General features: G+C 30.6%; 5 protein-coding genes and 1 non-coding gene across 8 annotated transcripts in view; 4 read left to right on the forward strand and 2 right to left on the reverse strand.

Moving 5' to 3' along the window:
* LOC112726278 (probable glycerol-3-phosphate acyltransferase 8) overlaps positions 1 to 7,053 on the reverse strand; it is an 11,233-nt gene extending 4,180 nt beyond the window's left edge. Inside the window, exons 1-3 of the mRNA XM_025775607.3 lie at positions 6,222 to 7,053; positions 5,806 to 6,121; positions 2,550 to 3,024 (exon numbers count right to left, since the gene is read on the reverse strand). Of these exons, the coding sequence (XP_025631392.1) occupies positions 2,550 to 3,024; positions 5,806 to 6,121; positions 6,222 to 6,544 (1,114 nt within the window). The 5' untranslated portion in view covers positions 6,545 to 7,053. The remainder of the gene's footprint in view (positions 1 to 2,549; positions 3,025 to 5,805; positions 6,122 to 6,221) is intronic.
* Positions 7,054 to 16,188: 9,135 nt separating this feature from the next.
* On the forward strand, positions 16,189 to 19,562 carry LOC112726279 (uncharacterized). Of its 3 annotated transcripts, none has more exons than XM_025775610.3 (7): positions 16,189 to 16,355; positions 16,508 to 16,644; positions 17,187 to 17,247; positions 17,343 to 17,478; positions 17,894 to 18,221; positions 18,320 to 18,448; positions 18,564 to 19,562. In XM_025775610.3, exons 2-7 carry the CDS (start codon positions 16,557 to 16,559, stop codon positions 19,001 to 19,003), a joined length of 1,182 nt encoding a protein of 393 aa, XP_025631395.1. In that variant the 5' UTR covers positions 16,189 to 16,355; positions 16,508 to 16,556; the 3' UTR covers positions 19,004 to 19,562. The 3 variants fall into 3 exon arrangements, with proteins under 3 accessions (XP_025631395.1, XP_072066129.1, XP_025631396.1); XM_072210028.1 differs by having other exon boundaries at positions 16,285 to 16,355; positions 17,187 to 17,239; XM_025775611.3 differs by lacking the exon at positions 16,189 to 16,355 and having other exon boundaries at positions 16,386 to 16,644; positions 17,187 to 17,239.
* Positions 19,563 to 20,662: 1,100 nt separating this feature from the next.
* On the forward strand, positions 20,663 to 25,779 carry LOC112726280 (bifunctional L-3-cyanoalanine synthase/cysteine synthase 1, mitochondrial). The gene is made up of 10 exons (XM_025775613.3): positions 20,663 to 21,128; positions 21,217 to 21,326; positions 22,060 to 22,117; positions 22,246 to 22,509; positions 23,852 to 23,989; positions 24,093 to 24,144; positions 24,236 to 24,315; positions 24,402 to 24,461; positions 25,022 to 25,102; positions 25,531 to 25,779. The coding sequence occupies exons 1-10, from the start codon at positions 20,922 to 20,924 to the stop codon at positions 25,627 to 25,629; spliced, it is 1,149 nt and encodes a 382-aa protein (XP_025631398.1). The 5' UTR covers positions 20,663 to 20,921; the 3' UTR covers positions 25,630 to 25,779.
* Positions 25,780 to 29,125: 3,346 nt separating this feature from the next.
* Positions 29,126 to 29,218, forward strand: TRNAY-GUA (transfer RNA tyrosine (anticodon GUA)). Its single transcript has 2 exons — positions 29,126 to 29,162; positions 29,183 to 29,218. It is a non-coding gene; the product is annotated as a tRNA-Tyr (tRNA).
* Positions 29,219 to 32,589: 3,371 nt separating this feature from the next.
* LOC112726281 (ATP-dependent helicase BRM) lies at positions 32,590 to 43,372 on the forward strand. The gene is made up of 14 exons (XM_025775614.3): positions 32,590 to 33,308; positions 34,517 to 35,833; positions 35,963 to 37,303; positions 37,465 to 37,577; positions 37,822 to 37,909; positions 38,007 to 38,093; positions 38,277 to 38,369; positions 38,457 to 38,540; positions 38,625 to 38,828; positions 39,027 to 39,275; positions 39,351 to 40,895; positions 40,989 to 41,513; positions 42,041 to 42,292; positions 42,442 to 43,372. Exons 1-14 carry the CDS (start codon positions 33,129 to 33,131, stop codon positions 43,069 to 43,071), a joined length of 6,708 nt encoding a protein of 2,235 aa, XP_025631399.1. The 5' UTR covers positions 32,590 to 33,128; the 3' UTR covers positions 43,072 to 43,372.
* Positions 43,373 to 47,022: 3,650 nt separating this feature from the next.
* On the reverse strand, positions 47,023 to 50,123 carry LOC112726283 (ubiquitin-conjugating enzyme E2-23 kDa). The gene is made up of 6 exons (XM_025775615.3): positions 49,845 to 50,123; positions 49,614 to 49,693; positions 48,958 to 49,072; positions 48,808 to 48,860; positions 48,574 to 48,702; positions 47,023 to 47,416 (listed from the first exon to the last, which is right to left on the reverse strand). Exons 1-6 carry the CDS (start codon positions 49,886 to 49,888, stop codon positions 47,283 to 47,285), a joined length of 555 nt encoding a protein of 184 aa, XP_025631400.1. The 5' UTR covers positions 49,889 to 50,123; the 3' UTR covers positions 47,023 to 47,282.
* Between the last annotated feature and the right edge of the window lie 21,966 nt (positions 50,124 to 72,089).

A 72,089-nucleotide genomic window follows, 5' to 3' on the forward strand; every position in this document is an offset into this window, starting at 1 on the left:
CATATTCTTGACTCTGTCCGTGCGATGCTTATTTCCTCTTCCTGTCCTGAGCGTGCTTGGGGTGAAGCTGTCCTCACTGCTGTTCATGCTATCAATAGACTCCCTTCTTCTGTTCTTGGTAACACTACTCCCTTTGAGCGTCTTTATCGTACTTCTCCCGATTACAGTTCTCTCCGTGTTTTTGGTTGTGTCTGTTTTGTCCTTCTTCAGCCTCATGAACATAATAAGCTTGAACCTCGGGCTCGCATGTGTTGTTTTCTTGGGTATGCTTCTGAACATAAGGGTTATCGTTGTTGGGATCCTATCTCTCGCCGTATTCGTATATCTCGTCATGTTGTCTTCTGGGAACATCACATGTTCTCTAGTTTCTCCTCCTTTGAGTCCATTCCTTCTACTCCATCACCGTTTTTTACTAACCCAAATGTTGATCTCTTTCCTAGTGATGATACTACAGGGTCTACCCCAAGTCCACCACTCGAGGCTCCTGATCCTCCACCTTCTCCATCTCCCGATGATTCCAGTCCGGACGGCGATCCCACTCCTAGCGTCATGCCTCCTCCTCCCACTCGTTCTTCTAGAGTAAGGAATCCCCCTCCTCATCTTCTTGATTATCATTGCTTTTCTACTATTCTTCATCAACATGAACCTAAGTCATTCAGAGAAGCCTCCACAAATCCAAATTGGCAACAAGCAATGCAGGAAGAAATACAGGCACTTGAAAAAGCACACACTTGGGATTTGGTTGATCCTCCTTCTGATCAGGAAGTTGTGGGCAGTAGATGGGTATACAAGATCAAGACTCGCTCTGATGGCTCTATTGACCGTTATAAGGCACGATTGGTTGCTCAAGGTTGTACGCAAGAGTATGGTATTGATTATGAAGAGACTTTTGCTCCTGTTGCTCGCCTTACGTCTGTTAGAGCTCTCCTTGCCATTGCTGCGGTTAAAAGATGGTCTCTCAGTCAGATGGATGTGAAGAATGCATTTCTTAATGGGGATTTGAAACAGAGAGTCTATATGAAACCACCTCCAGGATATCCTTGTCCTTCCAGTAAGGTTTGTCTCCTTCGCAAGGCACTTTATGGACTTAAGCAAGCTCCTCGTGAATGGTTTGACAAGTTCAGCACTACCATATGCAGTCTTGGCTTTATTTCTAGTCCTCATGAGAATGCGCTTTTCATTCGTAAAAGCGACCGTGGAGTTGTTCTTCTACTTTTGTATGTTGATGACATGATTATTACTGGAGATGATGTTGATGGTATCTCTGATCTCAAGACCTCACTTCAGCGTACCTTTGAGATGAAGGATCTTGGTTCTCTCAGCTATTTTCTTGGTCTCGAGGTCATCTCCACAGATGATGGCATTTATCTCTCTCAGGCTAAGTATGCTTCAGATCTCCTTGCCCGCGCTGGGATTACAGATAGTCGCACCGAGTCTACTCCTCTTGAGCCTAATGTTCGATTTACCCCTATGGATGGCACTGTTTTGGATAATCCGACACTTTATCGTCAATTAGTTGGCGGTCTCGTCTACTTGACTGTCACCCGACCAGACATTGCCTATCCAGTTCATGTCCTCAGCCAGTTCTTGTCTGCTCCCCGTACTACTCACTATGCGGCAGTTCTTCGCATTCTTCGGTATGTCAAAGGCACTCTTTTTCATGGCCTTTATTTTTCTGCCCATTCCTCTTTGACCCTTCAGGCATACTCTGATGCTGATTGGGCTGGTGATCCCACTGATCGTCGTTCTACTACTGGTTATTGTTTGTTTCTTGGCGACGCTCTCATCTCTTGGCGTGCTAAGAAGCAAACGTTCACTGCTCGCTCAAGCACAGAAGCTGAGTACCGTGCCCTTGCTGACACCACTGCTGAGGTTATCTCGGTTCGTTGGCTTCTCGAAGATCTGGGTGCTCCTCAGTCGTCCCCTACTGATGTCTTTTGTGATAACCGCAGTGCTATTCAGATTGCCCATAATGATGTGTTTCATGAACGCACCAAACACATTGAGATTGATTGTCATTTTGTTCGGCAACGAATTCTTATTGATGCTGTTCGTCTCGTTGCTGTTGGGACACTGGATCAGACTGCTGATATCTTCACGAAAGCTCATCACCCGACTCGCTTTCGGATTTTGTTATCCAAACTCAAGCTGGTATCCTTAGCTCCCACTTGAGTTTGAGGGGGGATGTTAGAGAATCAATTAGAATCATTAGAATCAATTTAGATCAATTAGCATCGTCTATATTTATATAGCATATCTGTACATTAATTGTAGGATTCTATGTCTTTATTACTTTGATTTATTTAGCACCTATAAATACCCCTTGTATATTGTACCTGACACACAACTCAATAATACACTTTTCACATCATTCTCTCAGTCTCTTGTTTCTAACACAATTAATTAATGAATTAATTATGTTTTGAAGATGGCATGATTCCACACTAAATAATCTCTACTCATAATATTATGTAGCATATCACGCGAGTTTTCTTCCACTCAAACATAGAAAGATCTGAAGTTGGATCCAGGGTCGTGTATATTATTACCTTTTTGGAGGAGGTCCTTGATGCGAGCAGCGTCGGCGGCACGGTCGCGGGTGAGGGCAACGGCGGGGATGGGGGAGAGGAAGCGGGAGAGCTTGCTGACGGAGTAGGTGACGCAAGAGACCTTGCGGCCGAGGGCAATGGCAATGACAATGGGGTCAAGAGCTGTTCGGTGGTTGCAGACGTAGAGGTTTCCGGGGGTGCCAGGGGAGGGAGGAGGAGGACGGTGACCGCTGATGACGAGGTGGATGCCAAGGAGCTCGTAGGTGTAGCGGACAATGCGTTCAGGGAGAGGGAGGTTGAAGTAGACGCGGAAGATGGAAAGTGCAAAGCCAAAGGGGATCCAGAGGAAGGTGAAGAGGGCGTTGAGTGGGTCTGGGCGTTGTACGAAGCGGCCGTCGTGGAAGATCAGTCGGCTCTTCAGGCGGTCTCTTGGGACCGGTTTTGCTGATTTGCTTGGGGGAACCATGTATCCTTCCTGTATTGTTATTATATATCCATCAAAACTATGCTTTGTTAGATAATAATCATTTAACTTACGGAAATGTTTGGTAACCAAAGAAAATTAGCCAAAAGCAGCTATAACTTGCCTTATTTAACATTCATTAAATGTTACGACAATTAATAAATGCTAAATAAGGTAAATTTTGGTTATTTTTTTTGTCTCCCTAGCATTACCCTTAACTTAAAGTAGAATAATAAAATTTCCTCTAATTAATGTGAAACTTTTAGAGAAGGTTATATGTAACATAAGGTGGAATATATAAGAATTTTTCGAATATATGTAGGATATGTTTTGTATACAATTCATTTATACTAAGAGTGATCAAAGTTGGTTAGCTCATTGAAATGTCATATAACACCACCGTATATTCAATCACAACAAATGTTGCACAAATTTTGAATGTGTAAATTTTTTTAGCTAAAATTTTTTAGTATTGACGTAAACGAGGTCCGCTAATTAATTGATTAATCGAATGAACAAAAGCTATTATGATCATATTTGGTACAGTGGAAGTACGATTGGGGTTAAAGATTACTATTGTCGATAAGCCAGAAGAAGATTGGTTCGATAATTAAATGTTAATGTCATTTTCTCTTCCCACTGTCAATCTTTCTTCGACATAGAAATTGTTAATTTCAACACTTTAGTGGGTTTTCCACGGAAATGAGAAACTACGAATCATCATCCTACTAGGGACATGCATCAATATCATATGTACGCTAAGGAAGCTCTTGAGGAGGGGAGGCCTAACAACCCATGACTACATTAATTAAAATACTCTTAGCATATGCAACATTAATGGACCACCCCAGAATGCACAAGTTGGCAGTTGGTTGGGGATTGTAAATAGAGTGGGTCCCTTTGGGTTCATATTGGTTAAAGAGATAAATAAGAGGCAAATTCTATAATACCTCTTATTTATTATCTAATTTTTATTTAACTTATTTTTTATAATAAATTTTAAATATTTAAAATGTATTAATTTTTATATTTTTAAATTAAATATTAATTATTTAATACTTTAGTAATTAGACAACAATTTTTAAGTACCCTAACAAATACCTAATTAAAAGCTAAGAGTTCACACACATCTATGGACTTTATGGAAGTTAATGCAGCTACATTGAGTTGCTCCCACCCCATCCCAGCCATACATTAACTATCACATGCATACGCTTTTATAGCTTCACAGATCAATCCAGGAAAAAAGTTTCATGCATCATCATATGGATGCTGATCAAAATTATTCAAGTCAGTTGCATAACATATTATGGGAATTTTTCGCACATAGTATAAATTTGGTTATAGTAATAATATCATATAATTTTGTTTATTATTTTCCCCTTTAATTATGATATAAACCTCTTACATTATTAATGACTAATGAGTAATTTAAAAGAGGATTTTGGTGCCTATATGCACATAATAAGATAGACCAAAAGACTTGATGAAGGACTTAGTTCTTTGGACAGGTCCCGCATATATATGCTTCTCAAGTTATCTAAAATATAAATTAATTATTTGCTTGTAATATGTCATCACGCTTATCAAAGTAAATTAGGTAGATCAACCATATCTCAATATGTAACGCAAAAATATATTATTTATATACTAAAATTAATTATTATATATTATTTAACTTATTTTTAATATATATTTTTGTATTTTAATATGCAATAGTTAACATGGTTGATAAGGCAGGACCATATATAGAAGATAGCTTGTCCAACTATATCATTCATTACACATACACCACAGGCACGCAATCAATGCATGCAAACGCGTATATATTAAACTATTAATTAATTATTTACTAATTATATAACTAAAAAACCAAAGTAATGCTTTCTAAGTAATGGTCCTACGCAAGTAGAATCAATCACTCCACTATAATTTTTCGATCAATCCGCAGACAATGTTTCTTTCAATTTTTTCTCTGATTTTTAATTATTCCAATCGACACATACATATGGTTCACTCAAGTGGCACACAATATATAATACTGTGCTTATCAACATTTCCATACAGTAGCAATGCTAAAATTTCTTGCTCAAAAGTTTTATATAGGTTAAAAAATCATACATATAAGACGGTGGAAGTTAGTCTCATATATATAGTTCAGATATGCTCCTATAATATTTTTAAGGAAATACGTACATGATGATATTTTTATATGAAAATGATATTGTGAATCCTTAAATTAATCAAAATATCAACTCATTTAATAGTTTATACTCTACAATACTATTTTTATGTGAAAATATTACGATAAGAGTATTCACCATATTTATATAGCTATATATGTAGAGCTACACAAATGTCTTATAAATGAGATACAAATTTTTTAATTATTTTTTGAGGAGTGTTAGGGACCAGTAACTTTTGTTATTTGTACTTATCAAATAGCCATCAATGATAATTTTAATGGTGTGAAATTTTATTCAATAATTCACTTTTTTTGGTTGGTTATGGCCAGAATTTGAAAAAGTTATTGGCCTAGACTCTTCCTTATTTTTTTTGTTCATTTTGGTTACTCGAACTAAAACAAAATATCTTACTAAAAGATTAGAGTATCTATTACTTTATCAATATCACATTGATTGAAATAGCATGCACATTTTTTGACCTATTTAATTGTGATTTAAATAAGGAACATTATTACGAATTAAACCATATAACCGGCGATTTAATCCTCTTTATAAAAACGTTGATAATTAATCGCATAAACATAGCATGGTGACTGATAAAGCAAACCTTGCAAGCAGACATGAAATCGTGGTCCGATTCACGGTCACCGAGTCCAATATCCGGCGAAGTAGTCTCACCGAACTCTTTGAGAATCGCCAACCGCTTCAGCTTCCCGACGAGCACGCCAGGCTTCTTCACGAACCCCGTAGCCTTTTTCGTCTTTGGATTCACCTCGATCTCCGTTCCAAGTACCTTATCACCTCCAAGAAAGTCCTTCACGAACGGCTCCACCATCACCGTCGGATTCGCCGTCACCACAACCTTCCTCTTGCAACTATCAAACACTTCAAAACTCTCCTTCCTCACATCCGCAGAATAAAACCTAACAACAAAATCGAAAACGAAAAATCAGAACAACAAAACGCGAAGAGAAGTGAATATACTAAATCGGAATCTATAGCGAGAGTGTCAGTGTTGTGTGCCTAGGGAGAACAGCGCGTGAGGCGAGCTCGATGTCACGGATCTTGAGTCCGGCGAAGGAGATGAAGATGAGGATCTGGATTCCGATGGCTTCGGAGATGAAGAGGTATGCGATGATGACGAACGGGACGGAGAGGAGGAGGATGAAGCCGCGGAGCAGGCTGCCGGCCTCGACGGCGACTAGCATGAAGTAAGGGAAGGAGCTACGGGAGATGAGCAAGGTTCCGTCGAGATCGGCAGCTACGGATTCTCTCGGCGACGAGGGAGAGTTTCCGTTGCATTCTGTTACCGGCGGGAAGGTTCGTTTCGGTTTCGGCGCTGCCATTTTCTGTTACGCCGTTACAACTGCACCCTCTGCTTCTGGTTTTGGCTTTCTAATTTGAAGAGAGAGAGAGAGAGAAGGTTGGGAGGGACTGAGAGAGAGGAGGGAGCAAAGAGTAGAGAGGGAACGTTGGGTTTTAAATGTGACTTCTGCCTTTTCAAATGACGAAATTGTCCTTCATATTTCCCGCGATTTATATATTTATTATATTTAAAATTATATAATTATTTTAGTAATAATGATTAATTATAAATGTAAAATAAAATAATTTTAGACGATTTAAATTAATTTTTTATTATTTTTAAAATATTATTAAAATGAATAAAAAAATAATAAATCAAGTTTCTAAATTTATTGTGGAGGATTTGATGTTGATGAGGGTAAAGTTGGACAAATTTATGGGGCAGACAGAAACAGTTAATGTTGTTTGCCAAATGTAGTTGAGCTAGCTGGGCTTCACCGTAAGGATTGACTTATCGCTTATATTGTTAGGGAATGCACAAAGCTAGGGGGCCAAAACTAATGTACTAAAACCAATCCTTAATATATTTGAATATAAATTATTCTGAAAATTATCTGAAACGTTAATTTATTTGTTAATATTTATTAGTTATGAGTTTATATTTATGTGTGATGTAATAAATTCTTTTCTAATGTGATTACATGGTATACACTAATACTACTCTCGTGTAAAATAGGTTTAATTAAGGTAAGTTTGATGAGCGGCCATTCTTAATTAATTGCTCAGCATAAAATTTTTGGTTAGTTAGTAATTGGTTTCAGCATAAAACCTATGGGTCCCTGCCATCTGTTTTTTTTTTTTTTTTAAACTTTATTTAAGTCAAAAGTGACTATATACACAAGCAATGCTATGAATGGATGAATAATAATGAGATGTCACCATAAGTTCTCTGTGTGGAATATGAGAGGAACCCATGTGGTAATTGTGATCATACATTTATTTGTACAGCTATATCTATCTTTTTTTATTTTTAGTATTAGTAAGTGGTTATTATATATATATATATATGTTAGCTAGTGTTACGTGGGTAACCTGAAATTAGTGGATTGGGTTTGTTAGATTGGCCCGAACGTTAAGAGGAGGTGGTCTCCAACTTAGTATGTGGGGCCGTCGTCCGACTTGTATGTATGAAAGAATGGGGGGTGGTACCTGCAAAGATACTCCGATGCCTAAGTCAGTAAGGAGGTAAGCATGTAGGTTTAGAGATTATTGAAACTTAGTGATACCTGAAATGTGTCAGTGTATTAACCACCGTTTGAGTAGTTCCACCTTTTAAGGTGAATATATGTCCATTTATCTTAGGGTAGTTGGGATATGGCTCCTAAAAGTGGGTTGAGAGATTTTATGAGCAGTTACTTATTTGAATAAGCGTTATTTGCCAACTATCGCTCAAGCCCAACTTTTTTGAGGTGGAGTCTATGTTAAATCCGACCTCTTTTGAGAAAGTCGGTAGGTGGTGAAAGCCAATTTTTAAATTGGATCTTTTAGCGTGTTTGAACTTGGGTTATAGTATTTAGGTCAGGTATGCACAGTTAAGAATGATAAATTTTTTTAAATATTTATAAGTAAGGGTTTTTTTTTTTACATTAAATTTGTCAATTTAATTCTTAAATAGCATCAAAATCCATTTGGACGTAAAAAATATAAATAGTTAATTAGTTATTTCTATGAAAATATATAAAAATAATTTTATAGATTATTAGATGATTTAGTTATTTCAATTAAATATATTAAATCATGTAGTGGTTTATAATCATATTATTTTTATATAAACATGTCTTAATATATATAACCACAAAAAATATATCTCAATTTTATATCTCTCAAGGAGAGCTCAAATTTAAGATGTTGTTGTCATATAATTAATTAGTCAAATAATTGTAAGCCATGCAAACTATTTCATTGGCCAAAAGCTAAGGTATCCCCAAAACTAAATATCTGTTTTTTTTTTTTTTTTCTGGCTTTCTAAATTAGGTTGTTGCCCCTACCTACTTTGGTTGCTAAATCTTATTCTTGCACAACATGCTTTAATTAATTATTCAAAGTTTGACATGCATCCATATGTTTCAAAGTTTGATACACAACATATATACATTGCTTTTTCTTGTTTCCTTATTCTAATTAAGGGGTAAGAAAGTTTTTTATTTTCATTTTTTTAACATGAATAGGTATTTTAACCCGGCACAAATAAAAAAAAATTAAAATGCCTACATTTTAGTTACATAATATCATACAAGAACTTATAGACTTTTTTTTTTTTAATTTTATCCTTAATAAATTTCAATTTAATTTTATTTCTTTAGTTTTGTTGTCAAAGCTAAGGGTATGCATGCATTCTATTTAATGAAATCCCTGTATCCAGATTAAAGTTAGATGAGAGTAATTAAGAATGTCACATTATTTGTATTTGGCCCACAGACTCATAGACCATAGTCTATGTCTATCTTGTTGGTAGATGCAGCGCCCAACAGCACCAATATTCAATTACTTGTAACCATGGAACAAATTTTAATTTATATATAGTAGTAACATATAATACGGTGAAAACTTTGTTTTCATATAAAGTTGATATTTAATTAGTTCAATTAAATTATTATTTAATATATTTTAATTATTAATTTCATATGAAGACATATATTTGTGAATTTTTATTATATAATATATAGTTATGTATATATAGCAATAGCTAAGTTGTGTTTGTTTTTGAGAATAAGATAAGACAAGACATTAAGAATAGGACAAGACACTGATAGATAGAGACATTAAATTTTGTATTTTTATATTCTATTTGGTGATAAACTAGAACAAATTATGAAAATTTAATTTATTTTTTTTTCAAAAAATTTGAGATGAAAAATATAATAATAAAAAATATAATTATGAAAAATTAACAAGAATAATGAAAGAAAAAATGAAAAATAAATTGTGTCCCTTGTTAGTGTTTCTGTGTCCTTCTTGTCAGGATAGACACAAAATACACTAATTTTGTGTCTGTTTCAGTATCCTGTCTTTATAAACAAACGCAACCCTATTGACCTATGTAGGATTAATAATTATTAATAATTTATTTATACTGTATTTCTAGTCAATTTTTTAAGATATGAAAATGAAATTAATTAAATTTATTATAGTCCGACATACTTATAAAATTGTCAACTTCATTTGATGTTGAAACCAAATAATATAATAAATGACCGATTAAATGGATATGATAATTGCCTGGTGGGATGGCCTATAATGAATTAAACATAGCAATATCTATATATAATGTTTCCAAACTTAGATGGAGAGTAATGGAAATTTCTCAAAAGGGCTCAGTGTATATATATGAGACAATTCTTTATTAATTAAGATGTTCATTTTCTTTAATTAGAAGTCTTGGTTCAAATTCTGAGTATAAAAAATCAATATTAAAATAGTCATATTTCTTACAAAATCTCGAGTATAAAAAAAATTGTATTTGTTGGTTTCTCGCTGACTAATGGGTTGCTGTATGCATAAAACGGGATTCAAACTCCCGATAATAAACGAGTGAACTGACCACTCGACCAACCTAAATTAGTTAAAAATCTGTGTTTGTTGACTGCAAGTAATTCAACTAAAAATCCTATAAAGAGTTAAGACTTAAGAGTCTCACAATGAGATTTTTCTTTAAAAAAAAACGTGTGTATTCAATTTCAGTCATTAATGACTAATTATTCACTTATACTCTGTTCTTTCCTTTTTATTTTTTCCTCCTAAATTGGGCGAGTCACTTATATTAAAAGGGCTAAAACAAACAATGAAGCTATACAATTAAGATATTTTGGTAACTAAATTTAATTAAATTGGTCAAATAATTTATTGTGTAATAAATATCAATTAAAAAAAGATGAATAAAAAAGAATTAGTCAAATTTGATTATAAAATAATTTTGTCATGTAATATTTTTTTAAAGACGAGTACAGCTCACTAAATTTGGTTCCATCCCAAAGTGGATGCATGCATGGAATTTGGAATGAAAATGGATTGAAGAGAGTATCGATTATTTAATAATTAAATTCGGCCACTCTTGGGGCCTATCTAGGAAGCTACAAGTAATCACAATGGGCCATGAGATTTCTTGTTAAGCCCAATGCCTCAGTGGAAGCCCAAAAAGCTTTAAAAAATAACAGACGGTTGATGAAAAATATTTAGATTTAGAATCACTCAATGTCCTATAAACTCTGCTGCTAGATACTTAGAAATGAATATTAATAGAGGTGTTCTGAAATGTCTTGGTCGAACAGAAGTAGAAACCACCATAAACGAGTTACATGATGGAATCTGCGGACACCACACTGGAAGTAGGAGCCTAGCCACAAGAATACTCCAAGCAGGATATTTTTGGCCGATATTGAGAAAAGATTGCAGAAATAAGGTACAAAACTACGATGCATGTTAAAGATGCGCACCGCTCATCCACAGCCCAGCCGAGTTATTACATACCACCTCAGATGTCAGCTGGTCGTCCACAAGTGGGGGATGGACATACTCGGACCATTCCCAATCTCAACAGGACAGGTAAAATTTCTTCTGGTAGCTGTCGATTATTTCACAAAATGGATAAAAGCACAGCCTTTTGCGAAAATTACAGCCGAAAAGGGACAAAAGTTCATTTGGAAATCAATTATATGTAGATTCGGTTTACCTAGGAAAATCGTATCTGATAATGGCAGACAGTTTATGGATAAAAAGATCGCGTCATATCTAACCGACCTACATATCAAGCACCGTTTTTTCTCCGTCGAACACCCACAAACCAACGGGCTCGCGGAGGCAGCTAACAAAGTTATCTTGCAGGCCCTAAAAAAGAAACTAACAGATGCTAAGGGACGATGGGCCGAGCTTATACCAGAAGTGTTGTGGAGTTATAACACAATACCCCACACAACAACAAATGAAAGCCCATTCCGACTAGTATATGGTGCAGACTGCATGACACCCATAGAGATCAGCCAAGGGTCCACTCGGACCGAATACTTTGATGAGCAAGACAACTCGGAAGCCAGATCAACTGATCTCGATCTGATAAACGAAGAACGAAGCCTCACCGAACTAAGGCAGCAAGCCATGCAAGCGACAATACGAAAGCAATACAACAAAAAGGTGAAACCAAGAACATTACAAGAGGGAGACTTGGTCATACGACAAATGGAGGAAGTCTGAAAACCACCAGGACACGGGAAGCTAGCTGCCAACTGGGAAGGCCCTTTCCGCGTCTCCAAAGTCATCGGAAAAGGAGCATACTCCCTCAAAACACTAGAAGGAATACCCCTTCTTAACACTTGGAACATTTCATCTTTAAAAATTTATTACAGTTGAATTTTTATGTAAATATGAAATGGCCATGTACTCTTTTTCCTGATCACGAGGTTTTATCCCTAAGGAGGGTTTTACTCGGACAGGTTTTAACGAGGCCGACCACTTCATACCTTCCTTAAATGATTGATTCGTATATTAATGAATTTCACATTCCGCTAAACTATCTATACTTCAAACAATACTAAATGCATATCAATCAAATTGACAAATCAGCGTTGGAAATCGCGACCATCTAATAAATCGAACCGACCACATAAGTCGGGAACACCAATTCAGAATATCATCAAAGATAAAAACCTATCCAAAACTATTACTAAAATCAACATCTATTATCTAACTAGCAAACAAAAGCTAGAATTCACATTCATCCACATAAGAGTTTTCATAAGTAGTTAAAACCGACACCAAAATGGTCGGGCAACACAAATCCAAAATATTCCGATCGAACCAGAAACCAGCTACAAACACAATTAAAAGTACAAACGTTTTTTAAGAAGGAGGAGGAATGCTCTCAGCTTGCTCCTCGCAAGCCTCATCATTAGCAAGTTCACCATTAACAACAATCTTCGCCACATTGAGTTTCCTTACATCACAGTTCGGAGAAAACAATGTGACTTGGCTGACGGCACGATCAAACCCAGCTACGAACATATCCATTTTCTCCTCCTCAAGCTCGTTAATACGAGCAGCCATTTCACCTTTGGTCTGATCATTCTCCTTAACTTCAGCTTGCAGCAATCTAATTTGTTCTTGGAGACTGCCGACTTCATCTTCCCTCTCCTTCATCTTCGCGGTCACGTCAACGACAACCTCTTCCCTATCTTTCAGCCAGCGCTCAAGAGACGATGCCTTCTCCATCATTACCTGTTGCTCCGAACCTAACAACTCAGTAGCACGACCAACACACAACAGTCGAGAAGCAATAATCTACAGAGACAACAACAAAACTAATTAAAAAAAACCTTACAGGGACGAAAGAAAAGGGAATAAAGAGAAAATCCAACCTGAATAAACTTGCCCATCCCCTCGACTCCAGTCTGACGTGTAAGACCCATAACTCCAGAATATTGGGATACACGATCCGTATGCTCGGAAATCGGAAATTGGTCTCTCCACAGAGAATGCGAGTTCGCCCCAGGAATAAAACCATGCAATCTTCGTTACCTTTCAAAAACAAACTTCACAGCAGCAGTTTGGTCACCTTCAGAGATCACTTCCAAGGACTTTTCCGACTCAATCTTTCTCCTTTTTGGAGAAGGAGGAGGCTGAGCAGCAGAAAAAACAGCATTTCCATCTGTCTCTTTAACAGCCCCGGAAGTACTACCACCTTTCTCACCTTTCTTTTTCAAGTACGCTTGAAACTTGGCAGCATTCAAGTTCAAAACCCTACTACCTACCACAACAAAAAAAGCAAAAAGATGAATAAATAGGCAATCAGACAAAATCAAAGCATATAAAAACAAAATTACATATATACAATTCCAACCGTTCGTTGTCGTTTTCCTCTTCATATCTTAATAAATCAGGAATAGACAAATATTCTCCAGCAGCAAAGTTGTCAATTAAAAAATCTAACAAACAGTCCTCTTCCTCACTTCTCTCACTAGTTTCGAGGATTTGCAACGGTTCCGAACACCAGTATAAAGGAAATTTTCTATCAGCTCATTATCCAAATAAAAAGGATATTCAGACTCCAAAGAGAGAACTTTTACAAACATCGATTTAAAATTTTTAAAGGAAGATTTATACAATAAGAAGAGAGAGCAGCCAGGGAAGCTACTCAGAAACACCCAAAGCCCTCTGTAAACCCCGGTTAAATTAGTAGATAATTAGTTAATAAATTAGTTTTTAATAAAAAAATTAGAAATGCAAAAATAATATCAAATTAGGATATAGCACATCGAAACGAGAATTTTGACACCAATTTCGAAGAAATCGGTCCAAGATTGGACCAAACCGGTTGAACCAGGTCCGAATCGGGCCGTCGGTCCAACTGGACCAGCCTATTAAATGAACCCAGCCTTCTCATTCTCCCCATTTTAGCAATACACAGTGCTGAAGCAAACAGGGGAAGGAGAAGAGAAGTTCGCCAAAAACCTTATGGTAACTTCAACTCACCGTAACTTTCCGATCCGAGCTCCGATTGCCGCACTGTATACGGCCATACGTCCACCGCGTCAAGCTCTACGTTTCTACCAGAACAATTTCTTTGGTAAGCCATTAATCACTTCCAGCCATTCTTTTCCCCAATTTTCGAAATATTGGAGGGGATGTTGAATTTCTTTGATTTCTGATGTTTTAGGATCCAATTAGCTTGAGAAAAACATTCACTCTTGCTTATGTGAAGCTTGGGTAAGGAGAGGATACGATAATTCTATTTTAATTTCATTGAATTTGAGCTTTGAGTATTAAATTGGGTATATATGTGTTATAAATGTGTATTAGGTTGTGAATAAATAATTGGAGTTTGGAATTGTGAAAATTGGAACTTGGAGGAAGCTGAGCCTAGTGTTTAATGAATTCTGGAAGGGCTGTGTTTACATTAATTAAAATTGTCTTGAACGTTACGTGGGAATCGGCCAAGGTATGGTTTAGGTTTCTTGTATTTAATATATAATGTTCTGTGAAAACTTAGGCTAGATGACCATAAGATAAGTTGGAATGCAGGTGTATATTTAATGTTTAGCAATTTGTTGATGAATATATTTGGTTGGTGTTTGTTGAACAATGAGTGATTGATTATGGATGGAGATGGTTATTATGATAATTTGGAATGAATCATGGTTGAATTATTGCTTATTTGAGTATAGGTATATTGAAGAAAAGCTTGATGGGTTTGTTGAGATATGAAATTGTGTAATCCTTTAGGTTTTCATGTTGCCCTTGTTTGATTGTGCTGAGGTAGTCCGAATCCCTCACATAGATTTTGGATGCTGCGAAATGATTGATAAACAGCTTTTGTCAAAGCTGGTTATGGATCCTGCAGGCAAATTAGAAACCATAATAAAGCAGCTCCATCTAAAAAAGTTGGAAAAGAACGGCACCGGATGGGATCGGAGTCACTATTGAGGAATATCATGGACTCGAATTTCGTGACATGAACTTTAGGATCTCCGATCCCTTTATATGGCGTAAGGGTCATAGGAAGTGTAAAGTTCTTAGGCATTTTGAAACTCATTATCTCTTCGGAAAATGGGTTGGTTCGCCGTCTTCCGATTTTGGGGGGTGTTTCCCCTGTTTTGAGTTGGATTTCGACTGGTGCTATTGATCAGCGTTTGTTTTTTTACTGTCGACTTTTCGTTCTCCATTATTCTGCACTGTTGCTAACAGCTCGGCCATCCACTAATTTTCTGCTAGGAGGGCGGCGTTAGCGGCCATGAGGTCGGCATTAGTTTGAGGGTGTTGCTGAGTCTCGGAGAGATCGGTCATGCTTCCTTTTCTGCAAAGAGAAAGGGGTACAAGGCAGATATGGATAGGTTATAAAGATTAAAGTATCGGGATGGGGTGAAGTTAAACTCTTCGAGCCCCACGGTGGGCGCCAAATGTTCTTGCAAGGATATTCTTTCCGAGCTATACGTCGGCTCCTTGCTGATCTTGGTGTGCCTGATAGCTCTGGCCGAATCGGGAATACCCTCGTGAACTTGGACCCGAGCATGGTACCTGCAAAAAGGACTCCGACGCCCACGTCAGTAAAGGAATAATTTAAACAAAGAGCGTGTATGCGATTGTGGATATTATTCCGTAGTATGTTATCATGAGACGAATTATTTGTGTGTTTTATCATTGACACCGTGCTCGTTTTATAGCTTGGTGTGGAGTTTAACAGTTTGCTTCGTTCAAGATTCTAGTGACTGATTTCCTTCCGAAATTGTGGGGAGCATTCTGTTGAGATAGAGCCATTGTGTCGAGGTATGACTCGGTTTTATCCGAGATCTTAGGGGTACAGTACAAGAGAAAATCACTAAAAGTATGTTTGAAAATTATTTAACATAAAAAAGAATTTTTTTTCATGAAAAAATTTATTTTTATTTAAAATTTAATTTTATAATTTGAAATGACTATAATATATTAATAGAATATAAATCAAATTTAAAGAATGTATAAGTAGATTTAGAAATCAAATTTTTTTAGTCTGACTTATAAATGAAAGAAAATAAAAATTAAAATTTTCAAAAAAATTTAAATAATTTATTTTTAATTATTCTAAAATAAAAAAAAATTAAACTCTTAAATAAATTTTAATTCTTAATATTTTAAACAACCTCTAATAATTGTGCAGGCCGGGTCAGTTCTCTAGCCTTAAGCCAGGTAAAAAAAAAATTACTCAATGTCCAAAAAAAAAAGATTTAGAATCACTTAAATCCAACTAATTTTAATTAGTAAAGTGATCCTCATCCTATCATAAAAAAAAAAAAAAAGTGATCCTCATCCGCTCCTTGCTCCGTTTATGTAAGTATTGGATTCAAATCTCGCTTTTTTAATGTTTGATTATAAATTTATTTTAACTTTTGGTATTGTTAGAAATGTTGATTAATTTGAAGCTGATTAACTTGATTTATCTGATATTGTTGTTATTATGACCGATTAATTGATTTCTCTAGATTATATGAGCGTGATAGCTTCGAAATCGAAGCTTCGGAGCTCAAAAAAATGGAATCGCCGATTGCCTCTCTGGAGAACCGACCCGCCATCTTCGTCATCGGATCCTCCAACGTCGGAAAACGCACCATCCTTTCCCGTATCTTTTTCTTTCCCTTTCTTTTCTTTTATTTTTTTCAAAAAGCGTTTTTGGTTTTCCAATTTTATCTGTGATTGGACTATTAACTTGGTTGTTCTAATTTTAGTGCTTCATATTCATAGATATTGTTTTGAAGTAACACTCTCATCATAATTTGTTCTTAGATACTATAGTTCGTTTTTTACTTCAAGTAGTATTAGTTATGACTTCTGAAGTTCAATTGGTGTGCAAATGCAATAAGGTTTAGTTAATTTAAAGTGTATTATGTAGTCATTACTCATTAGATTCTATTGTATCAAATGTGTGTGTGATTGTCAGGATATGGATTGCAACAGTAAAATCCTCATTATGTGTTGATATTTGATTTGGCAATGCTTAATTTAGTTGGATAGCAACTGCATCAAAATCTCTTTTTTTTAATCAGTTGGAAAACATATCAATGGTGTGCTATGTCTGCTTTGCAATTGTTTCTTAATTTAGTTCTTCTGATATATTTTTACATCTAGTAATGTGGATTTAGTTTCATTTGATGTCAATTTTAGGGTTGCTCTCTGTTGACAATGAAGATGCTTTTGATTCTGCTTTTGAAGTGAATGTACGTGGGTATGTTGACTGTGAGTCACTTTTATTTTATCGAACTGATTCTGCAGCATAATTTTAAATCTTATTTGGTGTGTATTTTACTTTGGATTGAACAGATGGACTATCAACACTAAGTACTATACTGCTGATGTTTCTGTATGGATGGCTCATCTTCATGATGATTTTTCTGTTCAGAACCTGCCTGTGTTTCAACAGGCGGCAGCGTTGGTGATGGTTTTTGACATGAATAATGTTAGTTCCTTAACTTGACTCTTCCTCAATTTGTTTTTTGGACAGTGATTATTTAATCCATGACAAAATCTTCGGTTACTTTCACAGTTTTAGTGTGTTTGTTGTTTTGGCCATGAAGATCTCAAACAATGGTTTGAAGCAAGCAGACCAAGTTTCAACTTATTTTGACATGTTCAGCAACATTATGTTTGAGCTATATTCTAACATGGCTTTTACCCATGAATTATAGATTGGACAGAAGTTTAAAAAGTTTTCTTTCTTGTTAGACCGAACCTTGGTTTGCAAATTATAAACAAAACAAGTCAATATTCATGTGACTATTCTTCGGCTACTTTTTTTTATTCTGCCTGCCTTAAGTATGCATTTGTAGGGACATATGCATATAATGTTAATTTGATTTTCTTGTTATATGCAGCCATCTTCTCTAACTGCACTTCAAGATTGGGTATCTTGCACTGTCATTCAAAACTTTGAGATATTATTATGCATTGGAAACAAAGTGGACCTCCTTCCAGGTCATCCGGTTCATGCTGAATACAGAAGACGGTTATTGAAACTTGAAGACTCTACTATTGATCCTTATTCAGAGCTCCCTGAGTATGGAATATCTGAATCTGAAGGAACTAGTTTACTGGGAGATGAAGAACCATCATGGGATATCAGAAGGTCCTGCTTGGAGTGGTGCACCGAGCACAATATCGAATTCATTGAGGCTTGTGCTTCTAATGCTGATTTCGACAAATGTAAATTTTTCCTTCCTGTTTTAAAGCCAGCGCAAACAATTGAACAATAGTCTGATTTTTGCTCTGGCAAATGCTGATAAAAGAACCACCGATTGCAGGTTTGTCTATAGATGGTGATTTACAAGGAGTTGAACGGCTTTATGGTGCTCTTTCTGCTCATATGTGGCCTGGAATGATATTGAAATCTGGTGATAGGATTAGTCAACCATCATTTCCTACAAAGGAGGGTACTTTTCTTCTCCTACATTTCTTAAAGTGTGCTGTGTGGCACTTTTATTGATGTCAAATATATGCCAGGCAGTGCAATACAAGCACTAATTTTGGTTATCTGTTTTTCTTTAGAGTTATCTTCAGAAGAATCTGATTATGAACAAGAATATGAAGTTTTGTCAGCTGGTTCAGCTGATCCCTGGGATGGAACTGAACAAGAATGGGTATCTGCAACTTCTTTGGATGCTGGGGGATTGGTTCCTCAAAACAATACAAATACAAATTGTGAATACAAGATCGAAATTAAATCTGATAAAGATATCCCACCCACAACCTCAAGCACTGGGCCTGAAGATGAAGGTGACCAGAAAGTCTCACACAATATCATGCATTCTGAAGATGAGAATAAATGTCTTGAATTAGATGATTTGGAGCAGTTGATGTCTGAGATTGGAAACATGCGTGCAGGTATACGGTTGATGCCTGATTTCCAAAGAAGAGACATGGCTGCCAAGCTTGCTATGAAAATGGCTTCCTTATTTGGGGGTGAGAGTGATGAAGAGGAAACTTAGTTCATATTAGATGTTAACCCGACGTAATTCGGTTATAGGTTTGATGGAAACATCAATGCATGTCTTTCATGGTACTTCTATTTGGGCATTACTTGGAACTTGGAAGACATGCAACCTCTAGAACCCCGTCAACAAGGATTGGTTCCTTCTTCATGCTACCCTTGGTAACTGCTGAACATGGTTAAAATATTATGATGTGTGGCCATGTTCATGGTACTTTAACATGAATATGGTGTTGTTTGGGAAACTATGGTGCGCCCTGGGTCACATTCTGCAGTTCTGTAAGCTGAAGAGTTGATTGAAAAGTACTCACAAATCAAAATGCTTTCATTCACTTAGCTATAACAACCAAAAAATGGCATAGTCAAACTAGGTGATTAGTTGTTTTTCAAAGGATAAATTAGTTTCTTTACTTTCCTTATGACTCTTGCTATTTTTTAACATATGAACGATGCTGCATAGACTACCTAATATCTTTCAGAAACAATTGTCACATAGGTGGCAGCATATTTAGCGGATGGAAGAAGTTATGGTGGTTAAAAAGATAAAATTGCTCCTATCATAACTGCTCACATAATCCTAGCAAGTAGCAAGCATATTCTAGTAAGAGTCGAAGGTTGAGAAGCAGGCAGAAATGGCAGAGGAAGAAGAGTCGAAGGTGAATGCCTGCTGAAGAAGCGGAGCGATCACATAAAATTTTATTAGGCGGCTATATATTAAATTATTAATATATCCGGACAAAAGGTGCCATGTACAAAATTATATTTGTTAAAATATATATTTAAATATAAAATACATATTAAAATAAAATAAATTATATATATTTGTATATAAATATATAATAGTTAATTTTAGTAATTAATTTTTTATTATTATTTTTAATTATTAATTTAATTTTTTTAGTCTAATAATTTAATAATATATTTTAGTTTATACTTTTAAATATTGATGTAAAAAATAATAAATTTTAATAATTTTTTAATATTTTTTCTTTTTGATATACAATATACGAAAAAACGTTCCTGTGAAGGTATATGGATAATTTATTTTATTAAAGTAGGAAAATCGTATTTGAATATATATATATATATTTTAAGGAAAATCTTATTTTCCTAATCGGTCTTCATCTAACGGTTTCAAATTCAATTCATGGATAGTCACCAAAAAAAAAATTCAATTCATGGATTAAAAGTGATGATAAAATAAATAAATAAAATAAAAAATTATTATCCTAGGAGACAGGCGATTCCTCAAGGCAGGTCAGGTTAATTGTATGACTGCTAACAGATTGCAAATATTTGTAACAAAGAAAGAAAAATGTATATACTTCTCTGGAATATATAAATAGTGAATGCTGTGATGTTTAAAAAGTAATATTTAATTTAAAAGATATACAAATAAATAATTTTTAAAAAATTAAAATTTATTATAAAAAAAATAAGTTAGACAAAATTTAGGTTTCGATTCATAGACACCATAGAATTGGTCATATAATAAATAATTAAGTATCCCCCAATCATATCAACTTTTATATTTTTATAATACCAATAACCAATGAGGGGGAAAATCAGTGCAATGAGAGAGACAATTCTTTAAGTGAAATTAATTAAACTTTTAATATTTGATTTTAAATCATGTGCTAAGAGCCTAAGATTCCTTACAAATCTAGCTAGTTAGTCAAAAAATAATTAACCCACCATGTGCTATGATTCCTTACAAAAGCGTCGTCATCCATGGTTGAAATTTGAACACTGTATCTCATAAAATAAACAAAATTAATGGTCCTATATAAAAGGTGATATCTATATTATACAGAAGAACACATAGCAGCCTCTGCAAGTTGCCTTACCAGTTGCCATCATTTCTTGTCTCCTCTAATAAAAGCAAAATTGAACTCTTCTAGCTCCACTATATTTATATGTATAGTTCATGCATGTATCAGGTTCTATATACTCATTCCAAATCAAGTCTAACAATGGCTGCTATTAGGAGCTTAATCAACAAAAGGGTTTCTTCATCAGATGCTATGATGAGTAGATTATTCTACACTACCTTATCAGCTGAACCCATTAGAGATCTAGCAAATGATCTTCCCAAAACCAACATCAAGAATCATGTCTCCCATGTAATTAATATAATAACCTTGCTTATTTCATTTCATATTTATCAATACTATGAAACACAATAACTCATCACTCTTGTTTTCTTTTCAGCTCATTGGGAGAACTCCACTTGTTTATCTTAACAAAGTAACTCAAGGTTGTGGAGCTTTTATTGCTGCCAAGCAAGAAATGATGCAACCCACTGCCAGTGTCAAAGACAGGTCTTAATTCTATTTTAACTATGCTAGTATGGTTTAATTACTTTTTTTTTAAATTAAGTTCTTATACTGCTTTTAATTTTGTAATTAGGTTATTTTTGGTGTAAAAAAGATAGAGTTAACTGAAGGTTTAATTACTCTGTCACTGATTTTTTTTTATTAGGTTCTTATACTTTTTTTTTTCTTTTCGATTGAGTCAATATACCGTGACAAAAATGGTTGAATTATCATAATTTTTCGTTAAATAAAACGAATATGTCTAACACTTGATTGAATATTCGGTATAGTTTAACAGAATAATCTGTTAATTTCAACGTTTTTGTCACGGTAGAGACTTACTTACAAAAGCTAATATTGTATAGAGACCTAATTGAAAAAGAAAAAAGTATAGAGACCTAATTGAAAATTTGGTAAAACTATAGGGACTGATACAATAATTAAATCTTAACTGAATATTTCTCTACAAATTGAAGTATCCATAATTAAGAACCTAATTAGATCTTTAACTACATATTTTTTGAGAAAAATATTCCGTTAATTTTAATGTTTTTGACATGAAAATGATCCAATTACAAAATTAAAAGCACTATAAAGACTCATTTGAAAAGAAAAAAGTATAGGGACCTAATTGCAAATTCGGTAAAACTATGAGACCAACCGAATAATTAAACCCATTATATATACATCTGTCTTCGCCTATCAGTTTTAAATTATAAATAATTTTCTTAATGGACAGAGCTGCATATGCTATGATCACAGATGCAGAGAAAGAGAATTTGATATCACCAGGAAAGGTTGGCCAAACTGGTTTATTTTGTGGCAACATCATCAATTTTTTACTTTACTAAGCTATTAACATATTGTTGAAGATTCTCATATTTGATTTAATTAATTATTTATTATGGTTTAATATGGTGTGTAGACAACTCTTATTGAGCCTACTTCTGGAAACATGGGAATAAGCTTGGCATTTATGGGTGCTTTGAGAGGATACAAGATTATTTTGACCATGCCATCTTACACAAGTTTGGAGAGAAGAGTTACCATGAAAGCTTTTGGAGCTGAGTTAGTACTCACTGATCCAACCAAGGGAATGGGTGGAACTGTTAAGAAGGCTTATCAACTTCTAGAAACCACACCAAATGCTCACATGCTACAACAATTTTCAAACCCAGCCAATAGTCAAGTAAGTACTTCAATATTATACACCACACATCACTAAGATTTAAGTTATATGTATATAATGTACATTTTTTAGGATATGTATACCAGATCAAAGGGTGTTAATGTTGGTGAATTTGGATCCTCTAAATTTTAAATTTTAACTTTAGAGGATATAGTGTGATCTGTTACCGTTTATTTCATAAGTAGGATCAAGAGAAAATATAAGAGAAAAACTATTCAAAGGTGAGAGATCACACTTTATCCTCTAAAGTAAAATTCAAAATTTAGAGAATACAAATCCAACATTGTATATTATATAAATTAGGTAGTGTTTGCTTTCATAGACTAAAACTGAGACTATGGGACTGGGATTCAATATTGTGTTTGGTGGCCACAGACTAAAACCAAAATTTCAATATTTTCAGTACCTCTAGAAAGTGGGAACACAGATACTTAAATTTTAATAATATTTCTTCTCAAAAATATCTCCATTTAACTTTTAACATTCAAAATCTACTCAATCTTCATATTTATCTTAAATTAAATATAATATTAAGACATAACTCAATCCAATATATTTTACACTAAACACAATATAAAGACTTAATTAGTCTCTGTCTCCCAGTCACAGTCTCTTAGGTAGCGTTTGGTGGAGAGACAGAGACAGAAAGACTGAGACCGAGAGACAGAGACTAAGAAACAGGAATTGAAATAAATCTCAGTATTTTGTTTGGTGCAAAATGAGAGACAGGAATTGAAACAAGAATGAAACTCTAATTTAATTTGCACAAAGGATAAAATTAGAATTAATTAATTGAAATGAAAATATTTTAGGTATAAAATGTTATTAAAGTTTCAATCTCCATCTCTAAAAATTTCAGTCCCCTATGTCCCTACTTTTTGGAGGTACTGAAATACTGAAATTTTAGAGATAGAGACAGAAATTTTAGTACCAGTCTCTGAACTAACAAACACGATACTGAGTCTCAGTCTCTCAGTCTCCTTTCCAAACGTAGTCTTATTTAACTTTAGAAAAAAAATATGTTATTTGTCCTTAACTATTTATCGCTATAAGAAATTTGTTGAATAGCAACCGATTCAGTAACCGATAGACAAACATAAGCGACCAATTCAGTAACAAGCTATTTTAGTTGCTAAATAGGTCACTAATTTATAATTGAATTACCGGTTCAAACCAGATGTTAATTAGTTAATTACTAAATTGAATGTTTTTAGTGGATTTCTTGTAGTGATATATGTTTAGAAAAATGAAATATTTTGATGATTCAAAATTGGAATGTCATGAAATGCTTTGAAATTGGAAAAAGAATTGATTGTTAAAAGAAAAATGGTTGGGGAATCAGGTGCACTTTGAGACAACAGGTCCAGAGATATGGGAGGAAACAAATGGACAAGTTGACATATTTGTCATGGGAATAGGCAGTGGAGGCACAGTCACTGGTGTAGGAAGATACCTTAAATCCAAGAATCCTAATGTTAAGGTCAGTTTAATTATTTCTTTTCTTAACATCCTATAGTGAAGTATTCAATTTTCACTCATCAAATTAAATTCCTTGAATAATTATTATTTTGTTGTGTCATTAGATATATGGTGTGGAGCCAGCTGAAAGTAATGTTCTAAATGGTGGTAAACCTGGTAAATATCATGCTTACCCTTTTCATTTATTTATTTATTTTTGTGAAACTTTGGCTTTTCATAGTTATTTATGATTATTCATATGATATAGGTCCTCATGAAATTGCTGGAAATGGAGTTGGATTCAAACCAGATATACTGGACATGGATATAATGGACAAAGTTATTGAAGTAAGCATATATATATTAGGTTAAAGTTTTCTAATTTTTTGTACCCATAATTATTATTGGTCACTTATCAATTACTTGCATGTTAGGTCCGAAGTGAAGATGCAATTAACATGGCTAGGCAATTGGCCTTAAAGGAAGGACTCATGGTAAGTATTCAAATGACTCTGTTTTTCTTCTTTTTCTTTTTTTTTTTTAGAAAAAATGACAAATAAGTCTTTAACTAGTTGAAAATACAAAAACGCCTCTCATCTTTTAAAATACAAGAAGTTTGTCCGTCCAAAATATATAAAGACAAGTAAATCCCTCGCAAAAACTTAGATATCTCACATTTTAAAATGTAAAGAACGCTTTTGATTTTCTATTAGTCAATCACTTATTTGTTTTCCAATTAAAAGTCAGTGACATATTTATTCTTTTTTTTTTTTTTTTGAAAAAGTTGTATTGATTTGAGTTGACTTGGACTATTATAAGGACAAAATTTAATTTCCATCCTAATTTAATTTTATCTATTAAAAATTAAAGGATTAAGACTGGCTGAGATCTTTTGTTTAAAGAAATGAAATGTTAAACCACTTGAACCAGCAAAATGTTCATATTCAAATGATGATTATATTAATGGAGTAATATATCAAAGTTATATCTATGATTACAATGTAACTTTACTTTTATTTTAACTTTTTTTCTTCTTTCCCTAATTGTTTTGCAGGTAGGGATATCATCTGGAGCTAACACAGTTGCAGCACTCAAACTAGCCAGCATGCCTGAGAACAAAGGCAAACTCATTGTGGTAAGAATAGTAATGGAACCATTTATATATCTAATAAATTATTTACTCTACTCTAACTTGGTTTCAAAATACTTATTCTTTTCAACAAAGTAGTTTAATACATTCAAAAGTTAATATATATTTAAACACAATTTGTATCTAAATATATTAGCTTTTTAAGTTAAAAAAAAAATATAAGTCTCTTTAGGTCACTAACAATCATTGAAAATACAAAATATATAAATTCTTCTGTTGACTAAAAAATTAATTTGTCATTATTTTTACCTTTTTAAATGTGTCATTTTACCCAAAATATGCTCTTATTTTATTAAAAAAATGAGAAAAGTACCCAATATATATTTAAGGGAACAAGTTTCTTACTATTACTTAGTTGCTAAGTAACACTTATTAGTAAAATGATGTTGATGTTGATTGTTATGTTATCTCAGACTGTTCATCCAAGCTTTGGAGAGAGATACTTGTCTTCTATTCTGTTCCAAGAGCTTAGGAGAGAAGCTGAAAACATGCAGCCAGTATCTGTTGATTAATTAAATTAAATTGCCTATTATTACAAGGAACCATTTTGTTTTTTTTTTTTTTTTTTAATTTTGGTGTAACCCCTTTTTTTATTTGATAATACTAATATTTATCATATCTTGTAATCAAGCATTGCCAAATTTATATATTTAATTTTGCCACCTCTGTTTTTGAGAGCATAACACACCATTTATTTTAAAGATATCAATAACTGAGTCTACTAATTGAACTTAAAAATTTTACATAAAGAATTGGTGATAGTGATAACAACTGTTACTGTTCTGAAACAAAAGCATGAAGTTTATTCTTTCTAAAGTCCTCTAAGGAGAACATATCCTTTAACTTCAATCAAAGTCTATATGTTATGTTGAAATCTCATAATGTAAAAGACACTATATGAATTTTAGAGATGTAATTGAGTTTTATACACTTTATAAATGGTATTTTGAGATTGGTAGAAAAAAAGCAAGCAAAATAAATAAATAAAAGGATAAATTTCAAAACAACAAGAAATGAATAAGAATTTGTATTAGATTTTTTCAATAAAGAATTGCATTTTCAATACAAAACAGAGTCAAAGTGCTATGTTAATAGTTCAAGAACAGCATTGTGATTGGTCCAAAATGAAAAAACACATGACAAATTCAGCAATTTAGGGTTTGGACTAATGATTTTCTATCCTTTCAATAGGTAACAAAATCTGGTTGCTCCCTAACTAAGCATCGATTTTGACATATCATGATACAGTGATTTCTAATTGGCTTGAATGAGTTGTTTGAAGATTTCATTGTAAACGTTGAAAACAAAGCGATCTTTGGCTGCAGTTCTATGCAATTTATTGTACTTGCAAAAATACCTCAAATCTTCTAAATTGCAGAACCCTATGAACTGACCTAACCAAAGAAACAACCAATTGATGGAGTGTTCCTTCCGGTTTCCAATAACAGGCTTCACGCTTTTTTCTTGGCCGCAGAATTTGCATGCAATCGGATTAGGGTTCCTCCACTCTTTTGGACCTCTACTATGCAAGGAAGCTCTATGATCCTTCAAGAACTTTCCATGCTCTGCAGCCTTTTTATTTAAATCAAACTCCATTTCGAATCTTTCGCCACAGCTTCCGCATTGAACGTCTCCGTTGATTGTTAAGATCTTGTTTTGGTTGAGATATTGGAGTGTGTGGATTTTCGCTGGACGATCAGTGGCCCATGGAAACGGAGGAGTGATGACTATGTTGAGGTCGTCGGTAACGGCCCGTGCCGGTGGTGGCGATGAAAACTCTGGATCTTGTGAATGATTGGAAGAAGGTGAAGGTTCGGTAGGGAAGAGAGAGAGTGTCTGCAATTCTCTGATTTCTTGATCTTGAGGCTCTGGATTGGGAGGAGTAACCGCCGCAAGCTTTGGTTTCACGTTGCGGTGGCGGTGGTGGTGGTGGTGGTTGGTGGAGGCTGATGAAGGTTGATCTTTTCTCTTGTTATTCTTGTTCTCCATTGTTTTGGAGTTCTTTGATTGTTCTTGAATTTTCTATAATCTTTCTTCGATGGTTTTGAGTTTTTGGAGAATGAATGTGTCTAAATCCGTTTGTAATAACTTTTTGAATCTCAATTTGAATTTAATTATATATATATATATATATTATTCATACAAATCAGGTAATAGTAATAAATAATACATTAATTAGATAAATTAGATTTATAAGTAATGTTTTAGCAATTAAGTTGACATAATTTTTATAGGAGGAGTGTTAAGTAACCAATAATATTTTTGAACAATATGAACAATTATCAATTAAATAAAAATATATTATATTTTTAAATTATTTATCTAAATTTTAATATTAAAATAACCATCGTACACTTAGTGAAATGAACATCCAACTTTACATTGTTTAATATTTTTATTATCTACTTATACTTTTCCTTTTTGCAAACATAACTTTGCTAGAATTATTATCTAGGCCAATTATATCGTAACTGTAAATTGGTATCTAATTATTTAAAATTTAAGTCAAATTTAAAAAGATAGAAATAGTCAAATAAGTCAATTAATTTAAATTGATTTATTAGTTAGTTTACTTTAAATAAATATAAAAAATTTGAATTTAAATCTAATAATATTAGACAATTCTATAATGATAATAAATTTTGTGTCTAAATTATTTAAATATAAATATTAAGAGATAAGACTTACTTTTTTATAAAAAATAAAACGTGTATTTTACAAATATCATGAAACATATCATAACATTATGTCAATTGATTTTTGGCTTTAGCCAAGAATAATAAAGATAGAAATTAAGATATCGTGGAATAATTACTCAATATGGATTTGGATCCTCTAAAGTTTGAATTTCACTTTAGAGAGTAAAGTGTGATCTCTCACCATTGATTTCATAGGTGGGACCAAAAATAAATATGAAAGAGAAACTATTCAAGGGTAGAAGATCACACTTTACTCTCTAAAGTGAAATTCAAACTTTAGAGGATCCAAATCCACTCAATATAACAACTGCATGCATATTTGGTGCATATATACTATTTTTTATCATTGTTATAATGTCAAACATGGTTTACATTTTTTTTATCTACAAATAAAAGAATTTAAATTATAAATATTAATAGAATGAACTTTGTTTATTTGACCATTTAATAATAATAATAATAATAATAATAATAATAAATAATTTATATTTCGTCGTGTATCTAGCACTGGCAATATATATCATATTCGCAGGTATTCAATTCGCACCAACTCGTTCGAATAGAGTTGTCTACCCGATTTGCTACAGATAGGGTGTGGTGTAGTGCGAGTTTTCTATGAACATTCTTTGATGGTTTTGAATATTCGGAGAATGAATATGTCTAATTTAAAGTAACTGATTTGAAATTTGAACTCTAAATCCGTTTGTAACAACTTTTAAATTTTAATTTAAAAAGACAAAATGAATAAAACGATGGCTTATTTTTAGTTATATGTGTTATTATTCATACAAATCGGGCAATATAGTAATAAATAATACATTAATTAGATAAATTATATATCATGCCTTAATAATTAAGTTGACGTATGTTTTACAAACATAAATTTATCAGAGTTGTTATCTAGGCCAATTATATCGTAACTGTAAATTGGTACCTAATTATTTAAAGTTTATGTCAAGTATAAAAAGATAAAAATAGTCAAATAAATCAATCAATTTGAATTGATTTATTGGTTAGTTCACTTTAAATAGATACCAAGAATTTAAATTCAAATCTAATGATATTAGACAATTCTATAATGACAATAAATTTTGTGTCTAAATTATTTAAACTAGCGACTCAATAGGCATCAACCACTTTTTTATTATTTTGGAGAGAATAATTTTTATAATTTTATTTTTAAAATTATAAATTTAATAAAGTGCTATGTTAATAGTTCAAGAGCAGTATTGTTATTCGTCCAAAATCAAAAACACATGACAATTTAAGAAATTTATTATTGTTTGAATATGAACAATATAACACAAAACCGACCTTAGCTCAGTTGGTAGAGCGGAGGACTGTAGTGGGTTAATAACTCTCAGATATCCTTAGGTCGCTGGTTCGAATCCGGCAGGTCGGATTTCTTTTATTTTTTCAATATTTTTAAGATGCTATCAACAAATAGAATAGGAATTTTAATATTTTATAAGCATATAAGAAAAGAAAAAGCAAAAGAATAGCAACTTCTCGGAGTTAGCTTGTTAATATAGTTGGAAACTTGGAATGCACTTTATTAGTTTATTTCACTCCTCACTTCTTTACTTGGTAGAGTGGACTGGTATATGCTATTGAATTTTCTACAATAAGTCAATAACAAAGATTGTGACTTGTGACTTGTGTATCATGGCCATAAATAGTTCAGACTTCAGAGGCTTCTGGGCTATGGTGTATTTTTTTTTTTTTTTTTGTAAAGTTAGGAATGAGGTTTAAATTCGAAATTTTTAGGTGAAGATAGAAAATTTATACCATTTGAATTATAAGTCGTTATAATTAATTAATATTTAGATTGGTTTTAAGCTAATCTATTATATTTGAAATATACGACAAAAATATTATTTTTAGTGATATAGTTAGAAAAATGCTTCTTCTCATAATCGCAAGCTTAAAAATACTGCTTTCATTTATAAATTGTCAACTTCAATTATAATTTTTTATCCAAATTCCAAATATAATGTTTTTTTTTTTTTGAAAAATCCTTTTCAACTTGAATTTAAAAAAAAAAAAAACATTTTGCAATGATTCCAAACATGCCCTAATCAGAACAAATATTATACGTTCCTTAATTGAAGATGCCAGATACCATGGCAGATACCAATTCTGGTTGGTACGGTGGATGCATATTCTCTAATGTTGCACATGTCTGCATTGTTTCCCCATTGTTTGTGGTGTGTCCCAATTTGCTAATGCAACTATTTATTTTCTCTATGTTTAATTGGAAGCTTTTGATGCCCTACACATGTTGTTCACACTTCACTACTGCATTTATTTTTGGACAAAGTCTTATTTGTAATTTTTTTCGTATGAAGTTAATAATCGAGAATCGTCAGATCATTTAACATATTTTACTAAATTATTATCTAATATTTTTTTATTATCAACTTTACCTGAAGGTAAGGCTCAATTTTATGGTTATAGAAGCCTTGTATGTGATGTGTCTTAATATGGATTTATGAGGTACAAGACAAATCTGTGAGATAGCTTTTTATGAGTGTCAGAATGTAGAACTCAAATTCTACGAGTTATTTGATTTAAAAATTTTGTTGAACAAATCGAATGGTCTGATTTGGAACTGAAGAAATTTATTCTCTGTGTTCTTTACATGTCAAAATTTTTATATGAATGGGAAAATCAAATCGCACGGTTTAACAATTCGGACCGTCCGTTTATCATGAAGGAACTCGCATGGTCCGAATTCTCTGTTACTCTGATACCACACAAATATGAAGTACCTGTATTTTTTATAACCCAATCCAATTCCATTGTTACTTTCATATTCAAATTTAAAAAGGTGAAGGTAACGGTATGCGAGTTTCTACCTCCTTTTTTCGAACTTTGTTTTGATATATTTTTTTCTTATATCTTCTCTTGTTTGAATTTTAAAGGCAATAGTATTAGTTTGGGTTAGTTGAGTTCACAAATTAATATATAACAGTTTGTGTGTATGTTATATTTAAGTTTGTGATTTAACATTCCTGACCCTAATTTTACTACATCTCTTCAAACAAATAATGCTAACTTTGTTTTACTCGAATTCTATTATTAATTAAGGTTTGCATTGTTAATGAAGCAAGCATAATAGGCACAAAAAAAAAATGCTGAAATATAGGAATGAATGTCCCCTTCAAAAAGGGTATTCAATAGTACAAATTACAGAGCTTCTATAAAGTGAAAATATCAAAAGAATAATAATGAAGATGAATTCAAATTTTGCAAGCTTGTTAGTTCATGGATGAGGATGACATTGACCTCAATAGTAGCATATAGGATAATTTTAAAATCAGAGTTTCTCAAATGATTTTGACTATATGCCAAATTGGGTCAATACTTCAATCTAACTTGAAAATTATTCATACTTAGAACTCGAATTCAAAATCACTATTATACATTCATAAAGGGAAAATAACATTGTCATTTGAATCAACTACCAAGTGCTAGCTTCTTGAGGGCATATTCAATAGTTAACAAACTTATTAAGGGTTCAAACATACATACATAAATTTAAAATTTTTATGGTATTTCATAAATTGACTATCAAAAATTAATACATTATAGATTTAAATTTTATTTAAAAATTTGTATTGATTACTGTATAAATAGAATTCAAAATTTTGACACTTAATTAAAAAAATAAGTGAATTACCATTTCAGCCAACCTAAATTGATGAATTTGGAGTTAATTCTTAAAGTGATTATTGAAATTTGTCGCTTCCATTTAAAAGATTATTGAAATTTTAATTACACTAATAAAATCATCGCGACTGAAAAAATTGCACCATGACAATCTCCCATCCCTTTACGTCAAGTTACTCTTCACGTCGTTAGTGATCTCACACATACCCTTCCATGTTGAATTAGAGAAAATAATGTGACTTTAGTTATCGGGCTAAATACTTGATTAAACGATGTTGTTTATTCTTAATGAGTCATAAAACATCTTATTTTTCACAAAAAAATATATATGACCATTAAAATTAAATGAAATTTCATAAAAAATTTAACGTTAAAACTACAACAACAATGTTTTATCTAAGAAAGAGAATAAATGATTAACATGATACAATCTTTTCAATCTTAGAAACGTTTATATAATACAATTGAAATTTTAAAATTGTTTCTTTAAACAGCCAATCTCAAAAACTACTTTAATATTTAACTCGTTAATTTAATTTCTCAAATATGTAATATTTTATCTTTTGAAAATAGATATATCTTTTCAATAAATTTTACTAAACTCATAATTATTATTAGAGCACCTTGTTACCAATAAAATTGAAAGTTTTAAACTTGAAATATAAACAAATAATTATTTTTAAAAATTCATTCTAACCATTTAATTAACCTAATAAATATTTTTAGGGTACATTTAACATACTTTTAATTAGATATTAAAGCATATTACTCCTCAAAGTAAATTAAAAAAAAAATAAATAAAGGGTAACTCCACTTCCATATATAAATTAAAAAGAGTTTTAAGTATATTAAAAAAATTAATATTTTAATTATTTTAACAGTTGATTTTAATTATAAAAAAAAATATATATAATATATATTAATTAAAATTAACGATTAAAATAATTTTAATACTGATATTTTGGATACACTTAAATTTTTTTGTTTGTAGATTATAGAGTATAGATTAGAGAACAAGATGATGTAATTTTGGGAAAAAGGAGGGGCAATCTCAATGGATACCTTCCGTTAAAAAGGAACCAAAGCAAACCCGACCCAACTATCATTGTCATTTTTTTAAGACACAGAGAGAGATTTTAATCTTTCTCTCACTACCGAGTACCAACCTCAACCCAAAATTAAAAAAAAAAAAAAGAAATCAATTTTATTAAAAAAATTAAAAAGAAAGTTAGGGTTTGACCAGAAAAAAATTGCACACAATCGCGTGCGACCCACATAGTGGAATTCACCGATTCGGACAAGCCTCGTTCCTCTCAGTGAACCTTCGCCCCCCTCTCACCAAAGATCCACACCCACTTACCCCTCTTCTTCTTCCGAAATTCGCGGCTTTTTTTGGAGAGAGAAAATCGGAGCTTTTTAGAGAGAGAAAAAATGGCAGATGCTTCTATACCCTGAATCCAGAACAACGAAAAGATTGGGCCTTTCTTCAATTTTGTACTGATTTGAGGCTTTTTTAACCTTGTGGGCTCTCCAATTTTGATGATTTTTGAGTTTTTCTGTTTTCTTGAATGATGGGGTGTTTGTACTGTGAGTGATCTAAATTTGGGGGTTGGGGAATTTGGTGGGTGGATTTGTGCTCCATGCAGTCAGGTGGCGGTGGCCGGAACCCTGGGGTTGGCCGGACGGGCTCCACGGCGACGTCGTCAGCTGCGGCGTCGCCGTCGTCTTCGTCTTCGGCATCCCAATTGGGGCTTGATCAGCATCATCTTCAGCAGCAGCAGCAGCAACAGCAGCAGCAGCAGATAAGTTCTAGTAGACAGGTGTGGATTTTTTATGGAGGGTTTTGAAGCTGAATTTCTATGATTTTTTTTTTCCGTAAAAATGTGCTCTTGAACAATGTTATGGTTTTGGATAACATGGCTTATCGGTAGTGTGATTGTGTGAGTGAGGGGTGTGGTTTATGCCTTTATGGGGTGTGTGTGTGTGTGTGTTTTTTTTTTTTTTGGCCAGTATTATCATTAGCAACTAATTTGACTTGATTCTGAGTCAGCTATTTTGCAGTTGCTTTTGGATTTTTTGTTTCTTCGGTTTATAGGATATGGCTTCAGCAATTAATTTGACTTGAGAATGCAACTGCTGATAGTGAATTTATGGAGCTTAATTATTTTGTAACAGTTGGTTTGGGGAGGGGACTTGGGAATTGGGAGTGCCGTTGATTTTGGAAATTGGGATGCAGTGGAATTTGCATTTGTTTATTTTATTTAAATTTATGACAACCTCGTACCTATCTTGTTTTGTTGGTCCGGTTTTGGTTCGTTTTGGTTTTTCTCTCTTTCCTTCCTTTTAAAGACCAATTAAATTTTTGTGTACTATGAGTCAAACTAGGCATGTTTCAGTTCAGTGGAGTGCTGCTAGGTAATGTTGTCAGCTTTTGAGTCAGAAGTTTCCATTTGATCACACAAACAATATGAACTTTGCTGTGGTTTTTGAATTTCTTAGCTAATTTGTCTTCTTACATTTATTTTTATGTTCATATGGGATCTAAAATTATTGGCAACGGAAAACATTAACCCTTTTTGTGTAAACTACTTTTCTGAAATGTTGGTGCATTTGCTTTTTGGACTTAAATGACGATTAGATAATTATATGAATGATTTTCTGCATGTCATATTGTCAAGGTGGTTTGGAATCAGCTATATTGTTTCTGGTTTTATATTGTCACTTAAGTGGAGGGCACTGTCTGCTTTTTTTCTTCTTATGTACTGTAATTGTATAGGGCATATTATCCATGGAATTTTCATTTCTACTTACACCTTTAACCTTAAAATATCTAAAATCACCAGTACAATTGTGTAAAACTTTCCACTGAATGAACTTGTTATACTTAATATTTTTTTGGTGGTTATTTCAACCTTGATATTGATGAAATTCGCATTATCACCTTACATCTTTGTGTTCTTTTAAACTTCAGAAAGAAACGATTAATGGTTTCGGGGTCATGACCTTTTTCCCGGTTTTGTATATGCAGTCATTTCAACAACAGTTACTTAGAAAACCTGAAGGGAATGAAGCTTTCTTAGCATATCAAGCTGGGCTCCAGGGTGCCTTTGGGAATAACAATTTCTCATCTCCTGGTGCCATGCAATTGCCCCAGCAGTCTCGAAAGTTCATGGAATTAGCTCAACATGGTGCCAGCCAAGATGGCCAGTTCAGGGCTCAAGGTGTTGAGCAGCAAATGATGAATCCTATGCATCAAGCATACCTTCAATATGCACTTGCACAACAAAAATCTGCGATGGGAATTCAGTCGCAGCAGCAAGCTAAAATGGGAATGTTAAACCCATCTCTGAAGGATCAGGAAATGCGCGTGGCAAATCTGAAAATGCAGGAAATGATGGCTATGCAGGCTATGCATCAAGCTCAAGGATCATCATCTAGGAATTCTTCCGAACATGTGTCACGTGGGGAAAAACAGATCGAGCCAGGACCGCAGACAGCTCCTGATCAGAAGACTGAAGGAAAGCCTTTATCCCAAGGACCAGCTATTGGACATGTAATGCCTGGCAATGTGGTGAGACCAATGCATGTGCCAGAATCTCAGCAGGGAATTCAAAATTTTATGGCAATGTCTGCGCAATACCAGGCTATGCAGGCATGGGCACGCGAACGCAACATAGATTTGTCGCATCCTGCAAATGCTAACATAATGTCGCAGCTCATTCCAATGATGCAGGCAAGGATGGCCTCCCAACAAAAGGTCAACGAGAGCAACGTTGGTGTTCAGTCAACACCTGTTCCTGTTTCAAGGCAGCAGGTCACTTCTCCAGCTGTTGGAAGTGAGGGTTCTGCACATGCTAATTCGTCAAGTGAAGCATCTGGGCAGTCAGGTTCTTCAAAAGCCAGGCAGTCAGTTCCACCCGGCCATTTTGGCTCCACAACAAATTCTGGCATAGGCAGTGGCTCCAGTGACATGGTGATGCAGCAACTTGGTGCTCAAGGAAGAGAGTCTCCAGCTTCTTTGAGGCAACCAGTCTCAGTGGGAAATGGAATGCCCTCTGTGCATCCTCATCAGTCTTCTGCCAACAGGAACTCAGGTGCAGAACATCCCATGGGTGCAAAAACTTCATCATCTGGTTCAGAACCCCCGCAAATGCAAAACTTAAGGCAGTTAAACCAATCCTCATCTCAGGCCGGAGTTCCAACAAATGAAGGTGGCTCGGGAAGTCATGCTAAATCTCAAACGGCACCACCAGCTCAGATGCCTCAGCATCGGACAGGAAGCGTGTTTACCAAGCAGCAGCTTCATGTTCTTAAAGCCCAAATACTTGCATTTAGGCGGCTGAAGGTTAGATCTCTGCTTCATTTCATTCTATCTGTCTGAGTGTGTTTGCATTATTTGTGCATGAGCTATTTATATATTCCTATTAAAATATGCTGCCTATAATCTAATTTTGCCTTTTCTATTTGTTGATAGAAAGGGGAAGGTACTCTGCCTCAAGAACTTCTACGTGCTATTGCTCCGCCGCCTCTTGAGATGCAGGTGCAACATTCAAATCATCCCACAGGAGGACAAAATCAAGACAAACCTTCTGGCAGTATCGCGGCAGAACAACCAAGGCACACTGAACCCAATGCAAAGGATTCACAATCTATCCCAGCTATTAATGGACAGAGTTCTTTAAAGCAGGAACCCTTTCCCAGAGAAGAGAAATCCGTTGTACCACCGGTTCCTGTGCAAGCTGTTATGCCACCTGCACCAAAGGAATCTGCTCCAACATTATCTGCTGGAAAGGAAGAGCAGAAATCAGTTGCATGCCCTGATAAGTCAGACCAGGACAGGGACAGTGATCGTGGAAAGAACAGAACTCCTCCTAGGAATGATTTAGTGCTAGATAGGGGAAAGGCGGTTGCACCGCAGGCTTCTGTATCCGACTCAACCCAAATTAAGAAATCGGCACAAACAAGCACTGTTTCCCAGCCAAAGGATGCGGCATCTACTAGAAAATATTGCGGACCCCTATTTGATTTTCCTTCATTCACTAGGAAACATGACTCTTTTGGGTCATCGATGATGGTAAACAATAATAATAATCTGTCACTGGCATATGATGTCAAAGATCTTCTTTTAGAGGAAGGCATGGAAGTACTTAACAAGAAACGTACAGAAAATTTAAAGAAGATTGAAGGGTTGTTGGCAGTGAACTTAGAGAGGAAAAGGATTAGGCCAGATCTTGTGTTAAGGCTACAGATTGAAGAAAAAAAGCTTCGCCTTGTAGACCTTCAGGCACGTTTAAGGGACGAGATTGATCAACAGCAACAAGAGATAATGGCAATGCCGGATAGGCCATATCGTAAGTTTGTAAGGCTGTGTGAGCGTCAGCGTATGGAACTTGCTAGACAAGTGCAGGCATCTCAGAGAGCTTTGAGGGAGAAGCAGCTTAAATCTATATTTCAATGGCGTAAGAAGCTTCTTGAGACACATTGGGCTATTCGTGATGCCCGTACTGCCCGCAACAGGGGTGTGGGTAAATATCACGAGAGGATGATGAGGGAATTTTCAAAACGTAAAGATGATGACAGAAACAAAAGGATGGAAGCTTTAAAGAACAATGATGTTGACCGATATAGAGAGATGTTACTGGAGCAACAGACTAGCATGCCAGGCGATGCTGCAGAAAGATATGCTGTTCTCTCAACTTTCTTAAGTCAGACAGAAGAGTATCTGCATAAATTAGGAAGTAAGATAACTGCTGCCAAAAATCAACAGGAAGTGGAGGAGGCAGCAAAATCTGCTGCTGCTGCTGCACGATTGCAGGTATGCTTCATCAACTTTTCCCCCTCCGATGTTCTGAGAACTTTCCGTAGTGTGTTGTTGTCAGGGTTCTGGTTTTTTGATGGCTTCTAATGCACTATTTGAACTTATTATGTGAGATTTTTTCTATGCCAGTGATCCATTATTTGTGTTTTTAACTCTAGGGTCTTTCTGAGGAAGAAGTAAGAGCTGCTGCAGCTTGTGCAGGGGAGGAAGTAATGATTAGAAATCGTTTTCTGGAGATGAATGCTCCTAGGGACAGTTCATCTGTCAACAAGTGAGTTTGTGTTAGTTAATCTCTATTTAATATGCATGTTTATGATGATTTGTTTTGTTGCAAAAATGCTTGGGAGATTGTAACTTTAGCAAATGTTGCTCAAGATATTTTTGCTTATTTTATTCAATTTTCAAGTGCCCTGATCTTGTTTATAATGTTTTTTTTAGAATTTTATTAAATTGGCCTTGTTATGTGTAACAATGCTTCGGGTGCTTGATTGTCACCATTATTGGCTTCTCTTCAGGTATTACAACCTTGCTCATGCTGTGAGTGAAACTGTGATTAGGCAACCATCAATGTTACGTGCTGGAACATTGAGAGACTATCAACTTGTAGGTTGCTAAATCATATGAAATACTCATTGAGTGGTTGTTTTATTTTTTACCCACTCAAGCAAACTTTCAGGATTTAACATGTTATTTTTTCAAGGTTGGTTTACAATGGATGCTTTCTTTGTACAATAACAAGTTGAATGGAATTTTGGCGGATGAGATGGGTCTTGGAAAAACTGTGCAGGTTAGTAATTCCTTAAGATGGAAACAAGGTTTATTATGTACTTCTTTGAGTGACTTCACAATTCATAATAAATTTTTTATGTTGATCATTACATGATTGTTTGTCCTTGTAAGGTTTAAGGCTAATGCATGATCATTTAATGAGTTCTTGTGTGTGTATAATGCTAAAGTATTTCCTTTACAGGTTATGGCATTGATTGCATACTTGATGGAATTTAAAGGAAACTATGGCCCGCATCTTATAATAGTACCGAATGCTGTTTTAGTTAACTGGAAGGTGAGTTTTCAACTTTTTCACTAAGGATATCCTTATTTGTGTGGTTATGCGTGCTTTTTGACATGAAAAACTGTGTTCATTATGCAGAGCGAGTTTTATAATTGGCTACCATCTGTGTCGTGCATTTTTTATGTTGGAAGCAAGGATCAACGGTCAAAATTATTTTCACAAGTAAGCATGCCTTATCTTATTCATAAATGTAGGGAGAGTGCTTCATCTTCACTGCCAATTTCCTTCTCTGTTACATTTTTGCAGGAGGTTTGTGCTATGAAGTTTAATGTCCTTGTGACTACTTATGAGTTCATCATGTATGATCGATCAAAGCTTTCAAAAGTCGATTGGAAGTATATCATAATTGATGAAGCACAGAGAATGAAGGATAGGGATTCAGTCCTGGCCCGTGATCTTGATAGATACCGTTGTCAAAGGCGCCTGCTTTTGACAGGAACACCATTACAGGTCTGATATGATTTGATACATTTTGCTTTGATGTATATATTAGTATCTAGATTGAATGCATTCATTTATTTTTGTTGTGCTTGCCCATTCGCTTGAAGAATTAATCAACTTGCTATAAGAGAGAAAAAGAACTTTACACAGTATGTTTATGCTATACATTTTGTTGACGGAACTATTTATGCTCTGATATCACTGCAGAACGATTTGAAGGAACTCTGGTCACTTCTAAATTTACTTCTTCCTGAGGTTTTTGACAATAGGAAAGCCTTCCATGATTGGTTCTCTAAACCATTTCAAAAGGAAGGTCCTGCTCCAACCCAAAATGGGGAGGATGATTGGCTCGAGACTGAGAAGAAAGTTATCATTATCCACCGACTTCATCAGATTCTTGAGCCTTTCATGCTCAGGCGTCGTGTTGAAGATGTTGAAGGCTCACTTCCACCTAAGGTGCGACTAAAATAGCCTTCTTGACAAGTTGCACTGTATCTGTGGCGCTGGACTAATATTTTTTCTGCATTGCAGGTCTCGATAGTTCTAAAATGCAAAATGTCCGCTGTTCAAAGTGCAATTTATGATTGGGTCAAATCAACTGGTACCCTTCGTCTTGATCCTGAGGATGAGAAGCGTAGGGTTCTAAAGAATCCGGTCTACCAGGTGAAGCAATATAAAACTTTAAACAACAGATGCATGGAGCTCCGCAAAACTTGCAATCATCCGTTGCTTAATTATCCCTTCTTCAATGACTTATCTAAAGATTTCCTTGTAAAGTCTTGTGGAAAATTGTGGATCCTGGATAGAATTCTCATTAAACTTCAAAGAACAGGACATCGTGTTCTACTGTTTAGTACCATGACAAAACTCCTAGACATCTTGGAAGAATACCTGCAATGGCGAAGACTTGTGTACAGAAGAATTGATGGTACAACCAGTTTGGAAGATCGTGAGTCGGCTATAGTTGACTTCAATAGCCCTGATTCAGATTGCTTCATCTTCTTGCTTAGCATTCGAGCTGCTGGACGAGGTCTGAACCTTCAGTCTGCTGATACAGTTGTTATATATGATCCTGATCCGAACCCTAAAAATGAGGAGCAGGCTGTTGCCCGAGCTCATCGGATTGGACAGAAAAGAGAGGTTAAAGTTATCTATATGGAAGCCGTTGTTGACAAGATCGCTAGCCATCAGAAGGAGGATGAAATGAGAAGTGGAGGCACTGTTGACATGGAGGATGAACTTGCAGGTAAGGATCGCTACATAGGATCTATTGAGAGCCTCATAAGGAACAATATTCAACAATATAAGATAGATATGGCTGATGAGGTTATTAATGCTGGACGCTTTGATCAAAGAACAACACATGAAGAGAGGCGTTTGACACTTGAGACATTATTGCATGATGAAGAGAGGTATCAAGAAACTGTCCATGACGTTCCATCATTGCAGGAGGTAAATCGAATGATTGCCAGGAGCGAAGAGGAAGTGGAACTGTTTGATCAAATGGATGAAGAGGAGGATTGGATTGAGGAGATGACAAGGTTTGATCAAGTACCCAAGTGGCTTCGAGCCAATACAAGGGAGGTGAATGCTGCTGTTGCTGCGCTGTCAAAAAGACCGTCAAAGAACATTTTAACTGGTGGTACAATACCTGTGGAACCTGGTGAAGAAAGGAAAAGAGGACGGCCCAAGGGGAAAAAGCATCTAAGTTACAAAGAAGTAGATGATGAGAATGGAGAGTACTCCGAAGCAAGCTCTGATGAAAGAAATGGATATGCACATGAAGAAGGTGAAATAGGAGAATTTGAAGACGATGGGTATAGTGGTCCTGATGGACCTCAACCCATCGATAAAGATCAGTTGGAAGATGGTATACTTTGCGAGGCTGCCGGTTATGCATTTCCTAGATCTTTGGAAAGTGCTGGAAATAATCAGATGGTTGAAGAGGCTGGTTCCTCAGGATCATCCTCAGACAGTCAAAGATTGATCCAGACGGTATCTCCATCAGTTTCCTCTCAGAAATTTGGTTCACTTTCTGCACTAGATGCCAGGCCAAGTTCGATACCAAGAAAGATGGTATGTGCATTGATTTGCATCTTGAATTTTCCATTTATTGTTTGTCTTGCTCTATCTTATTCTGATTAAATGTCTTGTAACTGTTTTTGCCAGACAGATGAGTTGGAAGAAGGGGAAATTGCTGTTTCTGGTGATTCTCACATGGATCATCAACAGTCTGGCAGTTGGATTCATGATCGTGATGAAGGTGAGGATGAACAAGTTTTGCAGCAACCCAAGATTAAACGTAAACGTAGCATGCGTGTTCGACCCCGTCCTGTTGCTGATAAACATGAAGAAAAGCCTGTCAATGAAATGGCATCTCATTTAGCAATACAAGCAGAACATAAATATCAATCACAGCCAATGGCCGACATAGAATCAAAACGATTGGTTGAATCCAAACCAGGCAGGCATGATTTAAATGCATCATTAAAAAATAAGCGAAGTTTACCTCAAAGGAGAGTTGCCAATACATCCAAATTACATGGCTCACCAAAGTCTAGTCGGTTGAATAGCATTCCTGCCCCTTCAGAGGATGGTGGTGAACATTCCAGAGAAAGTTGGGAGGTGAAGACCATCAATTCAAGTGGATCTTCGGCTCATGGCACTAAAATGACCGAAATCATCCAGAGAAGGGTATGTGTCATCAATTGACTGTTTTGATGTCTTTTTCTACAATGACAGTCTTTTTTGTTAGCATGGTTGGAGCGGATCTTGCGTGTTACGAGAACAGGAATTACTAATTTTCTAAGCTTAATTGACAATAAACCACTAAATAATTTGATGCCAAAGTAACACTTCACCTTGACAAAAGACTTCTGCATTTGATTCCTGTTGCCTTATGGTAGGTCATGTGTAAATATATTGTAAGCCCTTGCCTAGGCTAGTAACATGCCCTAACCTTTGTTGGAATGGAGCAACTCCCCTATACTTCCATGTACCAAATATAAATAGGGGGAAGAAAAAAGAGTACAAGTTCCTTAGGTATCTGATTGGAGGTATATTTTTTATCGGCTGCAATCCCGTTAATATTTAACTTTTTCGTTTCCTTTCTCACTAGGACGTTTCATGTTAGTGGTCTCCATCGATATCATCTTAGACATTAGTGTCTGCTTGCTCAGTGTCTTTAAGTATTTAAAGTCTTACTACTTCTACATTTGCAGTGCAAAAATGTAATTAGCAAGCTACAAAGGCGAATAGACAAGGAAGGTCAACAAATTGTGCCCTTGTTAACAGATTTGTGGAAGAGAATTGAGAATTCTGGGTACAGTAGTGGATCCGGGAACAGCCTGTTGGATTTAAGAAAGATTGACCAGCGGATTGATAGATTGGAGTATAATGGAGCAACAGAGCTTGTATTTGATGTGCAGTTCATGCTAAAGAGCGCAATGCAATTTTACGGCTTTTCGCATGAGGTGAGATTTCTGTCATTTTGCACAATGAATTGGTGGTACTTTGGCCTTTTGGTGGCAGCTGTAGCACTGTTTTGGTGTATGTGTTCTTCTTAACTCTTGCATGCAAAATTTTGATCTGTTGAAATATTGTTGCAAAATTTTACTATCAGGTAAGAACTGAAGCGAGGAAGGTTCATGATCTATTTTTCGATATCTTGAAAATCGCATTTCCTGATACGGACTTCCGAGATGCAAGAAGTGCGCTTTCTTTCGCCGCCAGTACTGTAACATCCCCAAGGCAAGGAGCTGTTGGTCTAGGCAAGAGGCACCGGCTGATAAATGAGGTGGAAGCCGATCAATACCCTTCACCGAAGCCACTGCAACGCGGTTCAGCTTCTGGTGGTGAAAACAGTCGGGTCAAAGGCCATGGCCTGCAAAAGGAATCAAGGGCCGGAAGTGGCAGCACCCGGGAACAGCTTCAGCCGGACGATTATCCAGTGCTGACTCATCCAGGTGAACTTGTGGTTTGCAAGAAGAGAAGGAACGATAGGGGGGAGAAATCATTGGTGAAGCTGAGGACCGGCCCTGTGTCGCCAACTAGCATGGTTCCGGCTATGCGAAGCCCGGGGTCAGGTTCGACTCCTAGGGATGCTAGACTAGCGCATCAGTCTCCTCATGCACAAGGGTTGGTTGGCCAGCCATTTCAGCAGCCAAACGGCTCCGGTGGTTCGGTTGGTTGGGCAAACCCCGTAAAGCGACTACGGACGGATTCTGGGAAGAGGAGACCAAGCCATATGTAGATTTTCTCTCAAAGAACACAAAAGTCATGGTATATAATGAACATATTGCTCCTAGTTTCAGAAAGAGTTTTTGGTGGCCCTTAATCTTGATAGAGTTTACCCCTCATACTGTTAATATAGAATTTAGGCCCTGAGTTTGTATTTTATGGCCACCTTAATGTACTTGAATGTAACTTGTTTCTTCCATTTTTCTTTGGATATCTGCATCCTGCAGGTATTGCTTTTCTTTTTAGATAGTTGAAACTCTTGTATAGTAAATTCTCTGGTTCATGTTAGTCCATCAAAATTTCCCCTCTACAAAGTGCTCTGGAATTTATGACTTCTTTGTGTCTTAGTAAACTAAAGAGAAGGAAAATTAATCCATTTTCAATACTTATAAAATAATAATGACCTAAAATTATAAATAAACTATGGATGAAGTATTATTAAACTTTGTAAGAGAATTAGATATATTTTATATAACAATTGCATAGATCTGTAGTAGATAGGTATCACATTTACACCTAATATTTTATGAAAGCTTATGACATGAGAGCAATTTAAAACATATTTTATATTTTAGTCATATAAAATGTATTCTCATAAATTTAAATCTGGCATAGATCAAATACAAAATAACTATTTCAATTTTAGTTTTGGCATAGATCAAATACAAAATAATTATTTCAATTTTAGTCTTTCTATTGTAGTTTTTTTCAGAAATAATTTTCAAATCATTGTTGGAAACCTGTGTTTCACTTATTCCCTTTTTCCATTTGATGTTTTTGGAAAAAATAGAACAAAACAATGAGTTACCCACAGGTGTCATGTGTCATGAGTTACCTTACAAATTTGAACCAAACCTTGTTCAAATGTAAAGTGGAATTCCATGTTGTTTTGCAATCACTGATGAAAAGACTTATTCTGCATGATTTTGTTTCCCATTAATTAGAAATTAGAAAAAAGTCTTAATATTGAGCAATCCCATAATTGTTTACCATAAAAGTTTGACACATAGTTTAACAATCAATAATCATATAATTATTATATCATGCTCCTAAATTTTAAATAAAGAAATAAACTGTTTTTTTGTTATAGTTTTTTATGATATCAAATTAAATATATTTTAACCAACTTGGGTTGGTCGAATGGTTATCTCAAGCGTCCGCTTAAGCAAGTGTCGGAAATTCGAACCCCGCCTTGTGCATACAGTAATTCATTAGCCAGCGGCAGACTCTTAAATGGAGCTCAAATCCACGACGGATTAGTCCTTAACCTGTCGGGTTGGGGGATACTGTTTGGGTAAATCTAAATATATATATATATATATATATATTTTAACATTTTATCTTATTTTGAATAGGTTGAACTATACATTTTTCTTTTACAATTCTAGATGGATTTAATATTTATTTTACAGAAGTTTCATGAAGTTGATATCAATGGCTAGAACTATTTTCAACTGTTATCTTTTCAGTTTTCACACAATCCAAAGGATTCTAGAACTTCTATTTGGCTTTTTGGGATGATCATTTACAAGGTGAATTAATTTCCTTTAAAGAAAAGCTTTTTCCTTATCAAATGTCAAGGCCCACATAGCATGACTTTTTCATTTGTCAAGTCCTACATTAGGATCAATCAACTTTGTTGGCACAAAAGCAATTTGAGACTCATAAATAGGCATTTTTTATTTGAACAATTTAAAGCAATTTTACAACTAATCACTACAAGAAGAATGAGAAAGAAGTCAAAATAAACGCAAGTTAAAAGTGCCATAATAATAATTATAAATGTTAAAATTTTACAACTTATATATATTAAGATTCTTACTATTATATTATTTAGTTTGCTTATACATATTACGTAAAATTTTTACTCTTTTTTATTTTTTAATCTCTCATATCAATTGACAAAAGTTCATCTAAATAAGTTTAAATTTGACATATTTTTTTACTAAATAAATTTATTTTTACTCTTTTTTATATTATATTTTTTGTATTTTTTATTTTTATTTATTTTTTTAACTCAAATAAGTTTAAATTTGAGACATCTTCTTACTATATATATTTAAATATATTATGATTATAAACTTAATTTATAATTTTATATTACGTTTTTAGTTTTTCTCATTCTCATTCATTTTTTCTAATTTTTTTTCTTTAATTATTTATAAACCAAAGAACACCGTATGAGAAAATGAAATATGACACCTAAAATAAATGTAAAAATGGAAGCAACAAATGAAGATACCTATGTCTTTTCTAAAAATAAATGAATTCAAATTCTTAAAATAATAAACTATATTTCAATTTATATTATATTTTAGTTGAATAATTATATAGAATTATATACAAATTATCAAATAAATATTCTGTAAAATATTTTAATATAAAATAATTCAAATAAATATTAATTTATATATTATCTAATCAATTTCTAAATAATATAACACTTATTAGAACACATTATATAATATAACTAATTTTTCTCTCCACACATTGTATGGAACTCACTCTAATTTAAATAATGGTTGGAAGACATGGATGTGCTAGATATTCCTCTTGGTGGTCACAAATATACTTAGAAAAATGGAAAGATTGCTAGTAAATTAGATAGGTTTCCGGTGTGGTTTCAAAAGCTACTTGGTATCAAGTTAAGAGCGTTGAAATACTCTAAGTGCTTTTTTGGGCGTCATTATTTTGATAAAAAAATATTTTTTTTTAATGAAAAAAGATTTTTTTCTTTTATTTTTTAGCGTGTTTGACAAATTTCTAATAGTAAAAGTATAAATACTAGAATAATAAAAAAAATATCTTTTTTTTAGAAGCTGTAATTTACATCTTTTTTTAAAAGATCTTTTTCTCTTAAAAAAAATGTTTTTCATGTAATAAATAAACAAAAAAATATTTTTATATTTTTATACCCAAACATAATTAATAGATAAAAAAATCTTTTTGCACGAGATACTCAAACATAAAATTACTTTTACTTTTCCTTAAGATCTTTTAAAAAAATATAACTTAAAAAAAGATCTTTTTTTAAAAGCTCACCCAAACAAGTTCTAAATCAAATCATGCTGCGTTCATATTTTAAGCCTTTTTTTAAAAAGAACTTATTTAAAAAATTTACTTAAATTGGACCTTATTTTGAGGAAGAATGGAGAGATTAGGGACCAAAATGGTTCAAAGCACTTGATGTGTGGTTCTTTCATTCTTAATTTAAGATGTTTAGCTAATGGTGGAGGAAGGTGGAGGGTAGAACACTGGCAGAAAAAATAAAAAAATATAAAGGGGCTTATTATAAAGTATGGAATAAGGATAAATTTGGCAAGATCAAATAAAAAAAAAAGCTTTAGAGTTTAGAGAGAAAAAGAAAGATTTAATAATTACCAAAAAAACAAGGAAAGATTTAATATCTTTAAAAATGTTCTTGTTTAGGAGTTTAAAGGAAGGACAATGAAAAAAGTTCTTTTATTGTTAAGGCATTTTATGATTTACTAAAATAATTTATTAAAAAAATTTAGCTAATTATGACATTTTAATGCTTTTGATGTATTCAATGCATTAATAAAAATATAAAACATTTAATTTTTCAACAATTTTTATAAAAAAAATTTCTTTTTATGATGTTTTTAACTCTCTGCCCTAAGGATTTAACAAAATCTTTATTAGAATTACTATTACAATAAATGTAACTTCTAAATGTGACATAATTGATAATTCAAAGATTAAATAATACTAGAGACAATATTTTAATATTTAATTATCTAAATGTGAATGAATAAATCAATAAATGAGTATAACACTTTAGATTTTTTTTTAATGATTACCAAATTGACAAACCAAAATGTTCAGTAACAAAAAAAAACAGCTAAAATATGCCTTATTTAACCTTTATTAATTGTCGCAACAATTAATGAATGCTAAATAAATTTTTTTTTTTGTCTCCGCAGCATTACTGATGATTACCAAATTACTGCAAAAATAGCTTATGGATTGAACAAGAGAACTACATTACATTAGGAAATCAAATGTTGCATCATTATTTACATTGACTAGCTAAGAACAAGGGAGGAGAATTCCCCCCCTACCAATAACAACAATCAAAGTTCATTTCCATGTAATGAGGATGTTAATTAACATATAATAACTAGAACATAATTTACATTTTACAGGTAATAATTAACATTACATTGTGATTTGTGAGTGAACAATGGCATCATAATAAGGCTACTATGGATCTGCCTTACCAGCCACTTGTTCATCACTTGAATCATATTCATCTTCAGTTAGTTCCTCATCATCACTAGACTTGTCTTCTGTTGCATCTCCTATGTCTTCAGCCTTAGCATACTTCTCACAATATTCTAAACAATTTCAAGCCAAAAGCATAGATACCAACAAGTGTTAAATTCAGATATGTTTTGGTTCTGAAATACAAGCCAGAAGTTAAAGAGAAATCGACTCTTATAAGCTAGTTCTCGAACCGTCGAAGTTAACTGTTATGAGTTTGGGGAAACATCTCGGATGCATCGGGTTGAACTTGCTGCATCATGCAACAATGTAATCCAATGGTACAAATATGAATTATAAGAATGAACCATCATGATTTAGATCTATACCATTGGATTATCTTTGTGCATGATGCATTATAGCATTGTCCTCATAAACCAACCAATATCTTATTGTCTTGGAAGCATCAACTTTAGAACTTGGTGCAATAGTGCATCATGTACTTAGGTAATTCAATGGTTAGATTTAGATCATGAGTGTGATATTAATCATGATTCAAGTCTACACCACTGAATCACCTTAGTGTATGATACATCAAGTTCAACCTAGTGCATCATAGCATTATCCAAAGTGAGTATTGAATCAACAAAAGACAGGTACTAATTTCTATACTTGCCATATATGAATGATATACAAATACCATGAGAGATATGTGACTGCTTCGGTTGACACGGTGTAAAAGAGGCCACAAAGAAGAAGAAGAAGGTCATGTAATTGAGATGTAAATTATGTTCATCAACAATCTCAATCAAGGGTTTACTTCAATTGTGATAGCAAGCAGATATCATCTTTTTATCTACTTGCACAAGTGGTAATATACATAACAAAGATGGAGATAAGATTGTATCTTCTTTTTCACAAGAAAATTTAACACCTAAAGGTCCATTTGGTTTTAAAGAAATTAAAGGATTGAGAATTAGTTACGAAAATGTCACTTTAAAAGTTAGGTGCATTCATAACTCGATGTATTTTGACATAAATTGTATCTAGATGCATTGAATTGATAATGTATCAAATTTCCAAAGTGAGAAATACTTTGAAACAAAGGAAGTAGTTGAATTATATCCCTCCTGGTTTAGACTTTAGAGTTCACTTGTAGCCACGGTTAAAAAGAAAGAAAGAAAAACAGCAAAGAAAACATAATAGGCGCGTATTGCTCGAAAGGGGTAAGCTCACATGATCTAATGGTCTAGTACAAACAAGAGATGAACATTCAGCAAAGGATCAATACCTTTAACCCTTTGATCATAAGAAGCTCGATCACGCATCATTAAAGCAGCAGCTTCTCCATTCAAGGGGTCTGATGGATTCGGATATAACAGAAGTTGTGGAAGAAAAACCTCAAACACATTGACAAGATCTAGAAAAGTGCAGATTTTGACATAAGACAATGAACCAAAAAGATCAAACTGAAATTGAATAAAACCACAAGTTTTCTCAGAGGCTTGTCGAAAAAGATCATTACCAAACATGGGGCTCCAGGTTTGATTGATAACATCTAGACAAACCGATCCTGACCTGAAACAATTGTTATTTCAAGATGATCATTCACTTAGTAAACACCTCAAGACAGAAAGTTTCAAATTCAAAGCATTAATATGATTGATATTCTTACATCTCATCGACATTTGGATGATAGATCTTATTAACAAAGCCTATGGAAGGAGATTTATAAGGATAAGCATCTGGCAGCTCAACTCTTACTTTCCAAACACCTCCATGATAAGGACCTACCAAGAGCCATCAAGGAGATCAAAAGCAGAGATTGAATTAAAAGAAAAAAACAAAGAACAATCACCTTTCTCAAAATCAAACATTCCAACTCAGTTTAACATCTTGAAACCAGAACAAAACAATAAGCAAATGGGAAAATCTATCAATCATGGTAACTGGTAAATAATTGGTTATATTATATAAAGCAAAAATCCAAGAAAAAAAATCATACAAATATTTTTATGTCTAGAAGTAAATGTCATATTCCTAATGAAAATGTCAAAACAAGCATAAGGGAAAATCAACAAGGAACACTTAACAGGTAATTGAGTTGCAAAATAAGAACCAAAACTCATTTTGCTGCCCCAAATTAATATTCAGCACCACAAGCAATCAATCAGTGAATCAACCAAAACATCAGTCACAACATAAGCATCATATTGCTGCAACCCCAAATCCAAATCCAGAGCTACCAAAGTCAAACATCCACCATCAACAATAAAATAAACAGTGTTTAAAAAAAATAGATAAAGAATCAAAAAAAGGAGAAGAGTTTACTCTCATTAGGTCCATTGAAATGGACATAAAACTCTTGCATTCCATCATTGATCATCTCCACCTTGTAATCACTCATCATCCTACAAGAAAAAAAAAATTAAAAGAGAAAAAATCAGAAGAAAAAAAAATCAAAATCAAAAACAGAATTTGAAGTCAAACCAGGACACCCAACAGGTAAAAGATTAAAACTTGAATGACAAATAATAAAAAAAAAATAAGTTGGGAATTAACAGTTTCATAAGGTCCATCTCTCGCCGCTTGCTTGGGGAGGACATGTTTTTTCCCTTTTTTTTCTCTTTCACTTTGTTCTTTACTTCTCTTTAGAGAGAGAGAGAGAGAGAGAGAGAGAGAGAGAGAGAGAAATGGAATTGGGAGAAGATGAAGTTTTGTAGGGAGAGACTTGCTTATGCAAGTAGAAGAAGCAAAATTGGTTCAAGCTCAATTGCAGAAATCAATAAAATTAGTGATCTTCTTATGGATAGATAATAATAATATTATTATTATTATTCTAATCAAATTATTCTAATTCTTTTTATGTATATCATTATTCTTTTTCTTTTTTGTTAATCTGCCATTTTATTTAAAATGTATATAATTATTAAGAAACTTAAAACTAATAAAACATATAGATGTAATATTATTAAATATTTTTAAATTAATAGAAAGAGAAAAAAATAAAAAACTTCAATACCTTTATAAATTGAGAATATAATTTTTATAATTAAATAAAAAATGTTACATTAAAAAAAGTTAAAAGTAACATATATTGTAAAAGAAAATTAAAATTACAAATAAAAGAAAAAGTGTCACAGGTGTGGATCTCCAGTATTTCAGGAAATCGATATTATAACACCTTTATTTATCCCTATCACTCTATCAATCTTTTTATAGGGTGAGATTTAATGTGTTCGAGCAAAACTTGGTATTATAAGATTGAGTCTTTTTTTTACTATAAGAAATTCTCGTAGATCCTATTCATGTCATATTCGGATGAGTAAGATCCTTTTAAGACAGAGACAATCTCAAAACATACTTAATGATACTGGATGAGAAAGAAGAAAATAACACTAGCTAAGTTTTTAGAGAGAGAAAAGAGATTTAGAACATTTTTTGTAAAGTAGAAAAAGTGGATACGTTGAGGTTGAAGTGAGCTCCTCCTTTTTTAGAGATCTCTAGATGACAATAATATCTTACAAAATTTAAACAAGACTATTATATAATGCGAGCTGGAGGATAATAATAAGTTTTATCTCTTTCTGACTTTATCTAGACAAGTGACAAATATCACTTTATTTTATTGCACTCAATAATTATACATAGTAACGACATTACATTAATAAATAGACAATTTAAAATAATATTTTAAAAGGATCTTATTACCATCTAAAAAGGATGATGTATCATCAAAGGCCAAATTAACCGCTCTAATATTCATGTCGGAATTCTATAAATAGGTAAACGAATCTTTAATATTTTCTTCATTAGGATCTTGAACATTTTATAGATATGGATCATATAGTTCTGAATATGAATTTTCAGTATCCTTAGATATTTCTGCATCAATTCTAGTTAAATTTGATAGTAAAACATATATTCTACCACCTAAATTTTCAGAATTCAGATCTTTATCAAAATTTCTATTTGTTGTTGGTATACGTCTCAACGTACTTGACTGTTAAAAAAAAATTTTCTCTGTTCTTAGAGTGTAAAAAAGAATATTATCCAAATTGATTAGTTATACATAATATGAATTTGGACCGAAACTTTTAGAGTGTATACATCTTAATTCTTAAACTAATAAAACTAATGTATCAAGACACAATCTAATCTAAATACCTTAACTTTTTTATTTTGGGTAAAAAACGGATACCAAGTACATGCTTTATGTTTATATCTAAGTTCATTGAATTGAATTAGAGATATACTACTTTATACAAAAATAATACTCAATAGAAGAGCTTTTTTTCGATATCTTTTAATTCGGTAGACAAAAAATTAGTTTATTACAAATTAAAATTTTATTTAATAATTTGTTATTAATTAATAAATTACTAAATATTTAAATTAATACTCAAAATTTTAAATTTAAATATTTATTTAAGTAGAATAATAAATTAATTGCTAAATCAACTTAGATTCGTTTAATGTAGTCAGTAATTTATTACCACTTTAGATGCCTTGCACGTGTAAGATTCTTCATATGCAATTACCATGCTGCCCTTTCCTATGTGATTCACATTTCACAGTAAAAAAACAACCAACTCCTTTAGCTATTAAATTCCTTTAATTCATCGTTTTGGATAAAATATTTTTGAATTTACCTTTACTAATAGAATAACAAATTAAAAATATTTCAAAAGCTTTAAATTATTTTTCAATAATTTGATTATAACATAAAAAGGGTAAAATTTATAAAAGTTGCATTGTCATGGAAACTAGCTAGTTTAATGTTTTTATGGTTTTTGAAAAAATTAATCCAACCATAAAAACATTCCACATATTAATTAATATAACGACAAATGAGTTAGTAATAATTTAGAAGACAAATTTAAAGGACAGAGTCCTAACTTCACTGAAGATCATTTTGCTTTTGACAGACAAATTTTTGGGCGGTGAGCATTTTCTTTTGTTTTGATATAAAATAATGATAATGATAATGGAAGCATTTGCGTGTGAAAGTGAAAGTGTGATTCACTTCATTTCTTGGGTTATGGATTTCTAGCTGGACACAAATTTTGGATCACAAATATCACACTTTTTCTTTTTGACATTGTGATTTGTGAATAGGGTAAAAAACTAAAAATATACAATTGTTAATAATAATCAATAGAAATTGTTTATTATTATACATTCAAATTTTTTGTTTAAGGGAATCAATTAACATTCTTCTAAAATAATACAAGATTAAAATTGGTTGCATCAGCTAGATTTTAAGTAGCATTTAAAAAAAAAAACAGAGACCGAAAGACTGAAACTAAAAAATAAAAATTAAAAGATAGAAATTAAAATAAAGTTTAGTATTGTATTTTGTGTAAAATAAAAGATAAAAATTAAAATAAGAATGAAGTTCTGATTTAATTTATACAAAAGATAAAATTAAAATTAATTAATTAAAATAAGAATATTTTAAGAATAAAATATTATTAAAGTTTTAGTTTCCGTTCTAAAAAAATTTAGTCTCTTCTGTCCTCACTTTTTGGAAGTACAAAAATACTGAAATTTTAGAGACAAAGACTAAAATTTTAGTACCAATTTTTGGATTAACAAATATGATACTAAGTTCCAGTTTTTTTCAGTTTCTGTCTTAATACCTTAAAACAAACGTTACGATTTTTTATTTTAATAAATAAATAAATTATAATAATTACCGAAATAAATAATTTATAAAATATTTACCGAAATAAATATTTTTCTCTTATCTCATTTATACTATAAACGAGACAATTTTGTATGTATCTTGTTTACGGTATAAACGAGATAAGACAGGTGGACGCGAAACGTGTATATCTCATTTACAGTGTAAACGAGATATACACATATTTCGATAATTATTATAATTAGTTTATTTATTAAAATAAAAAATCCTAGTAAAGTGTCTTTTATTTTATTTTATTTTATTTATTGAAAACGTGATTAGTAGCTAGTAAATGTTAATTTAGGAGTTTATAGGTTTTAATAAAGAAAAGACCAAAATAAATTAAAATAGTGGTGATGATGGTAAGGTGGATTCAACTAAACAAATGGATCCACTTGTAAGAGATATTAAGAAAAGTGGAAGAAAACAAGAAAGATTTCAACTTTGACATTGAATTGTTCTTTTAACAAATTAATTAAATATGATATGATTATGGTGTTATAGGACATTAGACATATAAGGGAAGTATATAAATATGAAAATTTAATTTTGGATTCTCCTCAATAATGCGAATTCCATTTTAAGCTAAGTTTCAATTCAATAATGATATCTACAGTAATTAAAAACTATTAGATTCTTAATCAGTGGAATCTGGCCCATATTGAATTAGCAATATCGATGATTGATTGATTCATTATTTCAATTTTTTAGTCAAATTAAAGTGGGTGTCTTAAAAAATATGTACGAAAGAAATCAAGTTCATTTAAATAATTAATAATAATTACTCGCCGTTTTTATTGATTCATGTGTTTTAGACCTTTTAGTAACTGTATATAAAAAATTAATTATTAAATTATTTATTTATATAAAATATATATTAAAAATAATTTAAATATCACATATATTTTTATATAAATATATAATAACTAAATTTTAGTATAAAATAAACTAGCTTATATGATTAACAAAAAATAACTATTACATACATAATTCTAATAATATGTATGTGAATTGAATTATCAATTTGATCATAATCTATCTGTTTTTAATTAAGTGTCCCTTTTAAAAAATTACATTTTTTTTACAAATAATTATTCACTAAGCAAATCAGTTTAAAATAACTTTTCATCAATATGAAAATACAAAATGTTTTCATTTTTTTTCTTTTAATTCATATGTCTTGGTGCATCTAAAACTTTATTCAGCTATTTGAACTAATCAATCATCATTAGTTTCAAATCAAATATACTATTCTAATCCAGCTCTGTGGAAGTTTTGATGTTAATTATGGAGAAGAATATTAAAACAAACAAATAAAAAAAAAGAAATTTTTTTTAAGATATCTGTTTTATTTTAGAAGAATGTTACATACATTATACACACACATATATAATTAAATAATATTTCTCTCTATTTTATATATTCTTCCTTTTACTTTAGTTTATGTTCATACAAAAGTTATCAAGAGTTTGTGTCAAATTAAAGTTTGATTTCCCACTGGTGACTCACCCTTATTTTATTTGTAGTGTTGGATTCTGGTTTTCTGGATAAGTCTGACATGTTCTTTTTCTGAACAATTAAGTTTGTACTATAATTCCATGAACAAAAAAAACACAAGTTTTGTACTATATATAATTTAACAAAGTAATGATTATCTGGCAATCATTTTGTCAAACTTGAATTATATATAATTAAAGTTTAATAAAGTTTATGCTTATGTTTTTTAAAATTCAATATAGCAAATTGATTCAATATGATCTACCAAACAAGTTCAGATTTATACTCTTGGAAAATTTTCATGTATAAATATATTAATATTTCAATAATTTTTAACTGTCAATCTAATTAAAAAAAATTTATGTATAAATATATTAATATTTCAGTAATTTTTAATTATCAATCTAATTATTAATATAATTAAAATTGACAAAAAAAATTACTGAAATATCGATATATCGATATATTTATAATTTTTTTTATATTTTTATGTTAAATTTGTTATGAATGAAAATAATAATATTAAAAAGATAAAAAAAATTAATTTATTTTATTTAATATTTATTAATTTTAATAATAATTAATAAATATTAAATAAAATAAATATTAACTATTTTTAATTAATTTTTTTATTATTAAATATTTTCGAAATAAAAAATAGCATTTTCAAACACGTGGACTTGCTATATTTGATCTTTGCTGGGCTGGCACCTTTTCTTGAACAAATGCACATTTATTTTCCAAAAAACCCACAAATAAATTAGTGCATTAAATTCTCCATCATAATTGGTTAAAATTAATGTTTCTATGTCCGTGATTAGTGGGTTGGGGAGATGGTTGTTGTTAGATATTAATACATTAATAATCTATTATTCCTAAAAAAAAAATATAATTAAACATTATAATATCTATGAAACTATGATGATTATTGAACAATGCTTCACTCACTATGCTTTAATTTTAGACCTTTCTCTATGAAAAATAGCTGCAAATGCAAAACTAAAAGACATTCATTGATATAAATTTGATGCAACTTGATACACTTTTGGACCATGTTGAATAATTGTGGGGCTAAATCTTAAATTCATAAGAAGCATCATAATGTTGAGTGTTCATAGGGCTTCTTTTCAGATACATTGAAAAATGGGTGGCTCTCATTTAGATAAAGAACTCAATCAACCTACCTTTTCATCTCCATCAATCAAAATCTAATAGATAACATTAAAAATTTGATGTTTCATATAATTAGATCATGACTTGGGTACTCAAAAATTTGAGATAATAATAAGAAGAATTAAAAAAAGCTATAATGTTATGTTAACATATTTTGTATATACACATTTTCAGGTTTTCATGTTTTTTGTCCATTTATTCTTGTAAAGTACCTAAAGATAAAAATAATATGCTTAAATGGAATAAAAAGACTGTCCATAAAAAAAATTAAAGAGAAAGAAAAATGCAATTGAGTAATGGTCATCTTCTAATGTGAGAGTATTTGGTACTTATATATACACAATATGTAAATATCATACAACTTAATAATTAATTCATTATCACGCATTTTAATTATTACAAAATTATTATATAGCAACAGTATTTATATGATTAATTTTTTTCTTGATTAGTTTAGTGTTTTTTTTTGTGTACACTTTTGGTTTTGGTTTGGACTTCTAGATTTGCAGTTTTCGCAATCAAATGCTATTTAGGCACAGATTTGAGCCAGGTTCAGTCAAGAAGCCCAGCCCAATTTGGTGTCACATTTCAAGGATATACCAAAAAGATAGACAGAAGGATGCTACTAATTGAAGGACTAAAAAAAAAATATTGCTAATACCAATTTATGTACCACAATATAATAATGGTAATGCACTGTTATTACTTATTTGCACACTGAATCACATACACTTTGCTAAGTTGTCGTATTCACGTATTAGATATATTTTAGACATGACATTTATCAACATTTGTTTGAGATATGTGTTCGTCGTATTCAACCGCATTTTAATAAAAAATAAAAAATATTTTAAACACAATTGGACATATCAAAATACTATCACGTGTATTTTTGACATAAATTTAAAAATAATATATTATTATTTATTAAAACAAAAATATTTTAAATATTTTATATAATTAAAAGAAAATATTAAAAACAGTTAAAAAATATTTTATATTTTAATATTAATAAAATATAAAAAAATATTATAATTTATCTAAAAGATATTTTATATTTTATATATATACCGTATCCTGTGTTTTATAAGATTTTAAAATTTGTGTGTTTGCATGTTCCGTGTGATATCATATTCCATTTCGTCTTCATGTTAATATCATCATAGTTAACACATGATCGATTTAAATAGCACATATTTCTTTTTTTTTAAATAGTGGTTTCGAATTCAAAATTAGATTTAGACAGGATCAAATTTGCATGATCATAGTTGAATCTACATTTAAACTATTTTTAAGAGAATATATAATAAGATATACATATACTAGGGCACTGGGCACACATCCGAATAAACCAAGCTTATTACTAAAAAGAAATTATAGATATGGTTTATATTCTAAACAAGAAGCTAATTAAGTAGGCAAAAGTCCAATCATCATACTGAAAGGCTTACAAACTTAATAAAGAAGCCTTCATTTTGAGAAGTGCAAGCAGTCTATTATATTATTCAGGACATTATTCTTTTTGCATCTAACTTTTTAAAGTACATTTAATGTGTGTCATAAAGTTATTTACAATCACTTCTTTTATTACTTGAAGCATTTCATAAATTTTGTTAAAAAGTTAAGAATAAATGATTGTAAATATTTTTGCAACACACATTATTAAATATACCCTATATTTCTTATTCTTCCTCTTCTTCCTCACTTAACAAATTTCTCGTATCTGCTCTTGATTTGTCCAAATCCAACTCATAAAAAGCTCTACCTGTGTTTTATATATATACATGCAAAAATGAGTAATTGGTAATTAATATTATTAATTATGATGCTTATAATTAGCCGAGTCTTATTAGTTTGTGTTTTTGAGTCAAAAAAATGAGTAGCAAACGTACATTAATTCATTCTCCGCTTTTTTTTCTAGTATTAAGAAATTAATAAATAATTTAAATAAGTACAAATTAAAAAAAATGTATTGGTAAAAAAAAAAATCAACCAAATCCTGAAATACTAATAACATAGCAAGACAACACAATGTAACTTATCACATTATTTAATTCATTATGTGATTATTTACTGATGTATGTTAGGGGTTAAAATAAAACATGTTCATCTTTTATTTAGAGTTTTAGAAAGATAAAAAGAAATTACAAATATCAAGCTATTTAACCTAGTTTAAGCATTGATAAAGGGAGAAATAATGTTACGTGTAAATAAATGATTTTGACAACGATATGCATGTGATAATAAATACACCGAAAACAAGAAACATGTATTTTGGACTTATTATCAAAAATTCAAAACTAAATAATTAGTTACGTAACATGCTTTTTTTACTAATAAATTATTTAAATGGTAAAATATATTTTCTGTCTTTTAAATTTATCAAAAATTTTAAATGTATTCCTAAATTTTATTTTATTTTATTTTATTTCAATTTTATCTAAATAATTTTTATTTGCATTAAATATATCATTGACAATTAAATTTTTAAAATATTTAAGATTAATTCAGCAATAATGTATGATAATTATCTCTAATTTACTTATGTTGATGGTTATTTTTATAAAATTACTGCTGAATTGATCCTAATTTTTTTAAAAAATTAGCTGTCAACAATATATTTGATACAAATAAAAAAAATTTGGGATAAAATAAATTAAAACAAAATAAAATTTAAAAATATTTTAACAAATTTTAAAGAAAAAAAAAACTTTTCTCAGCTATGCTTTTAGTAAACTCACGTTTATGCAATTATTTTTATGTAAAATTAATAATTATTAGACGATAATTTAACTAAATATGTTAAATTATCTAATTATTTTCAACTATTAACTTTAAATAAAGATAACTGCATATAAATTTTTACCTCAAACAAATAATCAAAATGCTTACCTAATTCAAGCTTGAGTTTAGTCCTTTTCTCAGCAACATGAAATCCAACACAATCTACTAAACCTCGTGCCGAGCAGTCACATGAGTCTTGTCTTCCTTTTCCAATGGGATCCCTTTCAATCACAACTCTTGGATTCATTCCATCTTTTAATGGCCATATTCTTGTCCCTGACCACTTTGACTCGCTCTCCGAGGAAGCCGCGCCACCGCCGTTCCATTCCGGCACCATAACTTGGTGTCTTAGACCTATAGGGACATGCTTTACTCTCACATGTCGATCAAAAAACGATTTTTGTTTAGAATTGTTAGGCACTTTTTTTACTATATGTTTTTTTTCTTGTTGTTCTTCAGAATCATCAGGATCCAATGATGTATTTGAAGAAGGACGAATACAAAATGTGGATTTTTTAGTTGAAAATCTCCCATTATTATTTTTCTTGAGCTTCTTTCTAAGGTTATACATTCCATCCTTAGGCTCTTCTTCGTACAATGATGGACACATCTTCTGACTCTACAAAATGATGACACCAATATTTTGGATTAATAAGTATATATAATGTTATAGCTTATCTATACCAATATATAAAGCCAATACCAGAGTTTGGTGTCCAATTTTTATAGACACCATTTGCCCTCAAATAATTCATTTTACAAATCAAATTAATGGACAAAATAGTAATAATACATTTTTGTTTATAATTAAAAAAAAGTCATTAACCCATTAAATAACTGCTGCAATCGTGAGGAAATTAAATAACTGTTCCACTTACAAATATTCCTCACTGTTGTCGATCCTTTTTTCTGCATCTTGCTATCTTTTGATTCTAACATGCATTTACTAAGAAAGGGACACCTGCAAATCATCGTGAGAGGATTTGACAAGGAAGTTGATACAATTTCTATGCCAATTCCAATGCCAAATACAGGTATCTTTTGAAAAATAATAATAGACGTTATGATAATACAAGTGATTGGTATTTTATATTTACGGTTTATTTTAGTTTTGAGTACTAATTTTTAATTTTTTAAAAAAAATTTAAAGGACAAGTACTCTTTATCTTATTCCATTTTTACATCTAAAATTTATATTTTTTTTGTATAAGTATAGATCGAGCACTACTACTAAAACTATACCAATATATAAAGCCAATACGAGAGTTTGGTGTCCAATTTTTATAGACATCATTTGCCCTCAAATAATTCATTTTACAAATCAAATTTATGGACAAAATAATAATAATACATTTTTGTTTATAATTAAAAAAAAATCATTAACCCATTAAATAACTGCTACAATCGTGAGGAAATTAAATAACTGCTCCACTTACAAATATTTCTCACTGTTGTCGATCCTTTTTTCTGCATCTTGCTATCTTTTGATTCTGACATTTACTAAGAAAGGGACACCTACAAATCATCGTGAGAGGATTTGACAAGGAAGTTGATACAATTTCTATGCCAATTCCAATGCCAAATACAGGTACCTTTTGAAAAATAATAATAGACGTTATGATAATACAAGTGATTGTTATTTTATATTTACGGTTTATTTTATTTTTGAGTACTAATTTTTAATTTTTAAAAAAAAATTTAAAGGACAAGTACTCTTTATCTTATTCCATTTTTACACCTAAAATTTGTATTTTTTTTGTATAATTATAGATCGAGCACTACTACTAAAATATATTCTATATTACTAAAATTTATCCATAAATATATTCTATATTTATTAAAATTTATCAATATTTTTTTTGTATTGTTTGATACGTATTATCAAAGTCTATGTTTATTAATTGATATGTATTATTAAAGTCTATGTTTATAATTTTCTAAACTATCTAAACTATTAATTATGTAGAATATTAAATTTGACATTTATTTATAAAAAGTACTAAAATTGACATTTACTAATTTTTTAAATTATTGCAAAAAGATTAATTAATTTAATATTATTCATCTGTCATACGATTGGCATATAAAAGATGTAAAAAAATTTATACTTACCAATGGTAAAATGAAAAATCTCTACGTATATTTTGTTAATTTTTTTCTTTATTTTTAATATGCTCTATATTAAAAAATATTATTTTTTATTAATTATTAGATTGACATATAACACAATAAATATAATAAATATAGTAAGATACGAACTTTGTTAATTAATTTTTTAAATAATCTGATAACTTAAGATAAGAACTTTGTTAATTGATTTTGTTAATCTCTTTCTTATTTTTAATCTATTTTACATTGGATAATATTATTTTTTATTAATTATTAGATTGACATATAACATTTAAATGTGTTAAGATAAGAACTGTGTTATATATTTTTCGTTATTTCAACTTTCATGTTTATTTCGTTCTCTTTATTTTTCTATGTCATAAGCCAAATAAGTTTTAATTTATTATTTTTCTTTTATATATATATATATATTTTAAAAATTATTTTATTTTTTTAGGTTTTCTAATATGTTTTATTGTATTTTTCTTTTACTTTAAAAATTTTATGGTCTGAAGATCTTCTGTTAAACGATTCTAACCATATGATCAAGGAAGAAGTTCAAGATAATAAGTTTGAATTTTGGTAATTTATTGAGTCTAATTGAAATAAACACATTGAAATACAATAAACAGAATCATTAATGCAACATTTATTAATGAATAATTACTAAAAAAAATATTATCTATATCAATATCAATATCAATATATAATGGGGATATGTAATTGTGGTATCCAATTTTTTCTTCTTATTTTACCCTGTTTTCTTTTTATTAAAAATTGGCTTTATCCTATGACAGACTTAAAAACAGATTTCAATAAAAAAAAATTGCTACTATGTACGTACTCAATTCTTTTTATTTTATTTTATTTTTTCAAAAATTGGCTTTAACCCACGACAAATTTAAAACTGATTCAATTTCAACCCACGACAGAATTTAAAGAATTTAAAGTTGATTCACTTTCAATAAAAAAAACTATTAATACGTACTCAATTTAAATACCGATTCACTTTCAATAACAAAAACTTCTGCGCCTTCAATCGTACTTTACTCAAGAGAGTTAAATACCGATTCACTTCCAATTTTTTTTAGACTTCGTATATCCTTACATAATTTATTTCATAAAATAAATTTAGTAGACAAAATAATAATTTTTTTAATATTTCATCTATATCATACAGTATATAAATAATTAAAAAATTAAAATAAACAATGTATTCATAAAACTAATAATAACAAATAGAATAAAAAAAATATTAACATATCGCTTATTTTTTGTCATGTGTATTTTTAAATTTGAGTGATTAAATATATTTTACAAAATAATAACTATAAAATGAAAATAAATTTATTGTTCTAAATTATTAAAAGAAGTATTGAGTACTCTTTAACTAAAACTTTTATTATAAATTTATTACAAAAAAAATATATTTATGTTTCAAATTAATGTAGATGCTTAGGGTAAAATATTAAAAATAACAAAATATGCATTTGCATTCTCATATTAAAAAAATAAATGAAGTCATTTTAAACACAAAAATACTACGTTATAAGATAATTATAAAAAGTCGTCGAACATAATAATTTTATTATTAAAATAATATTTATATATTGTGTTAGATTAATGTAACATAATGATTTTCAATATACTTTAATTTAATTTTTTTAGTTTTTATTTTAATTTATATATTTTCATATTTTAAAATTTTGGTAATAATATATATTTTTTATAATTTTAAAATAAAACCAGGAGAAATCTGAGTTAAATACAAATATAATGATAGAAGAAGAATACAAGAATATTGATATTTCATCTCATGTATTTAAATACATGACATAAATAAAAATTAATCCTTCTTATTATAAAATTATTTTCCATTTAAAAATTTAGCAAATGCCAAAATTTGATCATGGTAAAATGGATCATAATTTTATAAAAAATCTAAATACTATATTAAATATTACAAACAGTGATTGGATAAATAATTTTTAAATTCTAAAATTAAAAACATAGATAACGCTTTACATATTTATATGAGTTACTGAATCAATTTTTATTGAATAACTATCTTAAATATCAATTATAAAAAAATGCTACTATATCAGCTAATAATAATAATAATAATAATCATGAGACACGTAACATTATTTATTGTAAAAAATATATTAATTTAATAATATTAAATATGTAATAAATTTCTAATGTGAAATGTTAAAATATAAACACAAAAAATAAAGGTAAACTAGAGTATAACAAATAAACTATTTTTTAAAAAATATTTCTGAAATCTTAACGGACAAAATACTCATCATATTGTTAATTTATCATAATAAATTAAAAAAATAAATTTAAAAATATCACAAATTAATGGACGATATTCAGACTTTGAAAAAATTAATGAAAAAAATATAATAGAAGAATATTATTTTTAAAACATTCTCTGTTTCAGAATAAAATTAAACAAATTAAAAATAATTAAAATCACCTTTATATGCGACATAAAAGTTAACTTTAATCATGATAACTAATTTTAATCTTATGAATTCAAATTATGCTTATTATCTGTATTGCTCTTTAAAAATATAGGTCTTTAAAAATATAGGTCTGGAATCACATCATAATGAAGTTGTTCAAGTAAAAGATGTGGTCATGTCCTAACTGGTTAGTACCCTATATATTTAAAACATCTAATAACGTCGTTTTAAGTCATTTTGCCTATACATTAAATCTTAGTATAGAAGATTAACAAAATTAATTAACTTAATTTACTCGATTTGATTTGATTTCTGAGAACTAATTTTTAATTCTTTTAAGATAATCTACAACATATTAAGTTTGTATTTTTTTTTTTGTATTAGTGTAGATCGAGATATACACCACTGCTACTAATTCAATGCCTCAATCAAACTAAGAGGTTTGATATTAAATAGGCAATACATTCATAAGACTAATAATAACAATAACTTTGTAATAAAATTTTGGTAACAACATATATATTTTAAAATTAAATAGTAAAATTAGAAAAGATCTACCTTAAACACAAAATAACAACTATTGAAAAATAGTACAAAAATATGTCTTATTTTATCTCATGTATTTATTAATGTATTGTATAAATTATATGGATCCTTTTTATTATAGAATCTTTACCCAATTAAAAATTTAATAGATAGTAAAATTTGGTCATGGCAAAATGTGTTCTAATTTTTTAAAAAATATCAAAATACTATATTAAATTTTATAAGTCAATAGATAACTAAACTAAAAAACCTCAAATTAAAAATATAGATAACATTGTATATATTTTTATGAGTTACCGGACAAATTTTTATTGAATAACTAATTTAAGTACAAACTAAAAAAATGCTACTACAAATATTATTTAATGGCAATAACCGTAATACACATAACATTATTTAGTGATAAAAAATAAATCTTAATTAAATTACAGTAACTAAATAATAAGTCCTTGATGATAAAAAGATTATCAAATTAAAATTTAATAATGTATGGAATAAAACATAAACACTAAAAAAAAAAACAAAATAAAGTACAATGAATAAACTAATTTTTAAAAATATTTTCGTAATTTTAGCGGACAAAATCTTCATCATATCGTTATTTTGTCATAATAAATTTAAAAAATTAAATTAAAAATATTATAAATTAATAGACGACATTCAAAACTTTTAAAGAAACACAATAGAAGCATTATCATTCTGAAAATACTTTTTGTATATTTTAAAATAATTGAGAATAAAAATTTACTCTATCGAATATTTCACCTCATATATTACCTTATATTACCTCTTTATTGTATGGTTTTATAATTTAAACATTTTAAAGTGTTTTATAGTAATTTTAATTTCAACAAAATATGATATAAATAAGATCACATCAATATTAAAATAAAAAATATTTATCTAATAAATTTGAAAAGTAAATAATATATTAACAGAAAAATAAAATTAATTTCTTAAAAACAATAGAAAAGCGGCTGAACAGGCACGTTAGTGCCTGTTGAGCCGCTAGTAAGTATAATTTGTTTACAAATTTTGATTTTATTGAAGTATATAATAAATTGCAACATTGATAAAAAAAAATTTAAAGTATATATATAATAAGTTTGAACATTTTTTTTAATAGTTACAATCACTCATTTAAGCTCAAAACATTGAAATAAGAGACATTTAAATCAGCATAAATAAAAAATTAACCGATCAAAAACTACAAATAAAACACCAACAGCTTAAAAAATCAATGAAACTAGATATTAAAAAATATTACAAAAGAAAAAATATTTGGATAAAAAATATTAAAAGACATCATGATAAACATCATATTACAAAAAAAAATGTTGTACACAACCAAAGTTTTGATACTAAAATGAAGAGACATTTATTGAAAATGGATTTTAAGATTTTTATTATCCAACTACAATAGTGATTTAATTTCTAAAATAAATTAAATAATTCTGATGATATTTCTCTGGATATTATATAGAGTTGAAAATCTTCATTATCCAAAATACATGGAATATAATCTATCAATTTGAAAATTAATTCTTTTTCATGATAACTTAATAGATTAACTAATAGTAGAATAGTTAAACTAACATATTGGGAATATAATCTATCAAAAATTGATTCACACAGATATGTCTTTAATTATCAAAAAAAAAAAAAACTTTTTCATAAAATAAACAATTGAAGTTACCTTCCAAAATTGTTGTTCCCTGCTTGACCTAAATTTTTTCTTGTTGGAGGCAGCCTCTCTATACGACAAAACCTTCTTCTTCTTAGGGTTTTTATTATTACAAGTTAAACCAACTTTAGATTCACCATAAGAATTCACCGCAACATTTTTAACCCAACTCAATAATTCCATTGAATTATTGTCACCTTTTCTGTTATTATCATTGTCGTCACAACCACCACATTTTTTATCTTCAACATCAAATTCTTTCAACACTTGTATTTCATCGTCACTACTATCTCCTCCTTCTTTTCTACCATACTCGGCGAGAATTGAGTCGTCGAGAATGAATTGATTCAATACACATACCGTTGTATCTACATCCAGATCATGATGATGATATTCTTGGTTAGGAACTCCCTTATCTTCCTCATCACTTGACTCTGATGATGATGAACTCACAAGATTCACATAGTTACCACTATGAATATTTTTCGATGTTGTCATTGTTTGATCACTACCGATATCTATAAAGAATTGTGTCCAATATATATATTAGTTTCATAGATTATATATAAAATGTTATTGGTCAAATTATCTTGACTGATCATTAAATAACTATATTATTTAGTCAAATAATTATCTTCAATAGTTATGTAACATATTAATTATAAAAAATAATAATTTAAAATATATAAAATAATATAAAAAAATTTATGAGACAGGATCTCATCTTTGAATATTTTATAGGTCCTTATTTAATTTTTTTGTTGCAAATAATTTTTGCATATATCTATTTTGAATATCATTTTCAAGTCAAACCATAGAAATTGACACGCTTAAAACTTTTTCAATACATACCAAAGTAATATAACTTTAATTGATATTCTTAAATTTTATTTTATTAAGATGAGAAAAGATTTATGTATACTTGAATTATTGATGTGCAAATTTAGTTGCAAAAATTAAAATATCTACCGACTTTAATTAATAACTATATATATATATATATATATATATATAATTTTTTATGATATTTTCTAACTCAAGATAACAAAAAAAAATTGAATATTCAATATAAATCTGAACTTTAACAACTCTGCATAAAATCCACACGATTCAACTCGTAGATATTAAAATATTAAATCTTAATCCACCTTCGTAGATATTCAGTCTATTCTGTTTTGTCTCATTCTATTTCTTCTCTAATTGTTTCTATATTTATTAAAATTTAACGAATAAAAATAAATTTTAAAATTTATATAATCATCATTACTTATATAACCTAAATTAAAACAAAAATTTAAATATAATACAATATTATTAATTATTTTAGATATATATATTTATATATATTATATGTCGGAGTGAATATTACTTAAATCCGACTCCGTTCGTTAAAATCTCGATTTGAGCAGGTAGAGGCGCGATGAATACTTTTGAATAGTGTTGTAATTCTTAAATAAGTCAAATCTTTTTATACTTATTTAGACATATGAGTAAATTAACTATTTAACCAAACAAAATTAATTCGATGTGACATATATTAAAATTTGTGATTATTCTAGAGTAGGTGGTGGAATAAAATATATATTTCTTATTAGATATTTTAAAAATATTTTTTTGTTCTTTAAAAAGAATATTTATGACCATTATTTTAATTTATAGTATTAAATTTATATTAAAATAATTATTTTTTATAATTCTGTAAATATATAGATATGTCAATAGTCAATATAAACCTAGAAAAAGAGAAAAGAAAATGGGCTTTTGTTAATAAAAAATCAGTTTTAATCTCACCATTTTTTTTAATTTTTGTTGTGCAGAACGAATATTAATCATAAGAAGAGAAAGAGAAAGGACTAAAACTCTAAAATAGACAATAAAAGAGAGAGAGAGAGGGAGAGACAAAGACATACCAGTTTCTAGAGAGAGACAAAGAGAGAATCGAAAATTGAAAAGAAGATTTTATTAGTGGGTCTTTTGATGAGTGTTTTAGTTTGAGAAAGGACTAAAAGTCTAAAACAGAGAATAAAAGACAAAGAGGGAGAGAGACAAAGATATACTAGTTTCTGGAGAAAGACAGAGAAAAAGAGAGAATCGAAAATTGAAAAGAAGATTTTATTATATAGCATAATATTTATATAATTAATTTTTTCTTGATTAGTTTAGTGTATTTATTTTTGGTTTGGACTTCTGGCAGCTTTTTTAGTTTTCGCAATCAAATGCTAGTTAGGCACAGATTTGGGCCAGGTTCAGTCCAGAAGCCCAGCCCAATTTGGTGGCCCATTTGAAAGATATACGAAAAAGATAGACAGAAGGATGCTACTAATTGAAGGACTAAAAAAAATGTTGCTAATACCAATTTATGTACCACAATATAATAGTGGTAATGTACTGTTATTAATTATTAACACACACTTTGCTAATTTGTTGTATCTGAGTATTAGATATATTTTAGATACGATATTTATTAATACTTGTTTGACACACGTGTCTATTGTGTTCATCTGTATTTTAATAAAAAAAAATTCTTTCTAGACATACCAAAATACCTTCACGTGTATTTTTGACATGAATTTAAAAATAATATATTATATTTATTAAAACAAAAATATTTTAAATACTTTATATAATTAAAAATATTAAAAACAGTTAAAAAATTATCAAGCATTGTAATTTATCTAAAAGATACTTCATATTTTATATATATACCGTGTTGTGTGTCTTATAAAATTTTAAAATTCGTACATCTACATGTTCTGTATCATATCGTATTCCGTTCTGTATTCATGTCAATATCAGTGTCTATGCATTATAATTAATACATCGATTGAAATAATATATATTTTTTTTTTCTTAAATAGTGGTTTCGAATTTAAAATTATTTTTAGCTAGGATCAAATTTGCATGACCATAGTTGAATCTACACTTAAACTATTTTTAAGAGAATAATAAGATATACATATACTAGGACACACATCCGAATAAACCAAGCTTATTACTAAAAAGAAATGATAGATATGGTTTATATTCTAAACAAGAAGCTAATTAAGTAGGCAAAAGTCCAATCATCATTCTGAAAGGCTTACAAACTTAATAAAGAAGCCTTCATTTTGAGAAGTGCAAGCAGTCTATTATATTATTATCAGGACATTATTCTTTTTGCATCTAACTTTTTAAAGTACATTTAATGTGTGTCATAAAGTCATTTACAATCACTTTTTCTTATCACTTGAAGCATTTCATAAATTTTGTTAAAAAGTTAACAATAAATGATTGTAAATATTTTTGCAACACACATTATTAAATATACCCTAAAAATATTTATCATATATATATATTTTTTCTCTTCTTATTCTTCCTCTTCTTTTTCACTTAACAAATTTTTCGTATATGCTCTTGGTTTGTCCAAATCCAACTCATAAAAAACTCTACCTGTGTTATATATACATGCAAAAATGAGTAATTGATAATAGTGTTAATTATAATACTTATAATTAGCTGAGTCTTAATTATTTGTGTCTTTTGAGTCTAAAATGAGCAGCAAATATACATTAATTCATTTTCCATTTTTTTTCTAGTATTAAGAAATTAATAAATAATTTAAATGAGTATAAATTTAATTGTCTTTATATAAAATTAATAATTAAAAATTATTAGATGATAATTTAGTTAAATATATTAAATTATTTAACTATTCTTAATTATCCATTTCAAATGAAGATAACTGCAGGTAAATTTTTGTCTTAAACAAATAATCAAAATACTTACCTAACTCAAGCTTGAGTTTAGTCCTTTTCTCAGCAACATGAAATCCAACACAATCTACTAAACCTCGTGCCAAGCAGTCACATAAATCTTGTCTTCCTTTTCCAATGGGATCCCTTTCAATCACAACTCTTGGATTCATTCCATCCTTTAATGGCCATATTCTTGTCCCTAACCACTTTGAGCCGCTCTCCGACAAAGCTGCGCCGCCGCCGTTCCATTCCGGCATTATAACTTGGTGTCTTAGACCTATAGGCACATGCTTTACTCTCACGTGTCGATCAAAAAACGATTTTTGTTTGGAATTGTTAGGCACTTTTTTGACTATATGTTTTTTTTCTTCTTGTTCTTCAGGATCAAATGACGAATTTGAAGAATTACAAATAGAAAATGTGGATTTTTTAGTTGAAAATCTCCCATTATTATTTTTCTTGAGCTTCTTTCTAAGGTTATACATTCCATCTTTAGGCTCTTCTTCATACAATGATGGACACATCTTCTGACTCTACAAAATAATTACACCAATATTTTGGTTTAATAAGTATATATAATGTTATAGCTTATAAGTATATATGTTTACAAATTTTGATTTAATGGAAGTATTAATAAGTTGCAACATTGATAAAAAAAATTAAAGTATATAATAAATTTGAACATTTTTTTTAATAGTTACAATCACTCATTTAAGGTCAAAACATTGAAAAAAGAGACATTTAATTAAATCAGCATAAATAAAAAATTAACCGATCAAAAACCACAAATAAAACACCAACAACTTAAAAAAATCAATGAAACTAGATATTAAAAAATATTACAAAAAAATATTTGGATAAAAAATATTAAGAGACATTTATTGAAAATGGGTTTTAAGATTTTTATTATCCAACTACAATAGTGATTTAATTTCTAAAATAAATTAAATAATTCTAATAATATTTCTCTGGATATTATATAGAGTTGAAAATCTTCATTATCCAAAATACATGGAATATAATCTATCAATTTGAAAATTAATTCTTTCTCATGATAACTTAATAGATTCACTAATAACAGAATAACTAAACTAACATATTGGGAATATAATCTATCAAAAATTGATTACAGATATGTCTTTAATTATCTAAAAAAAAAAAAAAAAACTTTTTCATAAAATAAACAATTGAAGTTACCTTCCAAAATTGTTGTTCCCTGCTTGATCTAAATCTTTTCTTGTTGGAGGCAGCCTCTCTATACGACAAAACCTTCTTCTTCTCAGAATTTTTATTATTACAAGTTAAACCAACTTTAGATTCACCATAAGAATTCACCGCAACATTTTTAACCCAACTCAATAATTCCATTGAATTATTGTCACCTTTTCTGTTATTATCATTGCCGTCACAACCACCACATTTTTTATCTTCAACATCAAATTCCTTCAACACTTGTATTTCATCGTCACTACTATCTCCTCCTTCTTTTCTACCATACTCGGCGAGAATTGAGTCGTCGAGAATGAATTGATTCAATACACATACCGTTGTATCTACATCCAGATCATGATGATGATATTCTTGGTTAGGAACTCCCTTGTCTTCCTCATCACTTGACTCTGATGATGATGAACTCACAAGATTCACATAGTTACCACTATGAATATTTTTTGATGTTGTCATTGTTTGATCACCACTGATATCTATAAAGAATTGTGTCCAATATATATATTAGTTTCATAGATTATATATAAAATGTTATTGGTCAAATTATCTTGACTGATCATTGAATAACTATATTATTTAGTCAAATAATTCTCTTGAATAGTTAAATTTATTTCAATTTTATCTACTCTCTTATGATTGTAAACCCATTTTTTGTTTTTTGGTGACTGATTGTAAACCCATTTAGTCAAGCTAAATTGAATCCTAAATTAATATTGAATTCTTTTGACCAGTGAGAGCATCTTTTTAATGCTTTTATGTTAAAATAAAACAATTTATTTTTTTTTTAACATACTAACATAATATATATATTATATCAGAAAATTTTGATAATTTTACCTTCGTAGAGATTAAATAAATTTATATAGGGTGAGTATTTATATTCTTCTCCTTTTCTCTATTTATTTATGAGACAGAATTTTATCTCTGTGAATATTTCATAGGTCCTTATTTAATTATTTTTGTTGCAAATAATTTCTGCATATATCTATTTTGGATTTCATTTTCAAGTCAAACCCTAGAAATTGACACGTTTAAAACTTTTTCAATGCATACCAAAGTAATATATCTTTAATTGACATTCTTGAAATTTTTTTATTAAGATGAGAGAAGATTTATATATACTTGAATTATTGATGTGAAAATTTAGTTGCAAAAATTAAAATATCTACCGGCATTAATTAATAACTATTTATCATTATATATATATATATATTATTTATTATGATATTTTCTAACTCAAGATAACAAAAAAAATTGAATATTCAATATAAATCTGAACTTTAACAACTCTGCATAAAATTCACACCGATTCGACTTGTGGACATTAAAAAATTAAATCTTAATCTACCTTCGTAGATATCCAGTCTATTCTGTTTTGTCTCATTGTATTTCTTCTCTAATTGTTTCTATAGTTATTAAAATTTAACGAATAAAATTAACTTTTAAAATTTATATAATCATCATTACTTATATAACATAAATTAAAATAAAAATTTAAATATAATACAATATTATTTATTATTTTACATATATATATATATATATATTTATATATATTATATATCGGAGCGAATATTACTTAAATCCGATTCCGTTCGTTAAAATATCGATTTGAGCAAGTAGAGACGCGATGGATACTTTTGAATAGTGTTATAATTCTTAAATAGGTCAAATCTTTTGATACTTATTTAGACATATGAGTGAATTAACTATTTAATCAAACAAAATTAATTCGATGTGATATATATTAAAATTTGTGATTATTCTAGGGCAGGTGGTGGAATAAAATAAATATTTCTTATTAGATATTTTAAAAATATTTTTTTGTTCTTTAAAAAGAATATTTATGACCATTATTTTAATTTATAGTATTAAATTTATATTAAAATAATT

Source organism: Arachis hypogaea, chromosome 12 (genome assembly GCF_003086295.3).
Source record: "Arachis hypogaea cultivar Tifrunner chromosome 12, arahy.Tifrunner.gnm2.J5K5, whole genome shotgun sequence".
In the NCBI taxonomy this organism is placed as follows: Eukaryota; Viridiplantae; Streptophyta; class Magnoliopsida; order Fabales; family Fabaceae; genus Arachis; species Arachis hypogaea.

Bases quoted from the DNA above. Each gene is read 5' to 3' on its own strand.
- LOC112726279 (XM_025775610.3), top strand. From the start codon at position 16,557: ATGGAATCGCCGATTGCCTCTCTGGAGAACCGACCCGCCATCTTCGTC. The intron at 17,248-17,342 runs GTATGTTGACTG...TGGATTGAACAG, and splicing joins TTTGAAGTGAATGTACGTGG to ATGGACTATCAACACTAAGT. The intron at 17,479-17,893 runs GTTAGTTCCTTA...TGTTATATGCAG, and splicing joins TGGTTTTTGACATGAATAAT to CCATCTTCTCTAACTGCACT.
- LOC112726283 (XM_025775615.3), bottom strand. From the start codon at position 49,888: ATGTCCTCCCCAAGCAAGCGGCGAGAGATGGACCTTATGAAACT. The intron at 49,694-49,844 runs GTTAATTCCCAA...TTTTTCTTGTAG, and splicing joins GAGATGGACCTTATGAAACT to GATGATGAGTGATTACAAGG. The intron at 49,073-49,613 runs GTAAACTCTTCT...GGCTCTTGGTAG, and splicing joins TTTCAATGGACCTAATGAGA to GTCCTTATCATGGAGGTGTT.
- LOC112726280 (XM_025775613.3), top strand. From the start codon at position 20,922: ATGTATAGTTCATGCATGTATCAGGTTCTATATACTCATTCCAAATCA. The intron at 21,129-21,216 runs GTAATTAATATA...TTTTCTTTTCAG, and splicing joins TCAAGAATCATGTCTCCCAT to CTCATTGGGAGAACTCCACT. The intron at 24,145-24,235 runs GTAAATATCATG...CATATGATATAG, and splicing joins TCTAAATGGTGGTAAACCTG to GTCCTCATGAAATTGCTGGA.
- LOC112726281 (XM_025775614.3), top strand. From the start codon at position 33,129: ATGCAGTCAGGTGGCGGTGGCCGGAACCCTGGGGTTGGCCGGACGGGC. The intron at 35,834-35,962 runs GTTAGATCTCTG...ATTTGTTGATAG, and splicing joins TTGCATTTAGGCGGCTGAAG to AAAGGGGAAGGTACTCTGCC. The intron at 38,094-38,276 runs GTTAGTAATTCC...TTTCCTTTACAG, and splicing joins GTCTTGGAAAAACTGTGCAG to GTTATGGCATTGATTGCATA.